This window comes from Amphiprion ocellaris, chromosome 15 (genome assembly GCF_022539595.1).
Source record: "Amphiprion ocellaris isolate individual 3 ecotype Okinawa chromosome 15, ASM2253959v1, whole genome shotgun sequence".
Lineage (NCBI taxonomy): Eukaryota > Metazoa > Chordata > Actinopteri > Pomacentridae > Amphiprion > Amphiprion ocellaris.
In genome coordinates this window covers 12672872-12741436 of record NC_072780.1, presented here as the reverse complement: position 1 = coordinate 12741436, position 68565 = coordinate 12672872, and the positions used below count along the sequence as shown (strand labels likewise).

The 68565-nt window shown below is 40.2% G+C and overlaps 8 protein-coding genes and 1 long non-coding RNA gene across 16 annotated transcripts in view; 5 read left to right on the top strand and 4 right to left on the bottom strand.

Annotated features, from left to right (window-relative positions):
- The first annotated feature begins 2405 nt into the window (after window positions 1-2405).
- Window positions 2406-4639, top strand: npvf (neuropeptide VF precursor). The gene is made up of 3 exons (XM_023287090.3): window positions 2406-2679; window positions 3688-4064; window positions 4275-4639. The coding sequence occupies exons 1-3, from the start codon at window positions 2491-2493 to the stop codon at window positions 4348-4350; spliced, it is 642 nt and encodes a 213-aa protein (XP_023142858.2). The 5' UTR covers window positions 2406-2490; the 3' UTR covers window positions 4351-4639.
- A 5249-nt stretch (window positions 4640-9888) lies between these two features.
- On the top strand, window positions 9889-12820 carry LOC111579709 (cytochrome c-a). Its single transcript, XM_023287091.3, has 3 exons — window positions 9889-10046; window positions 10449-10626; window positions 11902-12820. The coding sequence occupies exons 2-3, from the start codon at window positions 10458-10460 to the stop codon at window positions 12045-12047; spliced, it is 315 nt and encodes a 104-aa protein (XP_023142859.1). The 5' UTR covers window positions 9889-10046; window positions 10449-10457; the 3' UTR covers window positions 12048-12820.
- Window positions 12821-14664: 1844 nt separating this feature from the next.
- wu:fc38h03 (acetylcholinesterase collagenic tail peptide) lies at window positions 14665-24552 on the top strand. 3 transcript variants are annotated; one of them, XM_055017868.1, is made up of 18 exons: window positions 14665-14861; window positions 15609-15729; window positions 15857-15966; window positions 16071-16217; window positions 16435-16479; window positions 16611-16637; window positions 17905-17976; window positions 18091-18153; window positions 18266-18292; window positions 18399-18443; window positions 18771-18806; window positions 18883-18963; window positions 19331-19427; window positions 19554-19693; window positions 19929-20048; window positions 21354-21483; window positions 21994-22096; window positions 23701-24552. In XM_055017868.1, the coding sequence occupies exons 2-18, from the start codon at window positions 15627-15629 to the stop codon at window positions 23768-23770; spliced, it is 1416 nt and encodes a 471-aa protein (XP_054873843.1). In that variant the 5' UTR covers window positions 14665-14861; window positions 15609-15626; the 3' UTR covers window positions 23771-24552. The 3 variants fall into 3 exon arrangements, with proteins under 3 accessions (XP_054873843.1, XP_023142857.2, XP_035811673.2); XM_023287089.3 differs by having other exon boundaries at window positions 14665-15077; XM_035955780.2 differs by lacking the exon at window positions 14665-14861 and adding an exon at window positions 15103-15223.
- Window positions 24553-24658: 106 nt separating this feature from the next.
- On the top strand, window positions 24659-28607 carry LOC111579723 (peptidyl-prolyl cis-trans isomerase FKBP14-like). The gene is made up of 4 exons (XM_023287111.3): window positions 24659-24973; window positions 26251-26402; window positions 26895-27022; window positions 27825-28607. The coding sequence occupies exons 1-4, from the start codon at window positions 24780-24782 to the stop codon at window positions 27981-27983; spliced, it is 633 nt and encodes a 210-aa protein (XP_023142879.1). The 5' UTR covers window positions 24659-24779; the 3' UTR covers window positions 27984-28607.
- Window positions 28608-29290: 683 nt separating this feature from the next.
- wipf3 (WAS/WASL interacting protein family member 3) lies at window positions 29291-38469 on the bottom strand. Of its 2 annotated transcripts, none has more exons than XM_023287114.3 (8): window positions 38162-38469; window positions 36495-36589; window positions 35515-35650; window positions 33220-33381; window positions 32395-33111; window positions 30839-30976; window positions 30387-30488; window positions 29291-30283 (listed from the first exon to the last, which is right to left on the bottom strand). In XM_023287114.3, the coding sequence occupies exons 2-8, from the start codon at window positions 36570-36572 to the stop codon at window positions 30243-30245; spliced, it is 1374 nt and encodes a 457-aa protein (XP_023142882.2). In that variant the 5' UTR covers window positions 36573-36589; window positions 38162-38469; the 3' UTR covers window positions 29291-30242. The 2 variants fall into 2 exon arrangements, with proteins under 2 accessions (XP_023142882.2, XP_023142881.2); XM_023287113.3 differs by having other exon boundaries at window positions 30387-30491; window positions 38162-38468.
- A 935-nt stretch (window positions 38470-39404) lies between these two features.
- On the bottom strand, window positions 39405-41568 carry LOC129350603 (proline-rich protein 15). The gene is made up of 2 exons (XM_055017640.1): window positions 41195-41568; window positions 39405-40761 (listed from the first exon to the last, which is right to left on the bottom strand). Exon 2 carries the CDS (start codon window positions 40739-40741, stop codon window positions 40298-40300), a length of 444 nt encoding a protein of 147 aa, XP_054873615.1. The 5' UTR covers window positions 40742-40761; window positions 41195-41568; the 3' UTR covers window positions 39405-40297.
- Window positions 41569-48624: 7056 nt separating this feature from the next.
- Window positions 48625-61418, top strand: oxnad1 (oxidoreductase NAD-binding domain containing 1). 2 transcript variants are annotated; one of them, XM_023287097.3, is made up of 8 exons: window positions 48625-48783; window positions 49292-49412; window positions 50285-50351; window positions 50493-50596; window positions 52764-52905; window positions 58136-58381; window positions 58520-58628; window positions 58829-61418. In XM_023287097.3, exons 2-8 carry the CDS (start codon window positions 49306-49308, stop codon window positions 58984-58986), a joined length of 933 nt encoding a protein of 310 aa, XP_023142865.2. In that variant the 5' UTR covers window positions 48625-48783; window positions 49292-49305; the 3' UTR covers window positions 58987-61418. The 2 variants fall into 2 exon arrangements, with proteins under 2 accessions (XP_023142865.2, XP_054873947.1); XM_055017972.1 differs by lacking the exon at window positions 48625-48783 and adding an exon at window positions 49055-49205.
- On the bottom strand, window positions 53971-55567 carry LOC118471407 (uncharacterized). Of its 2 annotated transcripts, XR_004848717.2 has the most exons (3): window positions 55486-55567; window positions 55341-55409; window positions 53971-54778 (listed from the first exon to the last, which is right to left on the bottom strand). It is a non-coding gene; the product is annotated as an uncharacterized LOC118471407 (long non-coding RNA). The 2 variants fall into 2 exon arrangements; XR_008604169.1 differs by having other exon boundaries at window positions 55341-55535.
- Window positions 61407-68565, bottom strand: part of rftn1a (raftlin, lipid raft linker 1a) — a 27106-nt gene continuing 19947 nt past the window's right edge. For all 3 annotated transcript variants that reach the window (XM_055017971.1, XM_023287109.3, XM_035955786.2), the window contains exons 6-11: window positions 66035-66794; window positions 65728-65931; window positions 63988-64097; window positions 63655-63758; window positions 63140-63215; window positions 61407-62829 (exon numbers count right to left, since the gene is read on the bottom strand). In XM_055017971.1, the coding sequence (XP_054873946.1) occupies window positions 62422-62829; window positions 63140-63215; window positions 63655-63758; window positions 63988-64097; window positions 65728-65931; window positions 66035-66794 (1662 nt within the window). In that variant the 3' untranslated portion in view covers window positions 61407-62421. The remainder of the gene's footprint in view (window positions 62830-63139; window positions 63216-63654; window positions 63759-63987; window positions 64098-65727; window positions 65932-66034; window positions 66795-68565) is intronic.

Below are 68565 nucleotides of genomic sequence, written 5' to 3'. Positions count from 1 at the left end.
AAACAGAAAACTTTCCATAAGATCACAAACAAAATCTGTTGTATGAAGCACTACAGAGTAAATGGAGCTGTTGTCCAACAAGCTTGTGAGCACATACATCTGTTCTTAGATAAGCCCAACAACACTGGATTTTAGTACAAAAAACAATACCTATATATAATTCCCCAAATTTTTCTGTATATATTTGTTTATCTAGAAGGGAAAATGATGGGGTCCTTCTTTATTAACTTGCCAGAAAAGTTTTTAACAAACTAGTTAGCATCGTTCCGTGAAGATACTATTGGACTCTGCACCACCATCTGCTCAGCTGTGATACATACTCTGTTACATGCGCTGCAAAGTGCTGAGAGTGCTGTAAACAACAGATTCAAAGCTACTCTGTTGGACAAGCTATGAGATGATACCATTTCTACATTTTATAAAGCATCTTTTTTCATGTCAGCATATGTGAGACAATATAGTTATATGGCAATACCAACATCAGCTGTGGCCTCGAGTTTGTGGGTTTTACACAATATAACATAATTATGCATTTCATTTGGCTTAACTCTTCTCTCTTAGAATTACAAGAGGGTCAACAAACCTTGCTTGATTCGGGGGTTCCTAAAGGAACCTTTAACAGCTCAATACAGAAAAGAGGTTGTTGGACAAATGTAACAGAATATTTTGCATCAAAAAAAACAAGTTCATCCTAAGGATGAAAATACAGCTAATAGAAAAGGGAATATTAGACTCACATTTATTAGGTGACATACAGTGCCTGGATAAATGTTCACTCCCCTTGCAAGTTTTAACCTTTTATTCCTTTTCAACCCTGAACTACAGTCAATTTAATCTGGGTTCTTCTGACAAGAAGCATACCCACATCATGATGCTGCCACCACCATGCTTTACAGGCAGGATGATGTGTTCATGATGATGAGCATTGTTTGGTGTCTATCAAACTCTGATAGCCAAAAGCTGGCAAGATCAGGCCAAAGAATGTTAGCTTTTGTCAACAGTGGCTTTCTCTTTGCCAGTTTCCCATATAGCTTTGAGTGGTGAAGAACAGTCACCAGTTGCTGTATTTAATTTCCCTTGGGATTAATAAAATATCTATCTGTCTGTCTGTCTGTCTGTCTGTCTGTCTGTCTGTCTGTCTGTCTGTCTGTCTGTCTGTCTGTCTGTCTGTCTGTCTGTCTGTCTGTCTGTCTGTCTGTCTGTCTGTCTGTCTGTCTGTCTGTCTGTCTGTCTGTCTGTCTGTCTGTCTGTCTGTCTATCTATCTATCTATCTAGCATCAGTTGGCTGCAGTTGTGTTGAATTACTTAAGTCACTTTAAAGGGATGAATATTTCAGCAATCACTTATTTTACATTTTATATTTTTACTAATTGACTTCACTTTGAAGGAATCTCTCTTTTTTTGAAAACCCCTGTCAAAAAGTCAGACTATACTGACCATGATTCAATGTTAAAAAGCAATAAAAAGGGAGAACTCCTAAGAGGGGTAAATACTTTATATGAGCAATGTAAACATAGCTTTATATAAATCATAATAATGCAGTGTTCATATAAACATGCAACTGTTTGCTACATTTATCACCACAATTTTATATCCAGATTGTGCATCATTGTTCCGTATGTGCAGCTTGTTCTGTTCGAAGCTAATAATGCTTTTAAAATTTAGATGTGTTCTGTTTTTCACAAAAAGAAAAACAAAAAGCTTTGTTTAACATATCAGTAAGGTTTTCTTCAGTGCAGATCAGATTATCATATGAGGCCATCAACAACTTCGTTGCTAGGGAGGGTATTAATTCACAGTATGTTTAAAATGAAGTGTTTAATTAAGAAACCGTCACACTGCAGCAAGAAGGGAAATAATAAGGATGGTAGACTTAAAAGTGTGATTACATATAAAGTCTTAATTAGCACTGAGGTTGTTTGAAATGCTTAAAACTGTTACATTCATCAACTGACAATGGACTTGCAGTTACCGCTAAGGTAAATGAAAAATATCAACGTGTTTTGCTTTTGGGCATTTCTGTGCTGCTTGTTGTGTTCGTGTCTGTTACGTCATCAAAACATTCTTTTTTCTCGTATGGGATTTGGTCCTAATTGACATCGCCAACCTGAATATAATTAGTACAGCTTACAAGAAAATGGAACCCCTCTGGAACTGGACAGTACATGTTATGTATATATTTTGAATATGAATGGTGCCATTCAGTATTTCCATTGAACATCTGTTTTTAGCGTTCCTACAATCTCCTCTCAGGTTTGAAAAAAAAAAATAAATAAATAAAAATTCAGCAGTCCAATTAGGACATACATACCTTTTCTAATATATTCTTCAAAGCTGGTTGATTAATAGATGAGTCAGGAATGTGTTGACTTCAAAAGAGGCTGAAGATGTGTGTCTATGCTGAATGTGTCTTTATCACATGCCACTGGTGACGTATGCATCCAGAGGTCTTTAATAACCGGAGACACTGTGATCAGTATTAAATAAGGTATGTGTCCTGAGAGAAGAAGAAAAATAACTGTTAACATGTTGCCAACAATGATAATGTTAGCGCTCCTGACGCTTGGGGGTCTTGGAGCATTTAACCTTCGGGTGTATGGGAAATCAATCCATGGTGATAAAACTTTGCTAATCAGCGATGACAGCAAACAGTCTGTGAGGAAACATCCACACCAACAGGTAAGACACATTTAATGAAGCAGATACTTATTGTACTGAGCTGTTTAGCCCGTCTTCTGAAAAACTGATTAGCGGATCAGTAGAAAAAAGCTGTTTTGAGAATTGTTTGACCTTATTTTTTTCCAAAGTAAAAATGTCAAACGATCTCTAATCCCTGCTGTTTAAAAGGAAGCATTTGATGCTTCTACTTGCCATATATATGAATCAACTGAATATCTCATGTTGGGCAGATAAAACAAGGCTGCAACTATTTGATTTTTTTTTCATTATCAATTAGGGATATCTGATAATATCGGCCCACCAATATTATTACTCATAGAGGGAGAGAGAGAGAGAGCGCGTGAACTGTTAAGACAATAAAAAAAGGCATAAATATGGCATTTTTACATAACTTAAGCTGAAGTAGTTTTCTGATTTTGCAGACAATGTTTACATTTGGAAAACCTTGTTGCATTTAAGAATGGATTCAATGAGACATCACAATAAAATTAGGCATGATGTGTTAATTCCACGACGGGAGATATGTGATGTCACATAAAATTAGCTAAGTAGCCCACAAATATCAGTATCGGTTGATATCGGAATTGGAAATTTAGAGTTGGACAATATCGGCATATCGGTTATTGACAAAAAAGCAGATATCAGACATCCCTATTATTAATTAATGTGTTAATGTGTTGTTTTCCTATAAAAGCTAATCTAAAATCTGAGAAAGAAATACCCAATGTACTCTTTTAGAGCCTAACATGATACACTTGATTATTACATACACACACACACACACGCACACACACACACACACGCACACACACACACACACACACACGCACACACACACACACACACACACACACACACACACACACACACACACACACACACACACACACACACACACACACACACACACACACACACACACACACACACACACACACACACACACACACACACACACACACACACACACACACGATTTGACCGACTGATCCAATCATCTCTTTCCAGATGAAAAGTGAAATCCGCAGAAGTTTAGATCTGGAGAGCTACAACATACATGTGAGCCCCACCACCAGTAAGAAGAGCCTCCCGACCATCATCAGGCTCTACCCGCCCACCGCCAAACCTGTCGACCTGCACGCCAACATGCCCATGCGCTTTGGGAGGGACAATGATCCAAGGGATAAAACGGAATTGTCCTCGAGCCGCAAAAAGCCTCAGAGGTTTGGAAAGTCCGCCCAGTTGATTGAAATGTGTGCAGACTGCCCAAATGTCCGAGAGGCGGTTGACCCAGTGATGCCTCAAAGATTTGGAAGAAACAGTCCTTACTGGAGCTTTCTTAGGTCTCTGGCCAGTGAACAGTTATTGAACACTGGTTTGCACTGGTAGGCAACTCATTCCCTTAATAATAAAATTATGTAGCTCCATTCTCATGTTCAATTACTTCTGCTTTTAGAGGGGATTGGTGCATTTGTCCTGGATGTATCTGTCTAGTAGTCTATACTATTTTATATTCTATTAAACACGTATATTCATTCATATTAGTCTGTGAGATTTGTTGTGATTAATACAAACTGAGTATTTTCTCCCTACAGGGCTGGAGATTTTGACTTTACAAGCAGCTCAGAAGAAGATGAAGAAGAAAGAGAGGACAAAGTCTTTAAAGGATGAAGGGGTTTGTCGAAGCCTATAGTGATGTCTACTATAGGTAGACATCATTAGGTGTGTTTACTGTGAGGACAAATGCTTAAAGTTAAGTATCTAAAAAAATGTTAGAGATTCTAGAAATTATTTATTATCTTTAAACAAAGTTATATTATTGTGATGGAGAACACAGCTTTAACAATAACAATAAAGGTTTCAAGAGTGATTTGTGTTTGTTTTACATTGAATCATAGAAAATTATGTGTCCCATCACTTCACCATCCCATCTTCATTGACTAAGCAAAACTGTTGAAATAGTTGATGACTTTACATGTTGTTTAAAAAAAAAAAAAAAGGAAGAAAAAAAATCTGGAAAAAATGCAAATATATAAAAACATGTTCATAATAATTTTCAAAAATTGCATAAAAAAACAGCAAATACCTGTAGAATAATTATGTTTTTAGAGGATTTAAATTGACTAAAATGGTCTATTTCTACAGCCAGTAGAAATTACTATTTTAAGAATAAAGATTTTTGATTTGAACATTATATACATATTTGGCACATTTTTTTGTTTTACAATCTGTGTAAAATAAAACTTTACTCTGTGATTTTACTAGATATTATCTGTCATTTCATAGACCAAGAAAACAACAGTTGAAAATGATTTAGCATTTTTCAACATTTAATATATACCTTTTTTCAAATAACAAATATCAGTAACAAAAAATATTATTTGCTGATTTAAATACAGTAAAAAAATGGTGTTGTTTTATTGTCAAATGTTGTAAAAGAAGCAATACAATTTGTAGAAATGCAGATTTTTGATGTGGACATTGTTTACACCTTTGGCCTTTTTTTTTACAGTTAACATGTAAAAGACTACTTTGAATCTGTAATTTTATTAAATGTTATCCGTGTTTAGACAAAACGGGAAATATGAGTAAAATAACAGTAAATAGTTCCGAACATTACAGTAAATTTAACAGCTGTTATAAGAGCATAAATTCTTTTACAGTGCAGCTTCGATCAGCACATACAGCTGTAGTCAAAAGACTTTTTCATGTCACCCACCAAGCCATCTCCTCTCACTGTTGGACCAATATACTGATCCACTCATCCTGTTTTACTATAATTATAGATCTCCCCACACTCGGCCTCTCAAAGCTCAGTTGTAAGGCCTTATTGTTAATATCACATCATGTCACACAACCACTCATTCACCACTTCATTATATTACCTGCAGGACCTTAAGGTGCAGCAGGGCTCATTTTGGCAGAGGCCTGGTTCATGTAGCCACAGCAGCACCTGAACAGGGTGATCAGTTAGAGAACCACACCTCTTGTTTTCATGTTGTTCTGTCTGTCATTGTTGTGTGCTAACTAGCTCACACAGATCAGACTTATGTTTCTCTCCAGCCCTGATTCATAAAAGCATCAGGAAGTTTTGCTAATGAATACTAAATCACACAAAGATCATGATTGTCCTGTCATGGCATCTTTCATGATAAAACCATCCTCTAAATCTGACATACACTATCGTTCAAAAGTTTGGGGTCACCCAGACAGTTTCACGTGTTTCATGAAAATTCACTTATATTCATGTGCTAACATAATTGCACAAGGGTTTTCTAATCATCAATTAGCCTTTCAACACCATTAACTAACACAATGTAGCATTAGAACACAGGAGTGATGGTTGCTGGAAATGTTCCTCTGTACCTCTATCTAGATAGTCCATTAAAAATCAGCCATTTCCAGCTAGAATAGTCATTTACAACATTAACAATGTCTAGATTGTATTTCTGATTAATTTAATGTTATCATCATTGAAAAAAAATGCTTTTCTTTCAAAAACAGGACATTTCAAAGTGACCCCAAACTATTGAATGGTAGTGTATATATTTAATGAATCCAACCTTTACTTAAATTCATCTACGAGTAGATCGATCTAACAAAGAAGTTATATATATGTTGGCATCTTGCCATTCACTGCCACATAAATAAAAATGAACCAGTGTCTGTCATGTCTCACTGCTGACCAGAACATTTTAATAAAATCAGCAGTGATGAGTTGAATAGCTGTAACAAATCATGAATCTTAGAGTTGAGTAGTTAACTTAATCAAGGGCTTTCAGAGTGGAGACTAATAGCATTTTTTGTTATATCATGCTGACATGTGTTTCAATATGAAAACAAATGCAAGTTTCTTTTTTTAAACCAGATACCCAGAGATTTGTACTCCGAGTCCTTCTCCATGCTCTGTCCATTCAGAGTGGTGAAATTCCAACTGTCGTCCACAATATCTCCAGAGAAGACCTTATATTTGGGGGGGTTGCCTTCAATTTTAAATTACAGTGCATATTGCGATTTGTCAAATGCTTGTTGTAGGATTTAAGTGGCTGACTGTGCAGTAAAAGTAAAGCAATATAGAACTGTAACAGCTGCATACAGATGGGCATTTAGTGCATTACAGTTTGCTATAGTGGATGTAACGTTGTGGATTTAAATTGTATACAGGACAGGACCCAAAAGTGAACCTTTTGGGACTCCTTTTGACAGAAGTGGAAAATGGAGAGAAATCATTTCCCTAAAACACACGCTGTTGACAATGAGAGAGGCAGTCGTGAAACCATTTGTGTGATGTATAATCAAACTCAACATCGTTTATCCTTGGTAGAAACATATTGTAGTAATAAGTAATTAAATGGTTTTGTTAAATCAAATAAGCATCTTGAACTAAAGTGTGCATTCCCCAGCAAAGTACTTTAAATATGAGACTGACTAAAAATGCATTTCATTCATAATACTTTTTTTTTCGTAGCGCTATATTAAAAAAATCTTTAAACCTACTTATTAGATTTTTTTAAATCACAAATTGCAGGGTTAGTTTTGAGCTCTACATTAAACCACTGAAACACTGTAAATACAGCAAGACTTAGTTATTACCATTCATTCATTACAGAGACCACTAGAGGGAGACAAACACACAGTCAAAGTCTCCACTGAGACATTTCTCTCCAGTGAGGAGTTAAAATATCTCCTGTTTGTTAAAATTAACGAGTCCTACATCTTAATACCGTTCATCTATTGACAAGTAAATAAATTGTATCCTGGTAACTGGAACTTACATCTGTCCACATAAGCCAGAGGTCTGACTGAGGTCTCTTACAAAGGCCTCAGCTAGAAAACACAAACTACAAAGAAGCTTTTTGCTATAAAAGTTATAATAATTTCTAACAGAAAAATTGAGAGAGGAAGGAACCCAGGAAAAATGCTGAAAAACATGTTGGATGTGTGACTGATCCATAATGGTGTACTGAATTGTGACAAACACATTTCCACCTGTTGAACACCACAGAGATGTTTCTCAAAGTGTTCTTTTCAAGTGTCACTGTCTGCTTGCCTCTGATAATACAAAGAATGAATTTGCTGTTACAATCACAAGATTGAGTACCTCACCTTACCTGAAATCACCACTCCTAACTGTGCACCTCAAAACTTGTCATCCTGCCAGACACACCCAGGAAGTTGCATTAGCCCACCCATTTTGACCTGATGAGCCCTTTTCTCCTCAACCCAGTGAACAGAGAACAAAGAGAGAATCATTGTAAGTTCAAAAAAGAACTTTTTAACCTAAAGCGGTTATTTTATTTGGCTAAAATGTCATAGTAATGAGTGTCTCATGGCTGCTTTGAATGTGTCTTATTAGTACTACATTGCATCAGATTCCAGTCATCTTACTATTAAAATTTCTAGAAAACAGATTATTGGATTAACTTTCTGAATCCTGTGTCTAAAATGTCAACCCACATCAGATACTTTGTGAGTCAACACCACTGCCTTCTCTGTATTTTTTTAACCTACAGTCTCATATCTGAAGGGCCATGAACATAAATGTATTCAAATGGATTACCTCATGCAATCCACGAGTTAACACACATCTGAGAGAGAAAATATTATGGCAGTTGCTCTCAGTAGTGACATTTACAGATGGAGTGCTGCTCACAGCATTTTTGAATCTTTGCTCTTACTGTTATAATATTGCAGGAAAAATTATGGCCTTGCACCCTTTTCCACAGCAGACATGCATGAAACACACATGGTAATTAACCACATTGAGAAGTGGTGCATTGCCATTATGTGTCTCACGTCCAGGATGCTGGTATTATGATATGTTGACAATGCAGCATAATCTACATAGAAGAGAGCTGTCACTATGCTTTAGTCATTTAGTCATTTGGGACAAAGCACCTCTTTAAATGAATTTGAGAAGTCCCACAGGGCAGGATGTGCAACAACATATCACCCTACTTTAGGCCTAGACCTAAATACACTGCAATCACAGACATTTTTAAAAAATTTTAAATTATTTATTTAAATAAAATGTATTATAATGCATTCAATTCATGTATTAGGAAACCTGAAGAATCCTGTCATGTATCAGTCATTACCTCTATGTGCTGTCCATTCATTCATACATTAATTTATGTATTTGTTTATTTTTTAAAGCAATTCAATCAGTTCCATGCAGTAATGCCGCTGCTGAAAATATAATTGCAATTAAGCATTTGATACCTGATACGCAATAATTCACTTGCCACCCTAGAAAAAAAATCTCCAGGGGAAACGACATTCAGACTTTTTCTGTAAGAAGTAAAAGTGTAGTGACAGCTATGACGGAATTCATCCTGGGCATAACTGCTTTTGTTCTCAGTGATTTCAAGATTTTTTTTTTAAGTGAATCTGTGTGCAGCAGTTCAGTTGTTTGCTGGACATAGAACCATTTAGCTATCACAATGACATGTCAGCAGATGTAAATAAACGGTGATGCTATCGCTGCTCCTCAGCGTGCGTAATTGTGCACAGCCCTTCTCAGTTTGGAGACAGTATGGCGCTGGCTGCTGTATGCGAGATAAAACGCCGATATTGTACATATTCTAGTTTTGTTGTTGTTGCTTTTTAAATTGCAAGACGCTGTCTGAAAGAAGACTTACAGAGTTTTCTGAAAACGTACAGCGCTGAGATACTGGAGCAGATGGGGCTGTTTTGGATTTGCAGGAGGCGGAGCTCAGCTCTGATGGGCTCTCCTTATTTAACCCCTGGACACAGTGTAGCTGCAAGCTCTGCTATAAAAACTGGTAACATCTCTTGTGGAGGAAGTGTGTTATAAAAGGCATACGTTTGACTTCTACTCAGGTTATTCTGATCACTAATATCAGCAGAACGGATTAAGATATGATACCGTTTTCCTTATTATATCACTACATTATGCAATTCAGCGATTAACGTTATGAACAATATTTTTAATATGGAAACACACCCTTGACATACAGGGGGGCGTGCTGTCAGATTGAGGTCTAGGAGAAAGTTAACACTAATGTCTGGTCACACTGTCCAAATAAAGTCCTAAATGTATAAATGAGATCTCACTTAATTCGACAATGTCACCTAAACCAACTCACTCCACAGCCCCCATACGGCTCCTGGAAGTTTGCTCCCACACATTACAAACATACCTCACCTGCCTTCAGAGATGGGTGTAACCAACGTGCTGCGTCACAGATTATTAAACCAAAGTCAGCCGCGCCCTTCCGAAATGTGAGATCTTCTGGTTTGAGGTTCAAATCCGGCGCATCTAGGAGCATCGAGACACTTCAAATTCACAGATAACAACAGAAATCTAAGAAGCTTCGAAAAGGGGAAACAACTGGTACTTGGAGGTAGGGTTTTTTTGAACTACACATTCCGGTCTGACGGGAGGATGAGCCTCTTTTTTTGTAGTTGTCTTGGATTATTATTGTAGGAGAGCCATCGATCTTTTTCCCACTACAGCTTGTAAACAAACAGGAAGTTAGTGTTCCCGCTACACATCTCAGACTAACTTTTTATACTTTCTAAAAACTATTCACGTTAAGCTCATTTTCTCTCGTTTTGCTAACATATTAACACGTTTCATAACTTCTCTAACAACAGTCCAGTTCAAGTTTGACTTTAACTGAACTGCACATGCGCCCTGGGCTAGATTTTGTGTAACTGGTAGGCTGTTTTCCCCACTCCTTTCATTTTTTCCTGTCCTGTGTGGCTGACTGTACATCGTTTGCTTTCCTGTGATCTCCCCTCAGCTGCTGGTCATGGGAGACGTTGCCAAAGGGAAGAAGGTATTTGTCCAGAAATGTTCTCAGTGTCATACAGTGGAAGAGGGGGGACGCCACAAGGTGGGACCCAACCTGTGGGGGCTGTTTGGACGGAAGACGGGGCAGTCACCTGGCTACTCCTACACGCAGGCCAACGTCGATAAAGGTATGGATCACTGATGTACAGATCGCCTGAATTCCAAGAGGCATGGGAGAAACTATCTGTTGAATAGCTGACTGACTGGTTGAGTCATAAACTGCTGTTCATGCATGCTGATGACTAACTGTTCAAGATGCAAACTATAGTATAAAAGCGAATGAAGGAAAATCTGAAACTACAGCCAGGATGTACTTGTGCTCTGTTCTGATGAATGGAGGAATGAATGTCATACGGGATTCCTTCTGATCCTCATTAATACTGAATTTTATGAGACATGCATCAGTAAAAAGAGACAAAGAGTCCTTCTATTGTATTCTACTATAGCGACTTCTGTAATACGGAGCAAGATAAACAGCTTTGGTGTGTTTTTCATATTTATTTAATTCCTTTTTCTAAAGGTTTTTACATTTGCGATGTGTAAGTGGCTAAAATCAACCACACTACAGGAAAGATTTAGGTCCGCCTGGTGTAGTGTTTGGTTCTTCTTCTTGTGGAGCTAAAAATTTGAAGATAATATGTTTTTCGCAACAACAACAAAAAAAACCCCAATGTATTTGACACGTATGCAGAGGAATTAGGCTTTCTCTCTTCTTACAGTTCAACAGCAAATTGCAGTTAACTTTGATTTTATATTTCCACAAAGTTGGTCCACTTTAACTTTAGCAGAGGACTATGGTAACCACAGCTACATGTCCAGCCTGCCGGAGAGGAAACAGTGTCTGTTTTTTCATTTTTTGTACAAAATTGTGCACGAGACAACCTGGAAGGCCAGACAAAAAGTATTTAAATGCTTGCCTAATGGATAGTGGAAATACTAAAACCAGTTCTGTGATGTGCGGAAGTTGTTCAGCGAATACATTCTCTGAGGACACACAACCTTCAGTGTAAGTGTTGTTTTGGATGTCCTGAAGCCGTGTAAACTTTGGGTTTTTATTCTGTATTAATGTCAAAGGAGAATTTTAACATAGAAGAGTGTGTGACGCTAATGTGGAAGCTTTTCCTGCCACCTGGGAATATATTGTGTCAGTGTTTCTGCTGTAGTGTTAAGAAACATCTTAGTTTATAGTTTTTCTATGCCTTACAGTCAGAGCTGCAGGTCTGAACAAGCAGGACAGCAACAAGTTTTCCTCCCGGATTCTAAACTCTGCTCTGACATCACATAATAACACATAAGCACAGTCATAAGACATGAGAAAGCATATTTGAAATACAACCGACATGCAACATAACACTCTTTAAAACACACTGCAAATCTGACATGTGTTTAATGTTTTTTGTCAGGTATTGTATGGGATGAAGAAACTCTGAACATCTACCTTGAAAATCCAAAGAAGTACATTCCAGGTACCAAGATGATCTTCTCTGGCATCAGAAAGAAAAAGGAAAGAAAAGATATTATAGCCTATTTAAAGGATGCCACCTCTTAATGTAGTGATGACATAGAGCAGACACATGCAGATGTAGATATAAGTATTACGCTGTACGTTCATGGAAAAACAAACTGTGCTCTATGTTTTAATTTTAAGTAGGTTTCTATATTTAAATTACTACATTTTGTTACATTAAAACTGAGCTGCCACACTGTTTTGTGTGCAGAAGGCTGTTTTTATCATCAACTGAGTCAGCCTTCCTGTAGCTCGTGGATTTTTCCAACACTTCTCAGTCAAGGCTTCCTATAAGAGGCTCTTCGGGATTTCATTGTTTGCCTAAATTGTCTACTGCTGCTTGAACAGAAACTACATGTTTTGCATTTTTGCCACTTAAAACTCTCATCACAATATAGGTCACTGTTTGTGTTAATTTTTCTATTACATCGCATGTACTGCTTGTTAAGTCTTTTCTGTTTACATGTCTTAAAAATGGGTAGACTTGGTGTTAAATCTATTTTTACTCATCTTTTTAAGCCACTGGGTGTTATAGACTTTAACTGTTACAAGGTTGCACTTTAAAATGTAAGTATGTCTTGTCTTCATGCATTTTCTAAATCCTTTTCTGTTATATATAAAGACAGTAAGGTCAGTTTGGTCTGACAACGACCTGCTGGATAAGGGACTATGCTAGAAGCACCTACATTTATATTGTATTCTTTATACTGAGTTACTTTTTTATACCTTGTTGCCATATTTTTTCACATAGCCTTGACTCTGACCTTGACTAAATGGATATGATAATAAATGCATTACCCCTTTTGTTAATTAAATTTGTGCGTCATTGTTTCCAGTGTGGATTTCCATAGTTTCTGTCCACTTTAAAATGATATATTCAGCTAACATTCTGTCAAGTTCCTTCTCTTGATGTATTTACTCAGTTAATGAAACACCTGATTGTCTGTAGCTTTTTATTGGAAAGAGAACAAGATTCTTAAAGATGTTTGGACTCAGCAAAGCAACAGTTTGGATTATGAAATTATGTTTACCCAACCAACTACAGTGAGTTAGTCCAGGCATGTTAAGATAGGGGAAGGGACTTGAAATCCTGAACTCAAGGTGAAGAAAATTTCAAGTAAATTTAATTTTGTTACCTCAATTTGTTTAGTTTTAAATCAACTGACACAGAAATTTGAGCTTAAATTACAGACAATATTAAATTGATGCAATTAACAACAACATTATGTAAACTCAACCCATTACAATAAACGGTTCATCTAAATCAGTAATTAGAATTTTCATCTTGCAGTCATGGATTAACTAAGTGGTGGGAATGAACCCTGGAATTACTCTGCGAACCAGACAATAGCGTGCATAAAAATAAAAAGTTTAAATCAGATTGTAACCGTCTTTACAATATCTACTATTTTCCCTTTGTATTGGCACACAAAGGCTAAATTAGGTTTTTGGCCACAGTTGCCAGTAATACAGTGGTGGAAAAAAGTTTTCGGACACCCCCTACATTTGTGAAATATTGCATTAAGAATCACTCTTAGATGCACTCCTCAGGTGCAATTTCTTTTAGTGCAGTCACAACCATAATACTAAACATATCCTAAAAAAAAAAAAAAAACATTAAAAACTTAAATAAGAAATTTTGAGTATTGGGTCATTTTAGTAGAATTTAGTTTTGTTAGTTTTTCTTGTAAAAGATACACAAAAAAGTATAATTTGTATTTGTGTCTGTCTAATGCAGCCACACCTTTTGAAACACACAAAAAAGATTTCTCCACAAATATTTCATGATAACATTTGAGACTGTGTAAAAATTTTCCACCACTGATGTTTGGAAGAGAGAAGGTCTTGAACCTCAAGAACACCAACCCTATCATCAAGCATGGTGGTGGCAGTATTATGCTCTGGAACTGTTTTGGTGCCAGTGGAACTGGTGCTTTACACAAAATAAATGGAATAATGAATAAGGAGGATTACCTCCGCATTCTTCAGGAAAACCTAAAATCCTCAGCTCGAAGGTTGGGTCTTGTATGCAGTTGGTGTTTTAACCCGAGAACGATCCCAAAGATACATTAGCAGTTGTAAAGAAAGGGCTAAATCAGACAAAAATCAAGGTTTCAGACTGGCTTCTCCAAAGTCCTGACTTACACCTCATCAAGAACCTGTGGATTGTGATGAAGAAACAATCGTGTACCAGAAAGCCAACAAATTTAGTTTAACTGTTTCGATCTTGTCAAGAGGAGTGGTCAAAGATACAATCAGAAGCTTATGGGCAGCTACCAAAAGTGCCTAGTTGAGGTGAAAATGGCCAGTGGATGTTTAACCAAATATTAGCATTGCTGTCTGTATATTTTTGACAAAGCAGATCTTGTCATATTTGCAGAATACTGATAATAAATCTATGAAAGAACCAAAACGCATTATTGTTTTTGTGACAAGGACCCATGTGTTTCAATGATTCCATCATAAAAGATTCAGAGTTATAAGGGGTCACTGGAAATTTAAGACTGCCATGATACATGAGGTTTTTACAAGTGTGTCAACTTTGATCATGACTGGAAGATGTTCATAATATGCAATATTGACATCTATTTCTGGCATGGATTCAACCATCCAGCAGAGGGCGCCATTCCCCTGCTAAAGAGACCAGCAGCACCGGCGTGGACACAAAACGTGCCACAGCAGAGCACGCCACAGTGTCAGAGCCTCCACCGTTATCCAGCCAGCTGTCCTGAAGTGGATCCAGATGAGACTCCGGTGAATGCTCCTCTGATCCAGACCCGCTGGGACTGAAGCTGCACCGCTGGTTTGGCTCCACTCTGTGGCATCTGCCGGGCTTTTAGCGGCGGGAGAAGAAAGGTCCGTCTCTCTACAATTGTGTTGTTATTGACCGGCGGAGGAGGAAAAAAAAGCGGGTCGATAAGTGGATCAGATTTATTAGGCTTCCAGATTGGGTACAATACGCCGCATGTCAGAAGAGCCACAATCTGTGGAGCTGCACACCGCGCATTTCATTTAGGGTGAGAGGAGCGCCAGACAGCGTGTCTGCAAGTGCGGCACAATTGCAAGCGGAAGGTAAGGAAAGGAGGGGGGGTCCTGTGCGTTACAAGACACGGGTGTAAGTTGACATTCCTTCAGTTTAAAGCTGTGGGATCATTAGGACAGGGTGTACTTTTTAACAGATATAAGAAGAAAGACTGGAATGATTAATTAGGAGGTTGGTAAGTGAGCATCTTCTCTGCAAATCACACTGATCACTATCAGTGGTCATGTGAGTGGACTAAAAATGTTTGTGTGAATGAATATGTGAGTCTTACTACTGTTGACATGACTTCTGACAGTGAGTGGCCTCCCTTAGGTCTAATTCTGGCTCAGGGGGGGTTGGTGCACGGCTGGAATTACAGAGGTGGCTGCATCTGCTGCAGTGTGGAGCTGCAACAAGTTTATTGTGCCATAAGGAGAGAGGGGAGGAGGGGGGGCTTTGGAAGTGATGAAATAGTGACACCCTCAAATGGGAATAAGGAAAAAGTGACAGCTGCCAGTGTCTGCATTAAGCTCTGGAAACAGAAACAGAGTGTGTGTGACAGCTTGTGTTGTGTGTTTTAGGGAAAGTCAAGCAGCAGCATGGATCTGGTGCAAATTGCAGTGTCCTTCCACATTCTTCTGTGTCCTGCATGGGCCTTGTCCCGTCACCCCTACATGGACAGCATCCTCTCAGCCCACCCAGGTAAGGCATCCAGTGGTGTGGCGGCCCGATGTTGCAGAATGATTGCAGGATTGACGGTTACATAACATGCTGCATGTACATTTCCCTGCTGCGGTTCATCACAGCAGCCTCTCTGGTTTCCTCTCAGCCCTCAGGTTGCTGGATGAGCCGGTGAGGTTCGACCCCTGTTGTCTCATGTCACCTCCTCCGCCGCCGCTTTTCCCTCCTCCGCCTCAGCTTTGGAAGCGGGGCAGCCCTGTAAGTCTTCACACACACACCCCTGCTTGCATAATAAACCCTCTTCTAAACACATTTGTTTGGCCTCTGGTTGAAAGCCTATTCTCTTGGATTTTCCAATAAAGGAAGGCATGAGCGTATTAGAACCGAGTGTTTTTGGAGGAGAGGTGCAGGAAAAAGAAAAACCTGTGACACCGGGGTGTGAGCCTGGACCTCCAGGACCTCCAGGACCTCCAGGACCTCCAGGACCTCCAGGACCACGTGGCCCAGAGGTAAGGCCCTTTGCTTTGAAATAAAATAGCACACAATGTCTGATTAAATCATCTATCAGACAATGTAATCAGGCTGCTGTAGCCAATTTTAAGACAATAGATGGAAATACTGTTAAGCAAGCGTGGACGTGACCTTTTTAGTATTGATCTGTCTCCAAATGTACCATGTTCAATATGAGATATGTGAGCTGCATATAAATTTGGTATCATTTTTCAGGGTCATGGTGGATTACCAGGCATAAGGGGACCAAGGGGGGAGAAGGTGTGTGTGTGGTTTTTTTTTGTGAATTATGTCTCTAATGTAGTTTTCTATAGATGCATTTGTGCGTGTCCTTGTGCTGCTCGGCTCTAATGAGCGCTGCATCATCTCTCAATTCATTTGTCCTCCTCCAGGGAGAAATTGGACGTCCAGGGTCAAAGGTGAGCTGCCTTCCTGCATGCCCCGCTCATTTCTCTCTGGTCCATCTCGCATGCCCTTGGAATAATGGGATCTGGATTTCTCCCGCTCTCTGCCTCTATCATCCCCATGATGCATCCTCATTCTCTGTGATGTGATTTGTCTATTGATGTGCCCAGAATATCCTCTGCAGCTGCTAAATGGGTCAAGCTACATTAGTCTCAGTAGCCGTTGCAACCACGTAGCAAAGCTTGATCACCTTCCCTGGATGCCTCCCGTCATTCTCATGCTCATCACCCCTCTGTCATTCCCCCCTCTTCCTTTCTTCTCCTCTGCTCCTTCTCCCGCTTTCTTCTGCTTTCCTTGGCCTGGCTCCATTAGTCCTCGCGCTGGACTCTAGTCCTGCTGATCCAGCCTCTCCAGCACTCCACTTCTGCACTTTAATCTCCCTAAGTGCTTTTGCTCTCCGTGATAAATCACTCCGCACACACAGCAGGTCCACGGTGTCTCTACAGGCTGCGGTTTTAATGACAGGCAGCTAAATGAAAGCACGCTGCTAGCATGGCAGCAGCTCTGCGATACTTGTCTAGGTGTCACCGAGATGCGAGGCTGTTGCATAACAGATTTGGCTCTTCATGTCGGAGGGAACTGGCAATAGAGTGAGATTAATTAAGACCATATTCCTGTCTACTAATTAGCAACACTAAGTGGCACTGTTGAAGCTGTGCTCATTTGTCTCTGATGAACCACAAAAATAAGACTGCAGAAGTGAACGCGGTTAATGCTGAATACTGCTGGAGATCAGACACTTTTAACACTAAAAGAAGTTATAACTCCCACACACTGTCCTTATATTTGCACTAAACCTAACTGGAAACGCAACATTTCAGGTCTTTGGGGCTGAAAAATGACGCCAAAAACTGCAGTTCCTTCAATGAGCAATTGAGGCTGGTTTAAAAGTGAGTCAATCCCCATAGACCCCCATATTTAAATGCCCAACTTTACAGCAGCAATAAACATGTATACAGTCTGGTAAAAAAAAAAAAAAGAAAGTAAAATCATGTTCTTGGCTTCTATAGCTAATTTCCCTGTTGATTGCCCATTCAAATTATATTAAAGCGCAAAGTTATGCCTAATTAAGGGTGTGAAAGCTTTGAATGACAGGTGGGTACCATCATAGGAAAATCCATGGCCTGTCTCAGCTCCACTCCTGCTCCACCTATTTGCTAATTTTTGGACTATATCAGATAGTTTCACAGAGTGTTGACATTGACACTTGTGTTTGTGTAGGGACGTACTGGAGCTCCAGGCCTTCCAGGGAAACAAGGACTTCCAGGATGGCCTGGTCCAGAGGGACCCAAGGTAGGCCTTCTCTTTGGACACAGACACTAAAGGGGGATCTTGGTGTGGCATAGCATACAAAAATGTAAACTGATATACGATATAGACAGTAATTGAGTTGCATTTCTTCATAAGGGTGAGAAAGGTGATCCAGGACTCATGGGTTTACCAGGACTGAGGGGACCACCAGGAACAAAGGTTTCTCACATCTTTACAACATCATGTACACCATAATACAGACTACACGCTGAAATCTTGCTTAATTTCCTTCTGTCTGACTGGCTCTTACATTCCTTGTATGTTTGTTCAGGGTTTACCTGGTTACAAAGGGGATAAGGTAAGTTTAAAACCACATGTTCCATGTTGTCTGCTGTTACTACAAAGCCAGCTGTTACTATCCAGCACTTTATCTTTTTCTCCTCTTCCCTTTACTTTTCTAAAAGGGAACTCGTGGTGATGCTGGCTCAGCAGGACCAAAAGGCGACAAGGTTCGATATAAATGTTTCCCTTATTGCAGGTCCTGATATCATTTTGGAAAGCGTTATGTTGTGCAGCTACATTCAGCCCATTTATGCTTGGCTAGGGCAATGAGCATCTCAACTCATGCTGTCTCCTAATGGATGTAATAATTTAATTAGCCTGTAAAGTCCCCTACAACCGCTCCTTCAAATATTGGTTAAAATGGTTCATAACACACTGCTTTCCATGTCTAATTCAAAGGCAGATTAACTGAGCATTATACAATTCATTAGTCCTTGCTGTGTATGAAACTGAAGATTTATTTCACATCAAGCTCCTACTGTGTCTCTGTTTAGGGTTCCATTGGTTTGCCAGGGATGCTTGGGCAGAAGGTAAGAATAATTAACGAATGAGGACACTTAAAGATTTGATGTAATCTGACTGCTGATGACTTTGCTCCTCTCAAAGGGTGAACTGGGACCAAAGGGAGAGGCGGGGGTCTCAGGGAAGAGAGGACCGACTGGACGCCCAGGAAAGAGAGGCAAACAGGTGGGGGGGCAAAATACAAGCAAGACTAATGCATAAGTATGCATTACAATTTGTTCGTATTTGACATCAATTAAGCTTGGACCGGTATATAAGAGGCCTCAGCAAATTCACACTTTTATACTTAAGTCTGGTGAGGAGGACTGACACTCTAGGGACAGCTTTACTTTCAGCTATAAGTTTAGACCACCACAGGGGGTGTTTTGCATCCTAAAGCTTCTCAGTCTTAGCATTTAAATATGTACACACAGTACATTATATTCCCGGTTGTCACGCAATGCACAAGTGGCAGTGACATACAGGCTGCCTTCACTCTTTCTATTTATGTCTTTTCTACTCTAACAATTGGGATGTTGGCTGGTTTGCACAGGGCATGAAGGGCCATAGTGGATCCCCTGGAGTCATGGGCCCCCCAGGACCACCAGGTCCTAATGGCCACCCTGGGCCACCTGGTCCTCCTGCCTCAGGTACAGCAACGTTCAAACATAACACACACACACACACACACTCATATACAATCATCCTCAGTTTACTCTACTGGATTGTACTGGTCATGCGTGTCGTTAATGACATTCCCTCTGTGTTTCTTGCAGGTCTGTATCTAGTGGGGGAAAAGGGTGAGAAGGGTGTTCCAGGTGTCCCAGGTCACTGTGACTGTGACATCATTCCCACAGCAAATAATGCCCCTTTTGGAAGCTACACAGATCGACGTGGAGGCAATAAAGTCTCTGCAGTAAGATCCTATTCCTTTACAATATGATCTTTCAATATTAAAAATAAATTGTGTCATTACTGAAGTATTCATTACACGGCTACTTTCACTTCTCTTTGTGTGTGTGTGTGTGTGTGTGTGTGTGTGTGTGTGTGTGTGTGTGTGTGTGTGTGTGTGTGTGTGTGTGTGTGTGTGTGTGTGTGTGTGTGTGTGTGTGTGTGTGTGTGCGTGTGCGTGTGTGCGTGTGTGTTCATAGATATTTGTGGTGAACAGTGAGGAGGAGATGAACCGTCTACATCTAGACAATTCAATAGTATTCAGGAAGGATCAGAGGATGTTGTACTTTAGAGATAAAGATGGATGGAAGCCCATACAGGTAAGGACCTTATGTGGTGGAAGAAGTATTCAGATCCTTTTCTTAACTAAAAGTACCATTACAGAAGTGTAAAAATACTCCATTGCAAGTAAAATCCTGCATGAAGAATCCAGACCACAAGTATTAGCAACAAAATGTGGTTACAGTATTAAAGTAGAATTACCGGTTTGGTCCCTCTGACTGATTTATTACATATGACATTGTTAAATTAATAATGCTGGTACATCATTGTATCAGCAGCATGTCACCCTTGTAGCTGCTGCAGGTGAAGCTAGTTGGAATTACTACACATCAAGTTGAATATACAAAGACATCCAATAAATCTGAGGGGTCATGGCAAAATCCTTATAGACAAATCTCGCCGCTTGGCAGCCATCTTTGTAATGCTCCCAGGCAGTTATTAGGCTTCTACGTAAATGAATGGGAAAACAATAACTGCAATTTTAATGCTCACTATGACATAAAAACTGTGTGTATAAAATCTTCAGGCAACACTGACAAAAAATATGCTAAAATGTTTGGTGACTTTGCCCCAAAATAAGGTTTATAAAGCATCTTCCAAACAAGTTATATTTCTATTACGAATGTGTAAATTCTCCACAAAAGTGCAACAATACGATCAGTTGGATGTTTTTCAGTTCAGATGTTATAAAATAGATGGACACTGGCTTTATGTGGGCATATATTATAGCTTTCAATGATTATCTTTGCTATTACAAGATTATCCCATAGGTTTCTACTGAGGATTCGTTAAGTGAATCTGAAGGTTTATCGAAATTAATATATGTAAGACATTTCCTATTTGGTAAAGCTGTAAACAACCAGTAGACATCAGAAATATGACCCCAACTACACATTTATTTTTTGTTAAATGTTAATCTTTCGAAATTTGTTGTATTTTAAAAGCTTGTGGTATCATCCATTATGCAAAATCTTCATCCTTAAAATAACTAAAGCTGTAAGATAAATGCAGTGAAGCAGCAAGTACAAGATTTCTCTCTGAAATGTAGGAGTGGAAGTAAAAAGAAGAATGAAATGGAAATACACAAGTAATATACAAGTATCTCAAAATTGTACCTAAGCAGATGTACTTAGTTACTCTCCAAGAAATGCAGGTGAAAGCTCCAGAACAAAAAAACATAGTTATGATTCTTTTTGTCTGCATTCAGTTGAAAACAGTATATTATACTGTATGTTCCAGGTGACAGTGAAACGCTTAAAAAACCAACAAACCACTAGAGTCAAACACAGTGTTGAAGATTTCTCAGGACTTGAAATATTAAATTGTACTTACCACTCTTGTAGCCCTTCCAGCCGTTCCAGTCCACAGAGAAAGTCCCGGACAGAGTTGGTGTTTGTGGGGATGGAAAGGTTCAGGCCCAGCATGGAGAGGAGTGTGATGATGGAAACCAGATTGTAACTGATGCTTGTCTCGGTGAGTTACATGCTTCTTCTGATTTGCTGCACACCTTCAGAAATGGCCAGTAATGCAGAGCTGAAGACAGAAAAATACAAATGATTGATAAATAATATGTGCATTGTGAATTTAGACAAAACTATTACTAGAACTAGTCTATAACTACAAAGTAGATTGGCTCTTTGCTGCACACATCATGCTATCACACCCAGCTGCTCATGAGATGCCCTGCAGAGCCTAACTACAGTAGACCACACAGTCTGAGGCCACATGGCAGTGGATAAAAGCAGTAAGCACTGTGAAACCTTCCCTTGATCTTCATCAATCTCACCCTCTTTTCCTGCCATCCTCTCACTACCCTCTGCTTCTGTCCAATTAAATTAGCAGGAAAATGCTGTATTGGCATCACTGCAACAGACTGCAGTGCCAAAGAAATTAGTAACGTCTTCTCTCTCTCCCTTCCCTCCTACCCCTGTTTCCTTCCCCTGCTGCGAAACCCCCCTCATCTCCTTCCCTTCGTTACTCCAGACTGTAAGTGGGCCTACTGTGGAGATGGTTATAGACATGAAGGCATGGAGGAGTGCGATGGAAAGGACTTTGGTTACCAGACCTGCAAATCCTACCTTCCTGGGTATGTTCACTGACAGAGCACATGGACATATGTTGTGTCCATTCGTTTCATTACCCCTTCACTTATAGCCTTACACAAGATGCTACCATATGGTTCCTTTTAATCAGCTGCACCCATTTGCAGATTGCAAAGGTCACTTGAATGAACTACTGTACTTTTAGTGTGATGTCTCTGAAACCATCCAGAGATGATGGTGCATTATCCTGGCAGCAGTTGGACTACAGTACTTTAAATCACACCACTCTGCATGCTTTATATTTATGCTTAGACAAATAACTTGACATTTGAGGAAAGAGGACTTGTCTGGGGTGGAATAAGTTCCAGCCCCTCTGCAGCTCCCTGCAGCATAAAGCAATGTACAGATAATGGATTAAATTTTACAAAAAATTCATATCCATTTTCTTGTTGAGATATCAACACAACACTCATGTCTGCACTTTAAATCTTAAGCTGAGCAAGCAGCTGATAATTATCTTAGTGTACCATAGACACTTGCCAAAGGTAACAAACCTGCATTCAAGAAGCAAAACTTCCTGTAGTTTCCTGGCTTTGTTGGTTGCCAAAAAACTGCGGGAACACCAGGAGCTCACTAACCCAGCCAACAGATCATTACAGTTTGCACTTCTTTGTAAAACCACAACTTGTTGTTAAATGTAGTTTTTTGTATGATGTATCATTTTACATAATAAGAGCTTCAGGTACTGATAAGCCCTTTCAAACAGGCCAGCTTTATTACCCTGCTTTCAGCCTTTATGTTAAGCTGTTGCAATTGTCTCCCTACATGAGAGATGAGTTGTAGCAATTTTCTCATCTAACTACTAAAAAGTTCAACAAAATTATGAAATATTACATCAAGCTGATCGTTCAACATTTTGGTTAAAATCCCCCACTTGAGTTAAACAGCCAAAATACATCCTTTTAGTGGTGAGTTATAAGGCAAATTGCTGTAGACCAAATAGTCAGTAGCTGGTAACTTACTTTCATCATTTGCTTATGAAGTTATGATTGCAACATAGAAGTACACCATGACGACTATAAAATAAGCTTTTTAATGTAACCCTCAACTAATTTTATAAAATCTGAAACTTTTGTTCTAAGTTATGCTTTATAATTGATGATATTACAATTTAAATAACATTAGGCTGTAACTCCAGTTATATGAGTATGTGTGTAACACAATATTGGATGTATGGGGTGGTCAACAGGATGGCTGGACTTCAGTCTGAGGTGGTTATAGCCACCCCGGCACATCCTTAGCATCTTCTGTGGCTGCTAGGGAGATTATTATTATTATTATTATTATTATTATTATTATTATTATTATTATTATTATTATTATTATTATTATTATTATATTTTTGTAATCTTTAGAAATAACCAAGTTAATTAGTCTTCATATTTATCACAAAGACATGAGAATAGAATTTCTCTTCTCATATAATTGTCAGTAAGAAAGCTATTAAGCGTATTTTCCAGTATTTATCTTTAAATAAAGAGAAGAATGGAAGGAAATGGAAGATTTGCTATGTAGCTCAGGCTGCTGCTAGTATGCACTAATGGAGTCAACTGCTCTTATTACACACCACTTCCTGTGTTTTCTGCAGATCCTTTGGGCAGCTCAGATGCACCGACGCTTGCCTCATTGATTCCACTGGCTGCAAGTACTTCACCTGAATTCAAAAGTCTGATGAAATGGCCACAGTGGATCTTTGCACTTCCTGTTTCTGATCATGGGGATTCTACTTCAGATTTCTACTGAAGTCTCACCCCTTATTAAAAACTGACAGACTGAGAGGGAAGCTCTTGTGCCTGCTCTGAGCCATGAAAAGTCATGGGAGTCAGCTTTGAATCAACAGTCCCTCTTGAGGTTTAATGCTGAACTGACCTCAGAGAACAGCTTCTTGGTATACGGTCACACCATCGGCTGCAGGACTGTTATGGACACTGGGGATGGTGGGATTTAATGATTGTATCATATGAAATATTTACAATGTGTATGACTTGCTGACTGTTAATGCAGAAATAAGCTGTGTTCTTTTTAATAAGAGAGAGAAAAAAAGCCTTTTTCAAAGAAGCAGTGTTATTATAGATACTATATGTACTGTTGTATGCAAATCAGGGGTGTGTAAATGTGATTATTCCTGTGCAATGTATTACAAAACAAATATTTATAAGTGCAATGCTGTGATATTGCATGTAAAAGTGTTTCAGTGCACAACAGACTACTTTAACCAGTGCTGTAATTGTCAAGCCAAAGTGTGGCCTATTAGATGTGAATGTCAAATAATCCGACAGAAGGAAAATGAATGTCATATTCTTACAGCAATAGCAAAAAAAAAAAAAAGGAGAATCTGCGAATACTGCAGCAGCATGAATCCAGTGACATGTGAATAGTCGAGAATCTGCCCGCATGACTGTAAATTTCATAGAAACACTAATAAAGATCAGGAAGCAGCTTCAAAGTCCTCACTCTGATACTAAAGGGGAGCAGTGAGGGAGGAGAGCCTGTGGGCGGGGCTAAGGAGGAGAATCAGCCAATCAGAGGAAAACTTCCTGCAACAACTTGCCTGATGAGAAGTCACTGCCACGTAGAGGACCAACTTCTGCTGCTGCACATTTGTTACAGAAACTTAGCAGCTGCCCGTTTGTCCTGCCGTTTCTCCTGGAAGGTGGCTGTGTCAGCATGCTGCTGGCGGTGCTGAGCTGGTTCTGCTCCTCCCTGCTGCTGTCTGTCAGCGGGGGGAAGCTGCCTGAGGCTGAGGTGCAGATAGAAGTTCTGTACAGACCTTTCCTCTGTCACAGAAAGTCCAAGTATGGAGACATTCTGCTGGTGCACCATGAGGGATACTTCGAGAACGGGACCCTGTTTCACTCTAGGTACGTTTCACGACTGACCCGAGGTTTGTAAAACACCGACTTTGGAGTAAGCTAAACATGAGTTGACCTCCTCTGGTTCTCCTGGGGGTTCACGTATAGTCACTGATGAAAGACAATGTTCTAGTACTTACTGAGGAGACCAAACTTCTATTCCTTAGTTTGCACAGCTTCACGAACAGCTGTTACGTTTGAAAAGTTCTCGCGATATAAAAGCCACAAAAACACCGTTTCGTGTCGGTGCACGCGCACAGCTCATTGGTTAACCTGTCCGCGTCACGTGACTCAAATTAAAGGGTCAATTGACCCAAATAAATAAATGGCACATTTCCTGTCTTAATTCGAGCCGGGGGAGGAGCCAGACGATTTGTACAGGAGTGGTAATTACTTACATTGAGGTGGTACAATGACTATGTCACCTGACTGATTTAAATATAATGCTTAAGTATCTACAGTAGTATACATACAGAAACTCGATAAAGCCAATGACTCCCTCTGAGCAAACACTTGGCGACAACAGAGAAGAAGAACTCCCGTTTAAAAGGAAGAGACTTCCAACAGCACCACGCTCGCGACATCTGCCTTAACTTATTGGGATGAGGTTTACCAAACAAACAAGACAACATAAACGCAAATTGCAAAGGCCCGTAACTGTAGAGCAGATACATGCAGCTATAAAGCCAGAAATACCTGCAGAGAGGTACAAGGAGAGAGAGGACAGAGAGAACAAAACACAAACCGCAGGTGAGAAGAGACACAAAGTTAATAACATGCAACAGAGCGTGTAATCGCATGGAAGTAGTGAAAAGTATCACAAAATATTCAACACAACACCTATTGAGACAATCACATTAACAAGGTAGCCAAGCATACTGGCAGATTGAAAGGAGGTGGAACTACAAAAGCAGTCAGAGAAACTGTTGGTCTTGTTGATGTCTCTAAATTAATGAAAGCTTTTTTTCTATTTACACACTACAGGTAGCAGATAACTGACACAAATCTTAAAACCTTGGCACACTGTCACATACATCAGCATATAGTAAATTATTTCACTGTTTTTGGGTCTGCACAACATTAAAAACGCTAATTACAGATTATTTCCATTGCATAAATTGAGATTACAGCCAAACTTTGAACAGTAGCAAATTTGTGTTAATGCCAATTCCCACTGTTATTTTCCCATTATTGCCTCTAAACAACACCTAAGTGACCTTCTTATAGTTCCAACTTCTTCAGATCTGTAATGCTTCACTCCCTCTGCATCTCTGTTTGTCCACCAGTCGAAATGAAGGTGACAAGCAGCCAGTATGGTTCACACTGGGCATCAAAGAGGCGATCAAAGGCTGGGATAAAGGTCTGCAGGACATGTGCTCTGGAGAGAAGAGGAAACTGGTCATACCTCCTGCACTGGCCTATGGGAAGGAAGGAAAAGGTACTGTGGTTTCATCCATATGGAGCTACAAAGCTTCACTGCATGATGCTGCTCAGATATGTGGCATTGTGTTTTTAAGTGTTTCAGGTTCTCAAAATGTAATATCATTATTATGTATATTACGCATGGATGTGTTTTATATGTGTCTGTGTTTTGAATGGCTTTCTAGGACTCCCACACTGAATGAAGGTTTCATTCAGTAGCATTAGTCCACTTTTCCTCAACATGGAGCATGTGAACTATAATGTGCTTTGCTCTGGTAAGCACAAAACACTCTAACCAGTAACATCTGTCTCTACGGTGTCTAACTAACCTTTGCTATGACAACAAAAACCTGAATAACTTGATGGGACTAATAATACAACCTAAATTTGCTTGTTATTAATACTAAGAACATGCTATTCAACCTGTTTTCTTTATAGTGCTCACAGAAACCGTAGTCTCAGTTTTCGCTGACACTTTGCCATGTTGTCTCGTGTTGTCTGTGGTCAGGTAAGATCCCACCTGAAAGCACTCTGACCTTCATCATCGAGGTGCTGGAGATCAGAAATGGACCGAGGTCGCATGAGTCCTTCCAGGAGATGGACCTCAACGACGACTGGAGGCTCTCCAAGCAAGAGGTAAAGACAAGGATTGCCCTGCATTTCAGCAAACATGAAGTTTATATCGATCAGTCCCCTGGTCCCCGATCTTGGTGGCCTTTCATAACCAAGCAATGTCTACCCACAGCCCTGGTTAAAGTGTTAGTTCTGAGCAGTTCTCTTTTCATACCCTCACTTTTTAATATTTTTTAAACCGTAAACCTATCCAGTATTTCACAAGAAAAAAAATATTTTTCTATATTACACACAGGTTTAAACAATAGACCAACATATTGGAGATGGAGTGCACCAGTCACATTGTCAGTCATTTAAGAATGATGTAAAAATCAAATTTAGAACATGTGTCAAGTGAAAATAAATGGCAGCATGACATGGTAACCTCACAAGAAAAGTTTTTGTACACCAATTGAAACTACTGTAGTATGTAAATTGATGTGATCTTCTCTCATGGCTCTCAACAAGAAAATATTTTTTTAACATTTGTTCAGCCGAAGATTCAAGTAGAGATGTACAATTAGAAGCATTATTTGTAGTGGGTACAGTTTTGTGGGACACCCCTTAGGTCATGCAATATCCTTTGTTTTGTGCAAAGTTTTGCTTGTTTTTGCTGTTATCCACTTGCAGTGTGCCTTTGTGTGTTAAATAATCGCTGGAAAATCCCATTTTAGACATTATTATTATATTAAAGGGTAAAAATGGATGTCAGTGCAGAGTTTGTTGTTTAGGTTTATTTTATCATCTTACTTGTATATTGTTCAGTCTGTGTCTTTATCTCAGTCTCAGTGTCACTCAGTGTTACTGTTTTCTTTGTGTGTGCCAGGTGAAAGAGTATCTGCGTAAGGAGTTTGAGCGTCACGGTTACCCCCCCAACGACACTCTCCATGAGAACATGGTGGCAGATATCTTTGCCAAGGAGGATAAGAACAAGGACGGCTTTATATCCTCCAGAGAGTTCACTTACAAACATGATGAACTGTAAAATCTCACAAAGCACTCCGTTGTGGTATATGGTGGAACCACTTTGGTGCTGAGTTGTTTTTTTTTTTTTTTTTATTTTGCAAAGACTTTCTCAGGTTATCTGAAAGCATTTCAGTTTTATAGAAGTATCATGTTTGTGTAATGTGTGGCACTTGAGCCCTTCATGTGTGAAGCTGTGAGTTTGTGTAACTGGTACTTTTAGTGAATGCTTTATTTTTGTGGTTTATTAAAAAAGGTAAACCAGTAAATTTGTACCTTATAAACTTTGAAACTTCACTGCAGCACATTAACATTGAGGAAATTAGAATGGCATGTGAATTTTAAAGGCTGTTTTGTTTTTTTTAACGTGTGTTGTAATCAGTGTGTCAAAATATCTGAGGTAGGAGGAAAGTGAGTGCTTGTTGTCACAGTGCACCTGTGGGAAGGTAAATGGATAGGTGTTGCTAAATTTGTCTGTGACAATTACCCTAAAGCAAAAAAAAAAGGGTATTTGTTACCTTATTAGATTCAGGCAGTTTACTTTTTAAAGCAGGTGTTGAAATAGATCGTAAACAAATCATTCCACTTACTTTTTGTGACAAGTAACCATGATGTCATTAAACCAATCTTACAATCTTACCAAGAATGTGTGTTTATTGTCAGCAAAATGTGAATTTTTGGATCTCTGCTGTCCTGTGAATTTTCCATTTAGCAGTAAATTGAGTCTTTCTTTAAGGTATAATCTACTTTTTTCTCTGCAGTTATGATGATTTGTTCAAGCAGGATAAGAAACTAAACAGCTTTGTTGAATATAAATGTTCCCAGAAAGACAAAATACTGAACCCAAGGCAATGATTCCCCTCAGTACAATGCAGCCATTATCAGTGTAATTAGAGTCTAAATATCTGTGAGAAAGACACCAATGCTTAGAGGCTCTATTGTTCAGCCCTGATCTGTACATTTAGTGCTTCTGATTTGTCAAACACTTAATTATTTTTTTTTTTTTTTTTTTTTTTTTTTTTTTAACAAATTTGCAGTGACAGCTGTGGTAATTTTGTCTACAGGAAATGGCAAACAGAGATTAAGTGTACCTGTTATTTAACCGGAGTGCTTAAGGCTGTTTTGAGATATTACACTCGAGTCTTTAACCAGAAAATGACTGAACTAGAATCTAGACTGTCCTGTTTTTGTTGCTTTGTGGTTGCCCTTCCTCACATAAACACATCAAGACTAAACTTAAGAAGCAAATGACTACAATGTTAAAGTCAGGTATGTGTTATTTTTCTCTTTTCAAACCAGTGTCATAAATAAAGTGACTGAGTGCACCTGTTAAACAAAGATACTTTGGTTTATTTAGTGGTCACACATTCAACCAGCAGGTGGCACTGTCTTCCCAGGTGTTAGTGTTGGTTAATACATTAAGGAAAAGAAACCGTATACCTCACTTATTATCTAGTAATAAAGCCAACAATTCAGTGTCATTTAAAACCAATGCATTCCAACAAGCCACTCAATGTCAGTAATCGTCCCGTCACATTCTCTTAAAAAGAAAAAGTCACATTAACACAGGAGAGCACCACTACACTGTATGTACAATGCTTTCTGGACACATACGGTGAGTTTACGCTGCAGTGCAAGTTAAAAATGAGCAAGAATTCACATGCAATCGTGTTTTCACATTGAGTTTTACATTGAAATTAGGCCCAATTGTTGCACACAAATTTCTGGTAAGGATTGTCTCGCTTGAACATTTAGGCTTTACCTTTAAAATGCAGCATATTGAGACACATTTATACAATCTTTGCAGCTCCACAGCATTTCCCCTGGATTCAGTTTGTGGCTGTAAAAGTGCTACTGTATGTAAGGACAAATCAACATGTCATCTCAAATAAGTTTTCTATACTGTATGTAGGTAATGAAGTGCTCAAAGTGTTACACTGTCAGGAGTTAAATATAGCTACTGGAAGACACTGTCCTTGGAGCGTACATGTGTAGAGTCTGTGTGTAGCTTATGAGTATTAGTGGGGCAAACCCTCCTCCTCCTCCTCACATTCAAAACATTCCACACTGGAAAAGGTCAGAGGTCACATAGTCAGTGTAAGATGGGACCCTGTTTGACACTTGTATAAGCACGAACACACTAAACACAAACGACACACAAAAAAATGCCGCTATCTGAATAAGTCCATGGCAGATATGCTGTCATAAGCTGTCATAAGACAGAGGAGGAATAATGAATATTTTCTTTCCGCAGTGTGTCGGGGATGAAGAAGGGGATGACTCATCTGAGGTGTGTCCTGATTGCTGGCGGTTTGGGGTTCACTGAGAGAGAGTGAAGAAGAAATGAAAAGCAAAAAGACAGCTCAGAAAATAGGACTAAAGTGCTGAGGCAAGTTAGGAAATAATGTGTGTGCTGTGTAGCTACCTCTGTTTTCTTTGCTGGGGTAGATCCGAGGGAAAGGCTTGAATTCATCGGGCGGAGGTAGGTCTTCTACAGGGTGGAACTGGAACTTGGATTCAAAGTCATCTGCTGGAGTAGAATTAAGACACAGTTAGAAGCTTCCACTTTGTTGTCATTTTCCAATATAACACTAGCTGAGTTTCAAAAATTACACAGAATTATGGATAAAATTATGACAACCGTCCATGCAAAACAAAGCTTCAACACGAGGCCATCTTTTCAAACGTCCCATACTGTTCATAGTGGATAAAAGAGAATATGTATTACAGGTGGTGTTAACCCGCCGCTATGTACAATTCAATTATCCATACTGGTCACAAGCAGAAGATGTCTTTCATCCTCCATCGGGACATTCTTTTATAATTGCATTTCACATTATACTAACTAAATGCACAATTTGTCATTATACATCTTACCCAGGCTGTGCAGGTGTCCATTCCTGAGACTGGATGGGGGCAGAGGAGGTGGTGGTGGAGGGGGAGGAATGCGGGTGGACAACTCTGTGGAAGGGGAACGTGCCGGAGGAGCCGGAGGAGGAGCGAGTCGACCCACACCTGTTACCAAGAGGAGAGGACATCAGTAATAGACCTCACATAAAAGGTAAAGGACAAACTTGATGTGCAATTCTGCAACACCAGTTGACACTGTTAGGCCATATTCACATTTTTCTTCTATTAAAAAGCAGTAATTTGTATAAATCACAAAAAAACTACAGGGTTAAACAACACATAGCTATAATGACTACCTGTAACAGCTGCCACAGTCTCCAACCTATACTTTGTTGGAAGTTCCAGAATGAAAAACAGCTCAACTGAACAGTGTTTTACAAGAAAAAAGCAAATAGTCAATAATGATCTCACAACTGCCTGGATTTGACATGTGACCCATTATGAAGCAACAAGCTTCTCAAATTAGGAACCACTGCTGGAAGCCTTTGTCATAATCGTTTAAGAAAAATCAGCTATCCATCCATCCATCCATTATCTATACACCGCTTAATCCTCACTAGGGTCGCGGGGGGGGCTGGAGTCTATCCCAGCTGACTCGGGCGAAGGCAGGGGACACCCTAGACAGGTCACCAGTCTGTCGCAGGGCTACATACAGAGACAAACAATCACTCTCACATTCACACCTACGGGCAATTTAGAATAATCAATTAACCTCAGCATATTTTTGGACTGTGGGAGGAAGCCAGAGTACCCGGAGAAAACCCACGCATGCACAGGGAGAACATGCAAACTCCATGCAGAAAGATCCCGGGAAAGCCGGGACGCGAACCAGGGATCTTCTTGCTGCAAGGCGAAAGTGCTAACCACTACACCACTGTGCAGCCCTAAAATCAGCTATCATTTTCTTATATATTTTACTTTTACATTGATGTCATTCATTTTATAAGTTGGCTCCATTACTAGTGACGCTGGCTGTGCGTTGGGTGTTTAAACCCAGCCCATAAGTGAAGAGCGAGGACGCAGTTAGTTCCAATACAGAGTATGAAGCTAATGTGCTGCACGGACAGTTTATAGCTATTGTTCATTTTCCACTCTTGTCCCTACTTTGGCTTTTACATACACAGTACAGTTAAAATACACAGCTTTCATTCTCATAAAACACGGTACACTACAGAAGTTCTCAAGAAATTCCTATAATGTAATGAACACATTGTACTGCTTAATGAAGGAACAAAGCAAAAACCAACTATATTTGGTTAAAAAAAATATTACAGCTGTGGTTTGCCAGCGATTGACCTTTATTAATTAAGATTTTATGTTGGTTGATAATGTGTTTCACAGTGATTTTTCAAATTCAAGCATCTCTTATAATCACAGCATTAGAAAGCTCTTTCCAAACTTCAGAAAACATGACACGATATTAATTTTCATCCTCTGTGCAATTTCTATTAAATGATTAAAAGTTGGGTGTAATGAAGGTAGAAGTGTAAGCACAACATCTTTGCGTCCTGTTGTCCACCTACCTGCACTTCTAGGCACAGCTGGTGGCCGTCGAGTTGGAGCGTTGCAGGGGTACGAGGGCGGCAGAGAGCGCATGGCTGGGGAGGACACTGGGGCCAGTTTGGGTGGTGGTGGAGGGAGGGTGGACGGGCAGCTGGGAGTGAAGGAAGCTGGGAGAGGTGGAGGAGGAGGAGGTGGAGGTCCAAGGGGGCTGTCGCGCAGAATGGGGAACCTAGAGGGCTCTGAGTAGGCCGTAGGAGGAGGAGGCGGAGGGTAGAAGCACCCTGAGGAGCGATCGCCTGGGACAGGCGAAGGAGTCTGGAAAGCTGGTGGAGGAGGAGGTGGAGGAGTAGAGGGCTGGGAGACAGATGTGTGGTGAGAGTGCTGGATGGGGAGCCATGTGGGCTTGGTAACCTGGGAGGGAGGCGGAGGGGGAGGACACGAGGGGAGAGGAGGGGGCTTGTTGGCCGGCCGGTCCTGAAAGGCTTGAGGTGGGGGAGGCGGGGGAGGAGCGCAGGTAGGGGCAGGCGGAGGCGGAGGTGGAGGCGAGGCAGGGAAAGGAGGCAGGTGCCTGCTGCCGTGAGAAGGTGACGGAGGAGCAGAGGAGGAGGGAGCGAGCAGACGGTGGATGGAGCTCTGGAGCTCTGCTGTCCTGTGAGGCTCCGGAGGGCTGCTGGAGTCGGCGGATGCGGGAGGATTCCAGAGAGGCTTCATGGAGGCCGAAGAGCTCGATCGAGACACTGAAACACACACAGACACACGGGAGGAGTCACTCTGATGGTCAAAATGATTACATATTACCACTGTAAAAGCATAGATTTACTAAGGACATGACATTTTGCACCAACCTGGAGTCTTGCCCGCTAAGTCTCTTTGTCCAATGGGCCTCAGAGCGGGGAACCCGCCAGCAAAAAGTCCACTCAAAGAGGGACCCACGGGTGCCGCCCCACCTGATGAGCCTTGAGAGGCGCCAACATTGCCAGGTACATCCCCAGTGTTAGTCTTGGGTTCTGGGGAACAACACGTGTGTTATTAAATTACAAGTGATTTAATCATCAACACCAGTGGCACATGTAAATGTCAAAACCATACATCTTGCATCATGGAGTTTTTTTTTTTTTTTGATAGAATGTTTGCTCTAAGTTCATCATGTGTTAATTTATTCATTCCTTCAGAAAATTGTCTACTTTGTTAGTACCAGCTGCTATAACCATACAATAACCATAAGGGGAAAAATTTAAGAGATAGTTTTCAACATTAAAAAAGTAACTGTGCAATAAAAAAAAGTTCAATGTAAAATGCATCTTAGAAGACCATTTCCTACTGCAGTGACAGAAGTATTGCACAAATATTGACCAAAGTGTCAAAAATGAATACTGCTTAAGGAGGTTCTCCCTCACATTGTGATTTCATTGGCAGCCTAGATTATTCCTCCTCTGACCCACAGAAAACCTACCAAGGAATTAGTCTGATTCTTAGATCCTGTGAGCATTTACAACCCCATCTTCATTCCAAATCTGGACCAGAAACAGCACCTAACCTTTGCTCTAAACCTGCACCGTTTAAAGCCTATGGATTAACTTGCAGAATGCAAGAACACAAAAATAAGGAAAGGCACATTCAATCACATTAAATTTAAAAAACACTCTTCTTGGCTTTTTGTTTGGAGCCAAAGCAGCTTTACTTTATTAGTCTACTCATTAGTTTCATGATAATGAAATAAACATCACTTGTGTTCATAGAAAGCACATCCCTTGAAATTAAATGTATTTTTTGTCCTAAAAACTTAACTGTATGACAATATTTCTTACAGATTGCACCACATAAGATTAACACATGTAGATAATGATGTAAAATTGCACCAGCTGTTACTTTCAGCTCTGCCTTGTGAACTTTTCATTTTGTTTTCCATTTAAAATGATAAGCTAAAACATCCGGATGGTATCTGCTAACCTTTCAGCCTTACATGTTAATCAACTACTGTATAAAAGTTGCAGATTCTCCTTTTGGAATATTTTTGAAAGCATCCATCAAATATTAGTTAACTTTACCTTAGCTATTAATTTCATTAAATAATTCATGTTTATTTCTATTTCGGATGCTATGTCATTATTGTGACATACCATCACAAAAAAAGGTTAGTGAAATGAAATTCCTCAGTAGTGCACTGTCTTTAAACACTAGTGTAGCTCAGGCAGGAACTTGAGTGACTTTTGCACCACCCCAATTATCTAATCTCCCTGAGGACAAACTACACTAGAGGCCTGGCTCTTTAATGTAACTGACACCGAGACATTTCACCGACTCACTGACACTTTGCTAAAACTGTTAAAACTGATACACCAGCACCAACATCTACAGCTGTAGTTTGTCGCAAAATGACTCTGGTTGTCTTTTTGCTCAATTTCCATGGGGAGTTGTGTGTTTCTGGCTGTGCAGGGAAACTAATGCAACAGTAATTTCCCAGTATAGCAAACAAATGTGAAGAGACTAAACATTTTCACAACCGAAACTATATATATATAAAATACATAATATGGATCAATTTTAAACTTAAAATAAAGATTTTACTGTACTTTTGCTAAAGAGAAGTGTGTCTTGTACCCGCCTGAAACACAAATTGCCCACAGACTGTTCATAAAGCACAAGAAAATCTATAAAACAGACTCTATGATATAATAACATCCATAAACATTTGTTGCAAATATAAAAAAGAATCCCATAAGCAGAGAAGCATCTTTTTGTAAAGCTATAGTAAGGTTACAACATGTGTCTTGTCTATTGTGTTTGCCACTGTACTGTATATAGTAGTTTCCTGGTGTGCCTGCATCATTATCTGCTATAGGGCATTCCTTCCTGGAGTGTGCGCTTGGCTATATGTGTGTATGTGTTCAAACACAGCCCAAAGCAACATAACATCCTCCCATCTAAGCCCTCTCCCCTCCCTTGTCGCGTCTTCTTCAACTTTCATGGTTTGTTTTTATCGTAATGCACTGCACTAGAACATTTCGAAATACAAACACACACTATTAAGCCCCCATTCCACTACAGCTAAGAAAAGCAGAAATGCTTTTATATTTGGTGACTACAGACTGTGTGTGTCTGTCCGTGTGTCTTAGAGGATGGCAGGCTGCTGGACTTACTATCGACAACAGGGGCACTGCGGTCGTTGACCTGTGTGACTTTCCTGAGCTTGGCTCCTTTCTGGATGTCGGCCAACAGGGCATTCCTTCCACCTCCTCCTCCACCAGCCTGGAGCTTAAGAGGCTCCAACGGACACTGTCACATAGATCAGGGGAAAAAAAACAACTTTATACAGTGTTTTTACAGTACAGTATATGTATTACATCTTACCAATCCCCCACACCAAAAAAAATCATATTTAATCACCAACTACTTTCATTCTTGTTATTGTTTGATTAATTTATTCATCCAGCAAAATGCAGCTTGTAAAAACCATTTCAACATCTGAAATTAGAGGCATTGCTGTTTCCTTCTGTTTTATGTTTTTGCAAACTTAAAACGTCTCTGTGAGCTTTGAAAACCATTTTTTCACAATTTTCTGAAATTATAGGCTTTAAAGTTCATACAAAAAGTGACAGATTAATCACTAATGAACCAAACTGTTAGTGTGCAGCCTGACTGAGTATTTTTTCAAGATTGTAGGTTTTATTCAGTACGAAAAAGAGATTTAAGATTTCATCTCAGGTCGGATACAAATAAATAAAACCTGTAACCACTGAGCAAAGGGTGGATAAAGACAAGAAGTAAAAGGGGAAAGGATCATTTCTATTTATTTAAATAGCTTATTGTTTGCCTCATATTCTCTACATTGGAAAGCAGCACAACTTCAGATTACTGCTGTATCCAGAACCTACTGAGCCATGTCTGTGCAGTCTGGCCTTGTTTGGTGGCTGCAATCTCATTTACCATGAGGACACCGTGAGCCGGCTGTGGAAACATAACACTCTGCTGCTACTGAGAGTCTGTGTGTGTAGTAGCTCAATCAATAATGCAAATAACCTCCAGGTGTTTGGTTGATGGTCAGCAAGAAGGACACGAGTGACTGTTTACGATTGCATGAGAGAGAGAGGTGGAGACAGACGGAGAGAAAAACACCCACCTGTGGCAGAACAGCGCTGGGGGGAGGTGGTGGAGGGGCGGCTGGGGGAGGCGGAGGCGGAGGAGGGGGGACCGGCATGCCTGAGCCTCGGATACCTGCAGAGGACAGTGTGCACTGTATTACTGAGAGCAAAGTTGCCGCCCGATTCACGCCACAGCTCACCAGCTTCTAAGATTTTTTTCTATCCTCGTCAGAAGCCGCCACTGTGTAAAAGGTCCACACTCGGTGGCCTCCTGCCCTCTTCCCTGAACAGGAAGAGCTTTCACCATCACACGGCACAAAACAGGAAACAGAAAGCACTCCATCCTCTCCGGAGAAATCTGACACAAGCCCCCTCCGCAACCCCACCCCGGCTACTCTTCTTCTTCCCACAATGCTCTGTAGCAGGACTTGGGACTGGAACAATGGTGAGTGTTGTGTGAAAAGTAATGGACCCCTACCCTTTGGTCACTCACTGACAGAAGGCCTTCGCTGCAGTGACTGAATGGAAAACACATTAAGGAAGGCCCACAGGAAAACAGTACAGCGTGCTAACACATTATTCGTTTATTCCTGATTGTACTGAACTGATAACTTTGCCCAGGATGTCTTTAAGGGCAACTGGTTTGGCAATCAAAGCTCCATTAAAGATCCACCAGAACAACCTTCCAGGAACAGCCCGGTGATTATGTCACCACATCTCAATCTCCACATGTTGACAGCAGCTTTCTTGGTAAACAACCCCACAGCCACAGTGACAGTCGCTGAGGCTTCCACCCACCATCTTGGCATCGCAGATTCTTGACATGCTGTCTACCATGAATGAAGGCCTGAAAACAGCCTGAGGTTTGTGCACATTCAGTTCTCTGTGGAATTTGCACACGCTCCTCCTTAGCAATTTAATAAAACACAGAGCAGAACCTGTTCTTGTTGAATCTCTACACGTCTCTCTTGTGCTCTTCATGCTTCTCCTATTTGCAACTGGCAGACTGTTGCTATTTCTATATTCATATCTGTGTCAAGCAAACAGCCTCAGTGACACTGTCGGTCAGATCTTTAAAGGGGCGACGCTGGACACTGGTGAGCTGAGCTCCTGCAGAACAGGTGTGTGGAAGTGCACCTCTCACACCAGTTGTTGTTTGGCTTTGAAATGTGCTCTTTCTAAGGTAGAGGACACATGATGTGACAACAAGCAGCTGGAATTGGCAGCTGCTGCAGCCTAAAAGAAGGACACACACACCTTCTTTGCAAAAGGCATGCAAATCATTATTTGGGATACTGACAGTGCTTTGGGTTTATTTCCATATTTTGTAATCCTTATCCTAATTTGTAACAGTGGGAAAGCATTAACAAGGAAATTCTGCTTGATTTTGTTATCAGGATTATTATCTACACATATCTTATTTAGGTGGAGGACACCAGACAATAAAGAAAATGTGCATATTTTGACTCGCAAATTTGTCCACTGTTCTTTACTTTGCTTCCAAGTATGCACTTCTGAGATGAATTTACAAGTAAAATCCATGAACTAAGCATCCTAACTGTATTAGTCTGTTATTTCAAGTAACACAAACACGGCTCATCTGCTGTAAACAGCCTGACTTTTACGCATTTCACCACACAGTTCTGTAGGAAAACGAGCATACACTTGGCACATACAAACTACACAACAATTAAGAAGCCTTTACCTTCAGAAAACGTCAGAAATCCACCTGTTTGCAGAGAAAGTTTCAGTGAGATGGAGCCCTCAGAGTGCGCTCTTCATAGCGGCACAGCGAGAAAGTCTCCAAGTTATTTTTAGTCAAACCAGGTCACACTCCGCAGACGTTTGTCTTGTGGACAGCTTGTGGAACGCCTGTAAGCATGTGAAAAAGTGCCAGAAAGTTTTCATTTTACTTCATTCCTGTATCCATGTCGCTGGAGGCAGAAGACAGGCAGGTTTGGAGGTCAACAGCACAACGTCTCTTGCACTTTGTCCCCACCTCTCGCACTGCTGGAGGCGCACAGTGCCAAACCACACCTCACCGCCCCACAGTCAACCCGGGGCCAATGGAGAGAAAGAGGTAGGACAGTCAGATGGGTGTCATCATTTCAGCTCGTTTTGAAGGTGCAGAGAAACTTTCCCTCACGCTTAATTACACCTGTGGAGTTAAATAAGCATTGTGCATTCGTGGGAACCGAGAAATAGCCTGGAGACTTTCATCAAGCCAAATCTAATAAGCTGCTTCTTATAATTAACTTCACAATATGATGACAGCTCATTTATGCCCCCTTGTGTTGAAATGATGCCAGTGCAAGTCGTCTTTATTCATTTGTGTGCACCTCTGTTTACCTTTTGTGCTTTAATGAAAGAGCCACACTGCTATGGTGCATCATATCTGAAGATTTTGATGTAATTTGTTAGGTTGCATCAGTAATAAGCCTTTCACACGCTCATGTAAAGTGCAGGTAAACACACACACACACACACACACACACACACACACACACACACACACAAACACACACACACACACACACCTCAAACTTTAACAGTGACAAAAAGGAATGCAGTGACACACGTACCTTTAACGCTGGGCGTGCTCCTCCCTTTAACTCACAATATAAGGCCTGGGCTTGACAGCAACAGATTCTATATATAAACACTAATTGACAGTAATTCATTGTAATGACCTTTATTTTAAGACTGTGACGACCACGCAGCTGCCAAAAGTACAGATATGACGTTTTGAAATTCACATTTCTACAGTTTTTGTGTGACTTTCTTGTGTTATTTTAAACAGTAAATCATCTTGTTTTTCTTTGTTTAATGTGCAACAAGTGTCTGTTTCAAGACAAATTTATAGCAAAGTTACAACTTTCCCTGCACTGTCCGGTTTAAAACCTTTCTGTCGGCCGTGATGAACTCAGACACACATTCATACAACCAGCTGCAGCAGATATCAGATTTATTCCTCATATTTTGCCTTCATGTAAGTGTTCACAGGTGATCCCAAACATAGCAGTCCTAAAAAGCAATTCCTTCCTTCACAATTTCTCCATATCTCAGTTTGTTGAATAGTACAACATAAACTTCTAATTTCAGTTGTAGCAGCTGCTAAGGACCTACGAGTGTATTTAAAAAAGTAGACTAGATCTCATCCTTCATCGACATATTCTGCATTTCGCTGGCAATTGTACATCTGACTCAGAGCTGCTCACAAACATTATTTTTGTTCACACATATAATACAATCATTTACACTTTCATAAACATCCTTCTAACCCTTTAGAATCATTCTTGTAAAAGCACTGTAAAAGGAGTATTATACTCATCCTTCATTATAAAAACATACATTAATATAGTTACAGAAACAGTGTAAACATCTCATAGACAACATTTTCCTGAAGCACATCCCATACATTGAGTACTAATTTAAAAAATAGCATTCAAGGAAATTTTTTAAGAGTTGTTTTTCATGTAATGAACTGTCCAATCACTAAAACAGGGACACTTTGGTATGTTAACTATACTGGGCTCGTAAGTGCTCACTGCATCATTACTCTATCACTTCTTTTGAGTTTTGATTGTGGAATATTGTTGGCAAAATGCTTCAATACCCATCACAAAACAAATACAATTCATTTTCAAGTCACTTTACATTGTTTCTGTGGCCCGCTTGCACAAGTCCATCAATAAATGTACAAAATATTAAACATTTCTTGCACCACATCACCATATTCCTGCAGTGTTGTTGTCTTCATCATCACCAACATACTATAGACTTCTAGGCATGCCTCTTGAGAATGAAGCATCTTCATTTACTCAAATCTGTCTCCTTCTTTTCAAGCATCTCTGTAAAGCAGTCTCGGATCACTTTCTCCTCCTCGTTGCCGCCGGATGTCCTCTTTCCCAGACGCTACAGTCTCTGGCTCTTTCTCCTGTATGGGGAGACTGCTGCGCAACTTCTTCTTCTCTTTGAATCGACCCGAGCGTGACACCTTCATGTTCCTTCGACACGTCTGCTCATTGAAGACTGAGTCCATCTGGGAGTCGTCAAAGGTGTCATCGCTGGCGAGGTCAGAGAGCTTGTTGGACTCTGCCTGAGCCGGGGCCTGGCTGCCGGGGGTCTTGGAGGCGGTGGCCGTGGGGTCTTTTTTCTTTTCTGACCGTTGCTCAAAAGGGTTAAAATCTGGGCCAAAGGAATGGGTAGAACCTGTGTCCTTGTGGCTTCCGCTCTTTCTCTTTGGTGGTAGGAATGCCCTCCACCATGGGGTCCTCTCTGTCATCTTCAACTGGAGGGAGGGACCTGTAACAAAGCCATCACTAACTGTTGTCTTTCTTTACCAATATGTTGTGTCATTTCCTCTGTGATGCCATTTATGTTGTTCAGACCTCTCAATTCATATTCTGTCAAAAACTATTATTCTCAAACACCATTGTCCTCTTGCTCTACATCTCCATCCTCACTAAGCATTAGCATAACAAATCCTATTCATGGCTTGAATATCATTTGCACTGTTTAGATTTTTATGTATTTTTATGTTTGATGATTCAGATTTTGTCACCTCTTATGTCCCACCAGTGACACAACGTCTTACTAACTAATCCTGTGAATAACCAGTGTAACTATGTTTAGCTGTTCTGTAAAACTGGTTTAATGAGTCGTGAGAACAGAAGGCAAACCCAGACTGTGATTCACAGGTGAACAATACGCAAAAAAAGCTGTGTGGAGACCTTACCTGAGCTGCAAAAGGAGCTGTAGACACTTAAAACGACCCTGATCCAAGTGTAAATGTCAGGCTCTGGACTGTGCTGAGATACTGTAGATCCACAGCACTCAACACTCAGTGTCTTCCTCCTCACTGGTTAACACTGTGACAACAATACCTCAGAGGGTCGCGCTAGTATCCATTTTACGCACGGGCCTGGTGTCCTGTCTCGTCACATCTCCCTTCACCAGAACGTTTAAAGTTCTTTTTCTCTGCTACTCCTGTCAAATATCTCCACTCTTCCCTTTGTAATTCTTGAGAAAATCACAAATGAAGTGACACATTTATAAGGAGCAGCTTTCTTCCACTGAACCAGCAGGTTTCCGCCTCCGAAACTCTCCACTCGAGGCACCTGTCCACACTCCTGATTGGATGAACTCTCCGGCTCTGTCACGTGAGCACCGCTCAGGTGAACCGACAGCAGTGGTGGGTGGGGCTTATGGTTGCGTGGCAACATACCCCATGGGAGCGTGAACGTCTTTGGTGACAGATTAAAAAAATAAATAAAAAAGTGTCCTTTGTATCAGCTGAACCCAACCCAGACCACAGAGCCCAATTATGTTCTATGTTTAGGACGCCCAGTACTGTAAGATTTGACTTTGAAGGAGTGGAACAAGGAAGTGAGACGTTTTTCAGGTATTGATAAAAATTAACAAGCGACCAAAATAGATCAGCTGGTCCTAAGTGGGACCTTGTGCTGAAATGACCAGATGCGACAGGAAGCAGTCAAGTATCTCCTGAGATGACATGACTGCAGTAAACGTGCAATTGTTGCTGTTGCAGGTTCACATTAAGTGAGGGAAGCAGTTTGGCCTGACGCCAGTTTCATCTGCTGTGGTACTTGTCTCATGTGATCCTTCCGGATGCTTCTGCTTGTCCTACTGTACTTTCAGCTCTGGATTCAGTTTCTTCCAAGGTTCATATCTTTTTTTTTTTTTATGACTTTCTGTCTGACTCCCTGACTTTCAGAAAGAAATGTGGCCAAAACACATTCATTTATTCATGTGATGTGATTAAAGGTGGTATAATAATGACTATTAGAGGTAATTAGAGCATTTCTGAACAGGTTTTTATTTTGATTTATGGTTTACCATTGCCTGATTAGTTTACTGTTAAAAATGAACAATCTAGTCATTCTCAAAAATAAAGCACCGCTGGGTTGCATATTGACAATAAACATTATGGTTCCTTTTACAGACTTAAAGTTATAAAATCATGAAGGGTCATTATTTCTGCATTTTCAAAAAAAAGTTGTTATATCTACTGTAATTTACTAATAACTACTCAATCAGTGATTATTTGACTGCATTTACTCAAGTACAGCTGAGACACTTGTACTTTAAATAGCTCAGCAGGCAAGTTATACTTAATGCATACATGTTTCTACTTTTACTCCATTACATTTTAGAAAATGACCCTTATTTTACTGTATTTAGTCTTTTAAGGTAACAGCCATGTAGGCTATATTGTAATGCACTTAGAAATTACTTCAATTTGAACCAGATATAAAAGTAGAATTCTACTTAATGCAGTTCAGTAGGGCAGTATTTAATAATATGCCTCCATATGTAGCATCATATTGCATGTATTGTAATTGAAGTTGTCAGTACAATGCGTTGATATGCAGCTTTAAATTATAATACATGATTTTTACTTGTAATGGAGTTTTTTTATACTCTTGTGTGATTACTTTTACTGAAGTTAAGGACCTGTGTGCTAATGTCAATGTATCTGTGATAGGCCCAAAAAATCCTGTTACTATCTGCTAACCAATGTGTCATTTGGGCTCTAATGATTTCACAGTTTGTTGAAAAGAGCCCTATGAACATTCCTTTAAACACAATCAGATGTTTATCACGTACAGTGCACAAGTGCAAGATATGTCCAAAAACATAGAGCAAAACGTTTAACTGTCTCTAATCAGTTTTCAGATGCTACTTTAATGTATGTTTGAGGTCATAGTATTCACAATATCAAAGGCTCAAAATTCATCACAAGTGAAATAATCTTTTAACTAAGTTTCAAAGTTTCATTGGATCCTTGCTAATCAAAAAAATAGCATCTCTTAGACATGACGTTATGCACACAAATGAGTTTCTCTGACTATGGAATCCTGGCAAAATGGTTTCTGTGTGGGCTGCTGCCAACAGGGAAGACCCAGTCAGAAACGGAGAGAGGAGGGAGGAATCAGAGAATACCTTTGTCTCCCTCCTCCAAAGTAGCAGGTGAAAGTTGTTGCTGTGGCACCAGGAATGCCATCTCTCTCTCTCTCTCTCTCTCTCTCTCTCTCTCTCTCCCCTCTTCAGCAGGTGGCCTGCATACCTGGGGGACTCCCTCTCCTCCCATCTCATATGCCAGTCGAAACTCTGTGAGGTATTTCTTCTCTCTCCTGCCTGTCATTGTGTTTATTACTCCTGTGCACATGGTCAGGTGAGCATTGATGCAACCGACACTGAAATGCTCACACATTCTCACCTATGTAAACATATCCATACGCATACCTACAGATTAACATTTTAGGGCCCAAATTCACTGTTTAATTTGTTTAGTCTGTCAAAAAAAAAATCTCAAATTTGACAACCTAGAAGCATTTTATCTTTTCCATTTTTGCCATTTAAAGTTCTTTCGACCACTGTTTCAATCTTAATTTCCTAATCACTCACACGAGTATTGCTTCTTCTGGGTTAACTACCATCACAGTCACTGGATGTTATTGTATTATATCACCTCTCAGTTTTTGTCAGCCTCTCCAACTCTCTGTCCCATATCTCCTAATCTGCTTTCCTCTCCATAACGCCACAGGTAGTCTCACTGAAAGTTGATAATTAACTGCAGCCACCACCTGATTAAAAAAAAAACATTCATGCATGCTCTTTTTAGATTAAGATCTGTACTACAAACATTAGCCTCTTCACCCTGAGAACATCTGTCACTGAACTGATTTCTGCAGGGAAAAGTAAAAAAGAAAAGAGAGAGTAGTTCTCCATTGAAAGAGAAAAGCATGTGAAGAATGTGTACAGAAAACTAAATGATGCTGTGGAGAGATATTGAAACAATGGCAGGTATTGCACAAGGTATTCCCTGTGTGTGTGTCCATATCTGTTTCTGTCTGGGAAATGTTTGACTTTGTGCCATTATAAACTACATGAATCACAATTTTTTTCTCCTTGACAACCACATACACACACACACACACACACACACACACACACACACAGGTGTGTGGGATTACCAGTCATGCACAGGGACAGAGAGTTTACTTTCAGTTGTTTTAAATGGCAGTTTCAGTCTTCTGTAATTCTGGTAAATAACATCAATTTCTGTCAAATATGAAAACAGATTTTTAATTGGATTTATTTATTTATTGCCAATACATGAGGTTAAACTATAACTGTAGAATTGGTAATTGGAGCTCAGCTATTATTAATACTATCCATCCATTATCTATACACCGCTTAATCATCATTAGGATCGTGGGGGGGCTGGAGTCTATCCCAGCTGACTCAGGGTGAAGGCAGGGGACACCCTGGACATGTGGCTACAGAGTTACACATAGAGACAAACAAACACACTCACATTCACACCTACGGACAATTTACAATCACCAATTAACCTCAGCATGTTTTTGAACTGTGTTAGGAAGCCGGAGAATCCGGTAAAAACTCACACATGCAAACTCCATGAAGAAAGATTCCAGAATGGCTGGGATGTGAACCAGGGATCTTCTAGCTGCAAGGCAACAGTGCTAACCACCCAGCCATTGTGCAGCCATTATTAATACTAGCATGCAATTAATAGTAAGTTTCAAATCTAAAATAACATTTTTAACAAACCCTGATAAGTAGCTTATAGATATCGAGATGAGCTACTATTTGAAAGGTCATTGGTCAAGACAAACTGTGAAACCCTGAACATGCCGATTCATTCAGGCTTGCATAAATATTTATGTTGAGTCAGATGCACACGCTAAAAACTATGCTCATGTTTTTGCATGTGATGACGGTGATGTGCTTGCATCACGCGTATGCGTATGAGTTGAAGTAGCCATTGTAAAGGGATAAACCTGAAAATGTCTGTTTGTCATTGTGTAGTATTGAACAACAGGTTGAACCGAGGTGTGCTAACCATGGGAAAGACAGCAGGAAGGCAGCCAGTTGGACTGGTAGAGTCAGCTAGGAAAAGAACAAACCCAACAGAGGAAGTGAGCAGCTATTGTATCTAAGGACAGTTACAACACAAACACACAGGTTGCTTAGTGGCCTTCTCATGCACTTTTAAGGGCCTTTTAAGCACCGGGTACCTCACAGATATATTTTGGGTCACTACTGAAGATTATATGGGTCAAATTCAAATTACGAAACAAGTAAAACTCTTGTCTCCTCCACAGCATTTGGGTAGGAAGACTGAATTCTGTCTTTGTGAGTAGAATGAATTTTGATGCATTGCATTGTGTCTAATTTGAGTATTGCATTGTTTGACTGTTTTGTTTGTCAGTGCTTTGAAACTTTGAGTTAAAACAGCAAGAAAGTCGCCAGAGCTTCACCTGTGATTAGTGTAGCAGACGTTAAAAACAAAAACCTTCAGGAATGCAGAAAGGAATCCAGCAGTTACTGGCTATTTCTTTTGTATTTCCTGTGTTTCTTTTAAGTGCTATTCTTATAATAGACATACAAACAAAAGAACACACGTATACGCAGACACACAGCTATGTTCGCACATAGATTTTGGTTACGAGGACCTTCCATTGTTTACAAGATTCCTGACCTTTCAGCACATGCCCAACCTTAAACAAGTCTCTGGGATGAAATGAAAAAGTCAAGTACTCAGTCGTGATCATTTTGATGAGCTTTAGAAACCGAATTTAACTCACAAAACTTTAAAACTTGGCCAATAATCCTCTTGTAATTTACGCAATTAAACATTTCCCCAAATATAATTGAGACTGTGTATTTTGTTCCATGGCACAACTGACAGGGCAAAATGTAACAAAAAGGAAGATGCTAAAAAGAAAAGCTTGAATTACTTCACCATGTTTGGTGATAGCTGAGGGACAGTCATGCATGTCAGGGCTTCTTGTTCGGCCCAGCAGAGCTTCAGTGCACAGATCACTGTTACGCTTTTCATAACTTACACTCCTAAATTTCTGCAAAATGCTTCCTGACCACAGGTTTTTATAAACAGTTGCGTTAACTTTTTATTTACTCACAGATAGCAAGTGTAAAGTTTAACCAATCTACATATACTGAAGCAATGATGAAAAAAAACCTGTGCATCACTGTAAACTCTGCCTATATTAGGAGATGCTGGCTGCAAGTTTCGACATAAAAAGTTTAAAATTTTCACCCACATAGTTTCCTGAATAAGGTGCAGATTTGTTCACTGTTATTCGAACACAAGATGGAGCCAAAGATTATTTCTTCATCTCCTGTTATGAACATTACAGGAACTCATCTCATTCTTACCGACAGTCATTGTTGAAATGAATGGATTGCATTTTTTGCTGATGCCTGCTGCCGGTGGCCGAGAAGCAGCAGAACTACTGGGTATGTGACTTTTGTGCACTTTTATTCTATTGCATCCAAAGAATGGGGGCATCTCAGCTGGTAAGTGTTGCAGTACAAAGCATCTCAGAGAGTCAGATGAAAGTGCTTCGCTTAAACAGACACATTTAATTTCAAGATGAAAGCAAATAGGCATGAACTGTGAACAGAGAATGTGTCGCAACTTTCACTCTCCCAGCTGATGTTGCTGGAAACATTTAATGGCAGATATGGTTTCAGTACAAGGCCAAATCAAAATCTAAACTCAGGACTGTGATGAAGTGAAATAATGTACCCCTACAGAGAGCTGACATGGTTGCAATAAACCAAGACAATATAATTTAAAGCCAAAATAACAAATTTAACATTAATCTCCTCAAGAAGTACTGAGCCCCTCAAATGGAAAAAACAACAAGAAAAAACTAAAACTAAAAAGTAAAAATAAGTCTACAGAATAAACCATAAAATAGATTAAAATATGAAAAAAGACAACTCTGCTGTTTCAGTGCTACTATCAAAGTTGCACAACAGATATTGTAGAGAGGATTTGGAGCCCAGTGACAATATTTGTTGCTACAGCTGGAGTGTTGGAGAACCTGAAACTTTCAACAGAGACACACACAGATTCAGTCATCAAGAGCTTCACACTGTAAATCTTACGCACGCACAGAGCATACACTCTCAGAAAACCACAAAATGGAAAGAAGCTACAGGTATGTCCAGGCCATAACAATGCAAACCAGCTAAGTTAGTTGGTAGCTTGGTCTGTCTGGTGTGTAGTGTCTGCTTGCAGTGCACAGTCTGCTCTGTCTGAAAAAATGACCTTGATGAAAGTGTTGAGTGAAGCAAAACAGAAAATCTCAGGGAGTAGCACTGAAACAGTGAGCAAAAAAATATTTATGAGGAGAACTGCAAACTACTTTGAAAATTTTGATGAATCATTTGAAGAAAAATATTGAACAGATAGAACTACCCATTTAAAGCGTATCAACTTAACAATACATCTAAGTGAAACAATAAACATAGAGAAATAAAGTGGGAAAGGTGGCATCTTTTTTTAGTCACCTTTACCAAATCAGACACGACAGATGTGTTCTCCACAAGTAGAACATTTTTACAACATGTTCAAGTGAATAAAATTTCTCCTAGATTTACACAGGAATGTTAATAGAGATCTTTTTGAAAAAAACATGATAGTATCTATAATTATTTTGCCCATTTCTGCCACCTACTGGGTTGAACATGTCCAGGTGTGTGTTGTCGAATATATGTATAATGCTTTATTTTGCTGCCTTGTGAAGCACTTTGTGACTTGGATTGCTCTATACAGGCGCTCTATAAATAAAGATTGCTATTAGAATTACTATAGTGACTTGATCATTTGTGGATGATGAGCAATATGAACTATTACTAATATATCCTGCTTTAAATTATGCATTAAATCATCATGAGTCATAAATCATGCTTTAGTCAAGCATTCCTTAAGTATGTAACTTGTATCCTCTTTATAAAGGGTTACCCGTAAGGCTATACATTTTTGGCAAACAATTGTTATATATATATTTTATATATGTTTACTGTTAAATTTTAATTCCTGACCAACTACAACATTTACAAAAAAATCTGATGATCAATGCATTTGTGTATTTTCCTTTGAGAAAATTGCCTCATAACTTTATAAAAAAAAACAAGTATAGTGTAATCATATATTACTTAAACTTTAATCTCTAAATCTGATGTATTTCCAATGTTTCTGGGGTGTTTAAGGAGGGTATTTGAAGCAGGGGAGTCAATGGAGTCTGCTTTTGTTTGGGTGCAAGACGCCAGTCGTCAGGAAGGGGGCGCTGTTGTAACGAACTGAATAAAGGCGCCGAAGAAGACAGCAGCTGCAGTAAATATTCAACGAAGAAGAAGATATCAGTAGTGTCATGTAATCATAACATGATCAAGGTTATCCCGAAGGTAGTGGAGTAAAATATGGAGAGCATTTGAAGACAAATAGAGTGCCGTCTTTTATCGGTAAGAAAAATAACTAGTATTGTGTCCGTGTCGAACGAAAAATCCGGACCGGCATTTACAAGCTAGCAGCTTTAGCTCGAATGCTAACCTCCCTGTCAGCCGCGTGACGGAGGAGGTCACTCCAGACAGTTTAAAATAGGGATAATTTTCCACAGCACCGCTTTTTGGGTCGGTATGTGGCGTTTTAGAATCAGTCTGACTTTACTTTATTCATCATCCGCTATTAACAGACACTACGGCGGTGGCAGCCTGTGTTAGCAGTGATACTGAGCTCCAGGGGGGAGGTTATCTGATGTAGGTGGGAGGTTTTTACCTGACATGAATACTAGACTAGATTATTCCAGATGGGTGAAGTTTTAGCGAAACTGCGGTGTTGAGGGGCCCTGCTGCTGAAACTGCAGCTGTACCAGTCGAAGAGAAAGGTGGATGTATACATTGTCAGTATGATAACAGCTGGGTGATAGAGTTGGTCTGTGACCGCTAACTCCAGATGTTCTCTCTCTCGCAGGAACCCAGGTAGCGATGAGCGTCCCCTGTTTCTTGTCCGCCGCTGTCCGGAGCTTCCGCCTCTCCAGTCCGGCCACCGGTCTGCTGTGCTGCCGGCTACTGGGCCACAGCTCTTCCATAAGGTGGGTGTTATCTGTTTTTAAAACTGTTGTGGTTGCCTCTGACTCTTGAGGCAGAACAGAGACTGACCACTGGGGAATTACATTTGACATTATCTGGGCAAACACCTGTTGGTAGTCCAGCTAGATCTACTCCCAGGTTTTGCGTGTTTTATTTCAATGGATCATAATGTAACCCTGTTCTTTTTATAGCTCTTCAAGTGCAATAACATTATGTAACGCTGGTTTTCTCATTACATCTTCGTGTGCACACTCTTTGTGCCCTCCAATTTGGGTACAGTTATCCATCATGCCATATATGTAAATATAAAAGGTGTACATACTTCAGTTTTGGCTTTATTTTTTCTCTTTATTCTACTTTTTTGTTTTTCATCTTGTTGTTTACTATGTTTTATTTTTATCTAGTTGCCTCAACGTGAGAATTTTTCCAGTGAGAGATCAATAAAGTTTCTTATCTTACCATACCAGAATATATTTAGTTACTTTTGTTAGGCAACTAAGAGATTCTTGAGGTTTTATTTGTTGATGTTTTATTGTCACCCTAATACAATGCATTTTTCCAATTCTTTTCCAGCACAAATGTAATTGCTTTTATCTCCATTTATATTAGGGCAGCTGCAGAAGTTTTGGAGTCTGTACATTGGAATTTAAACACACAATACCTGGACAAAACAAGGATCACTTAGAAAGTGTTTTGTACTTTGCGTGAACGTTCCCTTTAAGTTTATTGTTCCTTGTTGACAATGAGGGCAAACTCCACTCGCCTTTTTTTTTGGCGTTTTCATGTCACATGAGGCTCCTGTGTTGCTTTTCACTCACTGCCTGAGAGCATATTTGACATATAAGGCAAGTGACCAAACTGTCTCTTTTTTCAGAAGGAATATGTCCTCCAAAAGACAAATGGACCATTTAGAGAGGACAGCAAGCAACTACAGACAAAATGTAGGTTTATATTTTGTAGCGGAAGAAGTTCACCTTAACTGTATGTGGTAACTGTGCCTCTTTATCACCAAATGAAGCTGTCAGCTGTCCTGCGATTATTAACCTTCTCCTAAACTCTCCTTTATGGGCTTTCTCACACAGACTCTGTATCCAGCTGAAGTATGTGGAATCATAAATGAGTCAGACACAGTAAAACGATTGAGAATAGCCGTCCATCCAGATTTCATCTTTAAAGCAGGGCAGTGGTGAGTAGACGCATGTTAACCTTTGACTCACTGTTTAAACATTTCTGTCAGTTTAAAAGGATACTGTGTAGCACACCATTTGAAGTCCTGATCATTTAGTTCCATCAAATTTATGACCACTATTGACCAGAAAAGGCAACAATCTTGCTACATAATATATAAAACTAATGTCTGTAGCCTGGGATAGTCAAAGGCATGTTGTCTTCCTGACAAAGTTAGAAACAAGTGAACTAAAAATAAAATATTTTCAAACTGCAGTAAACATTAAAATAAAAAGTATGAGGGTTTCATAAACAAATGAGTATCATAATTTCAGCAGCTCATATGGTTGTTGTAATCCTAACTTTGAGCTGTAATGACAGTAGTTTCATTGGCCCTTGTTCGTTTTAGACTTGATCTAAAGAGTTTACTCTTCAGTTTTAGTTTGGGTCAGGCCCCAGGCTACATAGCTGAAAGGTTGACTCCATATGAGGAGCTTACAGCCTTAGATCCCCAGCTGGGGCTCTTCTGGATGTACCAAAGTCAGGGCTTAAATCTAAATGTTGCCGTGTTTTTGACATCAGGGTCCTTCAGCTTTAAAGTGAGCCACATGAGGAGTTGCAGAGTCAGTGACTTCTTTAAATCATTTTTTAGAACCTAGTGTTAAGGGCTTGCTTTTGTGTGATGTCATCTTTTTACTGCTCCTTAAGGTTTTTATTGCTATATTTTTTTTAATTGATAATGTGTGGTGTGTATTTTTGTTTTGTCTTTATACTGATTTCACCTTAATTTCTTCCCTACTTTGTTTTGCCTTACTGTCTGAATTCCTGTTGGAAATTTTGCCTTATTAGCATTGGTATCCTGCATAAAAATGTAACTAGCATTTGCCAGTTCACTCAGAATGCCTGCAGAACCTGTAGTCACCACATGGTGGCAGGATTGTGTCATATTCATCTGTCCTTAGCTTGAAGCTTTGGTTTCTTATAAAACTTTTACACAAAATTTGACCTACAAATCTACATTAGTTGATTTAGAGCTGTCATATCGACTAAAGAAAGGCTCATTTAGAGCCTTCTGGTAAACAAGAATAAACCAAATAGACTTCTCAGTGTACTTGGGACGCCAAGGTGTTGGCAGCTTTGACTGTTTTTTAACTAATGCATAACACTGGGAAGCAAACTTTCAGTGGCTCCTTTAGTCATAATAGCAACAAAGTACTTTTTGGATGAAGCGTTTTGGTCTGCCAGTCAGTGTTGCCAGAGTTAATTAGTGTTGCACATGCAGCATGTACATGAGCCCATACTGTAGGTGGGCGGTGGTGAGAAATAAAACTGGCAGCCAGTTGCCTTGCAGCAACTAGTAATGAATGTAAATGGATGGAAATCTTTGAGTTTCAGTGTTTTTAAGAAAAATAACTGCTTAGTTGTTGGTCTCCAGGTGGGAGAGGAAGGAGATGAGGAGGAGGTGGATTGGAACATATGTGTGCGTTTTCACTGCAGATCCATATTTATAATGCCTGTGAGGGTTGTGGTGTCAGTGTCTTTCTCTTGTGTAACAGTGGGTCATTGTGTTGGTGGAACATTGGACAACTGTTAAGCATTGCTGTTTTGTTCTGCGGCTACTCTCTTCTGCTAGTTGAATGACAGATACGATCGTGCTGGGTGTAAAAACTGGATGCTACACTTAATAAACTAACTAGCAGGCAACTTTCCATCTGGTTTAGTTTTGTTCTCCTTAGTTTCTGGAACAGGCTTGCCTCCTCGCTGAGGTCAAAGAGCAACACCGTACCTTCATTCACACTTTGACCCTCAGTTCAGCGTGTTTCTACTGCTGAATAAACTATTGTCTAGATTTAAGAATGGTAAGCTACTCTATTTCCTGCTACATTTCTAGCGTGAATAACACAATGCACATGTGCAATCTGTGCCTGTGGCTCTGACAAAATGAGCACTTACAAACAATATGTCTTCAATTGTAATGCACAGAATAAAATACAATATAGCTCTATTTCAAAACCACTCATTCATGTTTGGAGTTGGCATTGTTAAGTAATGGTAAATGACAGTTTTAGTCATTGGGTTACTTACATGTTAGCCCATACATGGATCAAGTTCAAACATCTGCTTGTCTAATTAATTATTCAGCTGATAAACCTCAAGTGACAATTGTGTTTTGTGGATGTGTGCAGGGTGGATTTCTTCATCCCTGGTGTGGAAACGGTGGGAGGTTTCTCCATGTGTTCCAACCCGGGTTTACTGCAGCGGGAAGGCGTTATTGAATTGGCCGTCAAATACACCAAACACCCACCAGCACACTGGGTCCACACTGTGGTGAGTGGGATAATCACTCCAATGACATGATGCACAAGAAGGCTGAATGATTTGGGGGAAAATACCTAATGGTGTTTTTATGACAGATATTGCAATTGCACTTTGATTTGAGACCCAACACAGCGCGCTGAGGGGAACAACGTAATGACGTCACCGCGACTACTGGGATTGGCCGAACCCCAATAAAGCCAAAATAATGCAGGAAAACGACAGCTATACTATTGTTTTCATCTGGGTTACACCCTCCCCCCTTAGACCCATGCAACTCCGGTGCATGCTCACTACAAGGATGCAGGAACATAGACATATTCCGCCACTGGAGAAAAAGCCTCGCCATAAGCATTGGCCAAACTATGAAAAAGCGTTTGCACGACAGAAATTAAAGGTTTGCCCAACCCAGAATACTGTAGCCGGTTAGGTGGCTGCCATCGCCGTGAAGACTGGCAAATCGGCCTGTCTAATTCCCCAAGATCTGCAGAAGTGGAGGTGACCACAGGAAATTTAGGGGAGTGCGGTTCAAGTGCTGCTTGGTGTTCTGGATGTTGGGATTTGAAGCACCGTGTGGTTGTTCACCCTCTACCTGTTGGGCTGTGGCTGTAGCTCCTTGCGTTTGACTCAGGGTGGCAGCGTTGATGAGCTGGGTAGGGCTTGTACTGGAGCCAGGTAGTATCCCCTTCTTTTCTGTAGGTAAGGACGTCTGGTCTTCATTTAAACTCTGCTCGGTGATGGACTGGCCCAGTAGAAACATTACACCCTTTAGGACTTCAGCATAGTCCCGTCCTGTGAGTTTAGCCAAATTTTTCAAATCACTCAAATACTCTTGGGTTTTCAGTTTACCTTCCAATTCAGAACAAGCAATAGAAAGTTCAGTAATTTCATATGTTACTTTCACATCACTGCAAATGTAAGTGTATGGCGTAAGTGTAAGATCTTTTGAATTTCAGTTAAAGCTTTCCCAGACTCAAACTCAACAACAATCGAATCATAAAAGGCACTACTGGATTCAGTTATTAACTCAACTTTTGATGTTTTTCCATACTGGCTCACAAAAGCGACTACCTCATCATCAGTGTCACCATTATTTGCATATTTAATTAAAACAGCGTTTGGAATTTTTATGCCGTGTTTCTCCAAAATGTCCTTTTTTTTTCTTATTTGCATCGATGTCAAAATTTGTAAAATGTATTTATATTCAGCTCTGTCAATACTGTCTCCTGGCTAGCTCACCACTTTTACGTAACACCTGTGTAGTAGGTAAGTAGTAAAGAACTGGTTTACTAACACCAGAAGTAGTTAGGTGCGTTAGGCTAGTAATCAGAAGGCTAAATTCGGCTCAAGGAGAGAGTAGACAGGAAGCTGACTTTGTGTTTGCAGGTACCATATATTGAATATTTCTTTAAACATACAAGACAGCCAACAGTGCAAATATTTACAGTGAATAACAAACAGTAACTCATAAATGGCCATTCAATAATGAATATTCAAAATAACTCATTAACTATGCAACTTCAGGACATGACTCAGAAACATTGATATACAATTCGAATGTCAATGCAAAGCGCAAATGAGTCCACAAAATTCCCCACACTTGGGAAATTGACCCCAATGTACCAACCCAACCCACAGTTCATGTAGCCCACGTCTGGGTTGAATGTGATTGTCCAGGAGGAAGAGTGCGCATAGGAGGGGTTTGTGGAAAAAAAAAGATTGTATGTGGGCAAGGCGGACAATTCAAGGTTTTGAGTGGGGAGAGTTTGTGGGCCACAAAGAGCCCCCTACCAGCCTGGCAGGAGAGGTGCGACTCGATTCTTCAGCAGTTGCTTTGCTTTAGGTTCAGGGCTCCATTAAGCTCGCCATCAATCAAGGACCTGGCCTAGAGAACAGACCCAAACTTCCCAATAAATCTCTAAATCAAATAAACCAATAGCTTGTAGCTAAAAGTTGATTAGTTTCAGTGTGCACACAATCAATAAATAGGACTAAATGTACTAGAGTCCATAGTCTAAAATGTAAATATTCTAATCAATATCAAATATAAATATACATGTATTAATATATTTAATCACATTGGTCAAAATTCATAGTCAGTAGTCACTAATTTGCTTTAAATTCACATAAATAGTTCAATTAAATTCAAATGGAAGATTGTTGAACAATATTAAATAAAGTGCATAGTTTATAGTGCATGATTTGCATAAAGTGCTTCAGTCTAATACTGCTGTGCAAATATGCAAACAGTGAATAAACACAAAAGATGGAAAACAACCACTTAATATTTCTTGGCACAACAGGGCTTCCATATACATACAATACATTTGGTAGAAACAGGGCATAACTGCATTGAAAAGTGGCAAACAATGGCGGAGGCTAGGCTAACAGGCTAAGGCTAGGACAAGCTAACGCTAAGCTATCAACAAAGCCATAGTAAAACTCACCAGTTCCACGATTTGTATCGACTCTCTCACTCCGTCGTCCGTCTCTGATTTGGCTACGATAAGGGGCTCCTAAGAGTTAACATTTAAACCGGTGAGTTTAAAACAAGTATTACAATTAAAATAGCGAAAATAGCTGAAAACAGACCTGCAGCTATCTCGTGTGTGGCTTCCCCACCGCTCCTGCACACCTGAATGCTGCAGCCACTAATTACAACACAGCGCGCTGAGGGGAACAACGTAATGACGTCACCGCGACTACTGGGATTGGCCGAACCCCAATAAGGCCAAAATAATGCAGGAGAACGACAGCTATACTACTGTTTTCATCTGGGTTACACCTCCTTTCTCCAATACTCACTGCGTAATAGATTTGAACCATTTGATGGAGCATTACCACACGGGCTACCATCAAAAATGTGTCTGTCTTACAAGGTGGATGGCATGAATTTAAAAAACTATTTACACAGCCGCTTAATATCTGAGTTAGATACATTGAACTGAGTAACACAGTATATCCAAAATTACAGCCTGTATAGTTTGCTAATTGCATTGTTTTAAATGGTAGTTCCATCTTTAAATTGATTAAAGTCTGTGTAAAGTCGTGAAAAAAATGTTTTCTGAGTTTGTCACAATACAGAAAACTGTTATTCACCACCCAATCAAATTTAAATGATTAAAAAATATCGCCAAATAGCTTTCACACCAGCCCAAATGAACTGTACTGAGTGTGCAAATGGACTAGGTTGGGTGTGAAATCAAAAACACATACTGCAGATATGGAATATTTTAAGTTACCTACTGTAATAGGCTAAGTACACATGGAGACTTTTACTTGCTGGCTGGTATGCACTGCATACAGGCTCCAGTAAAAGTTGAGGAAGAAGAAGAAGATCATCTGTTCAGTCCCATTTACCAGTAGTGTGTTATCTGTGAATCCTAGTTTCTCTGATTAAAGTATATAAAACTATCTGGTCTTAAATGGTCACTGCAGAGGCAGATGTTGATAGTGATCCTTAACTCTTCATCAGTGTGGCTCTTATTAAATCGATCCACCTCTTATTTTTCTCGTTTTTCTTGGGAAATTTAAGTTAGGAGTTCGAGCTGTTCCGCAAATTCTGTCATCCAGAAATTATTCATTTGCAGCTAGTTGGGAAACAATAGCTTGTAGTGGGCATAGAACCTCATGAATAAACCACTGTTACTAATGTGCCGTAGGTTTTACATCTTTATAGTGTTAAGAGTCATCCAGCCATGATTTCTGACCCACACAAAATATCCTGAAGACAACAATGATGAAAAACAGCTTCAGTCGTCTTACTCCACAATCCAGTGCTTTATAGTTCTCAGTCTTTTCACATTTTCAGCAGTTATTTTGGAACATGTGTAATATGTTTGGAAGAAATATCTGCAATTCCTTTACGAATAGGGATTCTTCAGTCCTACTATACTATATACAATTTGACAGAAAAATTGTTGAAAGTTACTTTGAGAGTTGGCAGCTTAAGAGTATTAACATTCTAGAAAAGTAGATTTCATCCTCTACAGGGCTGTATTGTGGCTTGGTAAAGAGCAAGCGCTAGTGTGTGTTTGGGTGAGAGGTTGATAAAGGTGAGAAAAGAGTGATGCAGAAGAGCGCAAGCGGGGTTAAATGATCACTGTGTTGATAAGTGGCGAAGGTGTTACAGGATTTGGAGATCAACACGCTGACATAATCTGGCAAGTCAGATGATAGATAGAATTAGGTTGATTGGTGTGACTGTGTGTGCAGCCCTGAAGCAGCTATGAACAATAACTTTTCCTTATAAAGTGACAATATGCTCCATTTCTGTACTGAGCTTAAATGATCTCTATCCTTTTCATAATTTCCTTTTTTTTGTTACAGTATGATCCATGATGTGTTTTGATTAGGTGTAATTGCTGTCAAGGGATACAGTTTTATAATTTGACAATGTTTAGTTCTGGAGTAAAGCTAAAAAAAGCTCAAGAGAAACTGGAGTTACTGATGCAACTGTGCAGAGCAGGATATTGTGAAAAACACATTTATTTTCTTCAGGTCTGTGCACGGTAAATATGAGTTCAAAAATTGAGTCATAAAAATACAGATAGATTTTTGTGCCAAATATTTAATAAATAACATTGGACTTATCTGCCAGGAACCAGCTATGCAAGTGTCTTTTTTTTCTTTTTAAATCCACTAGCGTGAGTGGCTGTTTGAATACGAACAATGTTTCCCTCCAGCTTGCCTTTCTCTGCATATTTGTTTGCAGCTTCAGTGTTTGATGATGCGCCTTAATAAATAGCTTTGAGCTACTAGGCCGTGTGTAAATAAGTAAGAGGAAGTAGTGTTTGAGGCATGTGAGTGTTGTGAGACTCAGAGCCCTCAGCTTTGGGATCATTTGATGATCCTTTTGTTTGATATTGTGCTCAAGGAATAGTGTAGGGACCAGCGTAGGAGATTAAGAGTGCATGCGTTATTATGTGGACGTGCGCTCATGTGTACAAAAGCAGATGAAGGCGTATTTAGAGCTACTTTCGACTTCAAAACACATTTGGAACTTGTGAAATTGCTTTCACCCTTACCATAGCATTGGTTTGTTGTGTGTATGAATTCTGATCTAAAGGTGTCTTTTTATTGTCTCCTGAGGCGTGAAGTGATATTGTTTTTTTCATAGAATTAATTTTTCATGTCTGAGAAAAAGGATATGTCAGCTGCTTAGCAAAGAGAAGTATCTGTTGCCAGCTCCTTCTGTTTCTATGCCTGTTCTGACTGCTCTTCCTCCCCTCCTCCCTCCCAGTGTACAGTCGGCTCCAGCGTGGCCATGCGTGTCGGTGGAGAATTCTTCTTTGACCCATCACCCTCTGACCCCTCCGTGGATTTGCTGTTGGTGGCGGGTGGTGTAGGGATCAATCCCCTGTACTCTGTTCTGCTGCACACGACAGATCTGCTGCGCCTCAACCAAGCCTCAGGTGGTCGCGACTGCAACATCGGCTCTGCACACCTCTGTTACAGCGCCAAGAACACCCAAGAACTGCTCTTCAAAGTATGTCCTGGCATGATGTTTATGCTACACGTGCAACCGTATCCACATGTATGTGTGGAATTTATCAGCAGATGTGTTTTAATTAGATAAGGAAAGACTATTTCAAACGTATTACAACACACCTTTTGTCTTCCCCAGGGCTCTATCATTGAAGCGTGTCGCGAGTTCCCTGACAAGTTGTCCTGCGATTTCCACGTCACGCAACAGAGCACAGATGTCGACCCGCACCTCCAGCCATTTATCAAGCGTAAATAATACTCGTACACTTTTCTTTGTTTAGTTGGGATGATTGAGCGACTGTCACATTCTGCCACAGCCTGTCTTTGATTTATCTGTGTCATCATGTAGAACAGACCCCATCAAAACTCCACGTAGGAGACTGAGGAGTTATGGGTGCCGCAGCACTGAGTCTCGATTAATTGATTTACTTCCATTGTGTCTCCTCAGGCGGGAGAATCGCAGCGGAGGAGTTGCGGGCTCATGTGGACCCACAAAGGACTATGTGTTACTTGTGCGGACCCCCGCCCATGATTGAAGCAATTTCAAAAACCCTCATGGACCTCGGTCTCCCAAAAGACAGGATCCTCTTTGAGAAGTGGTGGTAGGAACTCCAAGGATTCCTAGAAACCAACAGGGCTTTCCTCCTTACATGCACTCTTTTTTGCGGCGATCAGGTGGAGGATCTGTGGGTCGTGGAATGGAAAGTGACTGAAATTTCCCCCTGATTTGAATATTAATACAAGTGAATAGATGAGGAAATTCATTCTCCGATCCCTGCTGCTGCAGCCTGTGCCTGATCTGTGATAGACTGCTGGGACCACCCACTTCTCAGCTAGCAGCTCACTCACAAAGACAATAGAGATTAATTTTATTTCTCATAATATAAACAGGAAGACATCTGCAACTTCTGTGCCCTCTTCTTGTGTGTATTAGATACTTTGTGACGCAAATGTTGCATAACTTCAAAATCCATTCGCAGTTCTAGCCAATATGTACTTAGTGTAGCGTGCATCAAAATATTAATCTATGCAATGATGTCCTAATGCAATAGTTTTACAGTTTGGGAAATAGGATTTTGCTTTTTTGAAATGATTTATTCTGCTTTGGAATGTAAAGCTACATCGGGAAGTTTAAAAACAGCATGGTCTGGTTTTATGAAGGGTTATGTGGCATGGCAAGCTGATTTAAAATTCAATAGCTGAATTTGACTATCCAGAATTAGAATGACCGACATCGGTGTCTTTTTGCCCAGTTGTACTTACACTGTAGCTGGATTTTCATTTAAGATATCTATACATTATACTGACTGGTCAAAATGACAGACATATCTGGAACTAAGTTTGACTTCCCACTGGATATTGATTGGTCCAGCAAAGCATTTCAACAGTATCAACAGAAGTAATGGCAGCTGCTGCGGTGGATACAATGGTGAAGTACAAAGAGCTCATCAGTAGGGAGTTTGTGGGAAATGAGAGATTTGTTCACTAAAAACCTGTGATGAAAATTACCCAGAAGACCTCTCAGACATTGCAGTAGAAACAATTTGTCATATACTGTCACGGTTGCAGTGTCATAGTATGTTTGAAAAGGAAGCTGACCCCGCCTCCGACTTTCTGTAGCTTAATATCTTACTACAGATATCTGCTAAATCATTTTGCCCACTCAAAGCTTTTATTCAAGATCTCTGTAATTATATTAGGATTTGGAAGAATTGGAGATTGAGATATCTGCTATCCCATATGCATGAATGGTGATGCCATTTGTCCGAGGACGGGCGGTGATGCAGATATCAGAAATGACAAATGTGGATAGGAAGAGTGACATTGTGGATGTCTGAAATGTTCTTTTTGACTTGGAAGAATTGAATTAGGGATATCTGCTAATACATATCCAGTCCAGCCATTAAAGAGAGACTCAGACTGAGAGTCGCTCAACCCGGGAGAGGAAGAGCAAAATGAGGATGATGATGTTGCTGTCACATCTTTCTCCAGAGTTTTTACTACTAACACATGATTATTACTCTCTCTCTTTTGAGTACAATTTGGATAAACAGTCCAGCACATACCCTTCTGTAAAGCTTTTAACTTGTTTTTTACTCCATTTTATGTATGGGTGAAGCAGACTTCCTGAGGTGTGACAAACAGCACGACATTTCTAGAGAATTTACAAATTTGTGTCACGTGTATCCTTCCGGAGAGGCCTATTCATGCTTTCCGTGTCCACGGTAAAGTTAGGCAAAGTTATCCAGCTGCTTGTTTGAGCTTCGTATTTAGTGGACAGATGTGAGAATGCTATTAATCTGCAACAAGAGAGCAAATTAGTTTATTTCCCTAAAATGTAAAGCTATTGCTTAGGACACAGAATCATTGCAAACATGGCAATCTGTACTGTTATTTTACACTGTACATACATATTTAATGAGTAATTTTCTCATAAAATACCTCGGATGATTTGGTACAAGTTGTTTTTAGAAGTGTTGTACTTAAATACACAAGTATTTATTTGCAGAGCTGAAGATTTTGAAGTTTTTTGGCTGATAGGCTTGACTGAGTTACATTGGAACGATTGTTTTTCACTGCTCAACTTCACACCACTGAGCGTATTTTTAGAGTCAACACTTAACAGGCTCCCACATATTGGCGAGCAATGATAAACGGAAAGACATCTGCAACTTCACTGCCGCCTTCTTGCGTACAAATGGTACACATTCACACTGTTTCACACACACACATTTCCTATCTCCTACACACTCTCTGCTGCAATCACACACGTCCACAAACTGTTCCTCATCCCGGGGTAGAGTAAGTATCCCACGGTGCCCTGTAATGGAACCTCCAGGTGGTCTCTCATTGGCTTGGTTCACTGAACATCCCTCGGAGATGGTCGCGAGTTTCTTGTCGTCATCTCAGTGGGGGTAGCGATGTCGAGACTCATTCTTGAGTTGTTTCTGCATTTCTTCCTCATATGAGGAAAACTGTTTATGACTGTAACACGAGGTTTGACGATAATAAAGAAAATAGAGTCGATCTTTTTTAAACACTTTATTGACCTCCTTTTTTATATTAAGACCTACATGTTACACTACTTACACACATCACAGGTGGTCCAGGAAATAATAAATAGCTGATTTCTAAATTACACATTTTTCTTGGGTCAGTTCAACCAAATTACAAAAAATGAATTTTCTCAGCAGCATCTTGAAAAAAGACGATTGATTTGATGTGGCCAAGCTTTGACATACCTTTGAAACCATTAAAAGTGCAGGTGAAAATGCATTATTTGTGTATTCCCAGCATTGAAAATCTGCTTTCAAAACTGACTTCATAATAATACCTCAGTGCAGTTTCCAGACTAAACCATGTACTTTTAAGACTCATACTGATTGATTTAAGAATTTAAACAAACTGATAATTATGCATCATATTTCTTAAAAGATGACTATGAGTCTCTAAAATTAGGTAAAGCTGTCATCAAGTTATGTATTGAGCAACTTAAACCCTGTCTGCTCAACAAACTGGAATCAAGACACTGTCCAAATGACCTCGAATACCTTTGATGTCACTGCCCTGCTTTCTTGTTACTTTTCAGCTCTCACATAGGCAGATTTCAGTAAATCAGTCAACACCTTTGTATCAGTTCAGGCTGTGAAGCAGTGCACTATATACTTGCTTTTTTCTACCTGTTGTTTTTATCTTAAATTATATTCTTTACATATAAAAATACAGTGAGCCCAGTGAAATCATAACTCCCAGTCCTATTACAAGAAAGTAGTAAAATACTACAGTGTGAAAGAAAATAATACTTAAGGCCTGGACTGGAGACTAGCTCTACTGTATAGCCTTGTACAGTCTCATTTCATTTCATATAAAGACACATAGCAGCGTTAGCAACAGAACGCAATATAGATACAGTATATGCCTGACTACATATCAGTTGTCCACAGAGGAACTAAAAATGCAAGTCAACGTAAAGTTGAAAGCTATTTTTTTTGACCAGCTAACCAGGTTTCAGCTCCCTTTGCCTGCTTCATGCCAAAAGTGTCAACAGACACCAGAAAACAGCTGCTGTTTGATCCGCTCCTCCGTCCTCACCTCCTCCTTGACCCCTCCATCATCTCCCTGACAGAAATCTGTCCATCTCACTGACTTCTCCTGCTTGGACAGTGGGATCCTGTCAATGTCAGTTTCCTCCTCCTGGTCTTCAACAGAAATCCTGCTGTCTGATAGGAACAAGAAGCCCTTTTGATGTTCAGGATCCTCTCCACCTTTCTGAAGACTCGCTCTTCCGCTGTCCCTGCTCTTCCTCCCTTCTGCCTCTTCCTCTTCCTTTGTGTTTCGTCCCAACCTGTCCATCTCTGTTTCTACCACCGGGGACCTGTTCTCTCTCTCCTCTAGCATTTCTCCATTAGAATTTTTCTTTTCCTTGCTGCGACCCCTGAGGTTCAGCATCTGAAATCAAATAGATGTGTTTGAGACAGTTTTGCGCTTTGTGTCATGTCTTTTTCTTTCGATCTCTCCAGACACCTGACAAACCACAACAAAGCTTCTTTCATTGACGCCTTTTTCCTGTACAGTTTGAGGCCAACTATTTACCTATTATTAGACTTAGCGTGTGCAGGTTTAGATTCGCTGTACATCCCATATTTAGCAACATAACTTTTTAATGGAACCTTCTGCGACATAAAGTCCCGTGCCCTAAAGGCACAATAGAGACGAGTGACAGATTAGTTGTAAAGATGGCAGAAAAAGAGAGACAAACCTTGAAGTCTTTTCTCTTGCGCTGCAAAATGGGCCTTTGAAGGAAAAGGATTTGCTTGGTCGACAAACTCCCATCACTGCACAAAGAAAAGAGCCACACTTTTACTATCGTTACCCGCTTGCACACCGCTACATGTGTTTGAATCCGGTTTCTGCTCGCTGCGGTTTGTAAAGTGACATGTTACGAGACAACAGCAGTACAGTGCTGATGTTTCTGTTTGCCGCTTTGACAGATTTCAAAAGTGGTTTCATGTTGGGATGAGCATATGATCAAGATTTGTCAGATCTCAAACCATCTGTCCTGTAGTCTAAGCTACACTGTCAGTCCTAATCCTAAAAAGAACAAGACAGGAAGCGTGTTAGACAAAAGAATAATTAGTCTAAAATCAACAAAGAAGTAATTAGTCCTTGCTGGGTTTGGATGATATTCAAAGTGTTCAAATGTAGAGAGAAACTGAGAAATGGTTGAGTAGATGTGAGTGTGCGGTTGTCTTTTCTTGGGGTGTAATTCAGCACCTGTTTGTCTTGACAATTGGTGTGGGTAACACACACATCAGCCTCCATCCATATGGAGCTAAAGACTGGAGCAATGGGATGTAGTCTGTCTTCACCACAACACCCTGGACAGATGAAAGAGAGAGCAAATCACTCACACAAAAAAGTGTGCAGTCATTCACGGGAACACGTTACATTACACATGCAGGTAGGCAAATTTAAGCTCATCCACAAGCGCACAACTACTTTCCATTCATCTCCAGTCTTATGCAATGTTTGACAGAAAACAGCTTACAGTCAAAAGGATTTCTCAAAGTGCACATCTCATGCAGAGCATTAAAAACTCAGACTCACATCCACAACGGTCCACTGCTCCACCACAATAGCATCGTAGGAGGTGTTTGTGGTCTCCTCTGCAGAGCTCTGGAAGATGAACACACTATCCACAGATGAGACCCCATTGTCTGGAGAGAAATCAGATACAGAGTCAGATAAACACAGAAGGATGTCCGTGATTCACACAGGAACTAAAAACTAATCTCCATTCTTCAATCTCTCACTATTGCTTCCCCGTTCCCTTTGACTTAAGCCTGCTTATTTCAGTGACTTATGGTGTAAGCCGCGGACTTTGGGCACATAACACCATGCATGTCATCCATCACCCAGCAGCGGAGCAGGGATCTACAGCCTGAGCAGCTTTTTCATCTTGTCAGACACTGGCACCACTCAACCAGTGAAAATTCTCAGGTTAAAGCCGGGACATAAGAAACTTTACTTTTAAGCTTTAATAATCTATATTTTAATACTAACAACAGATTAAATGACTGTGTAATGTAAAAGGGAAAGAAAACTATGCTCCAACTGTCCAAGTTTCCCTTAACTTTATGGAACATTGTTGCTTCTTTCAGCTAATTTAGGATTTATATGGCCTGCAACTTTACTGTTGGCTTCAGTCTCACTCTTCTCATAAACCTGGTTTCCTGTTTTGCAAGAAAAGCTCTGACTAATCCACAGAACATCATAGATCCAGCACCAGACTGGAGACAGACAAAGTTAGAAACTATCTGGAAAACATTGTAGAGCATTTAGCAGCTACAGAGCCACATATTTCCCCCAGGCATCGATGGAGACCAAAGCAGAGCTAAAAGGAGCATGAATATGGGGCTCCCATTTGCCAGGTGGACTGATGACTGCTAAAACATGATACATTACACAATAACTTCATATGGGAATTGTAGCTTATTGTGCTAATCCCAAGTGGATTTAGCAGCAATTCATTTTAGTAATAATGTGTTAAAAATGGTGTACAGATTGTGTGCTAAACCATATATGTTTAGTGGGTTAGGAGTTTGTGTTGTGGTATTGGGGTTGCTGTAATTGAATCTCACTGGCTTAAAAACCTTGGACCAATTTTAGCATATACTTTGAAAGAATTCAAAGTCAATATATTGAATCTGACTGGGAACTTGAGGACACTGTTTACGCCCATACAGTTGTAATATCAATCCAGGTAACTATACACTAAAACATATGCTGTTTTATTTTCTGCTTTACTCTAAATGGGACCACAATTTCCAAAATCAACCTTGTGTAATACTTTGAAACTTATGATTGAGACCATAAGCAAATTAGGAAAATGTTAACTGAGGAAAGAAGTCAAAGGAGCTGTAGAGTCATTTTCTCATAGACTTCTATACAATCAGACTTCTCTATGTTACCACAGGAGTCGCCCCCTGCTGGCCATTACAAACAATGCTGGTTGAAGTGACTTCATTCAGTTTTACTTTTCAGAAATGAAATCTATATCTATCTTTTATGTACAATCTGTGGTCACAAAACCCACAGAATAGGTCCATTAAAAGCTATTCTGTGCAAGCATTAAATTTGCTGTGGCATCTACTGGTGCAACCGTGTACTGCCTGGAATAACGTTGTATCCATCTTGGTACATCAATCACCCTTTGTTTATTTTGCATGCTCTAACTGTTTTCTTAGTATGGCAGTAGGGGGTAAGTGCCTCCAAAATGATAATCACTTATAATACATTACAACACAATGTAATACAGTACTACATTGCTATGGATACAGAGCTTACCGTTATCAATTCCAAGGTGGAAAAACCCGTCAATGAGGCGTGCTCCGCTGGTGAAATGCTGAGTCATGTGGTCAAGCCAGTGAGCGTCGACTTCTGTGATTAGTCCTGCCTCCTTTTGTACTCGCAGTGGCACCCTGAGTGAGTAGAACCTCAGAGAGGTGTTCAGATCCTCTGTATGGTTGTACAAAGCAAAGAGCTGCATCCCTACAGACACGCAAACAAACAGGAAAGTTGGCAAGTGACAAGAGAGCCCTGCTGATCATTTGCCAGACTACTGTTGGAGATAAACAGGACCCTGCTTACTTACTAGCCTGCGCTGGTGGTGAAGTCGCCCCTTCATCTTTCTCTGAGCAGTTCAGCCTGATATGGTTGTTGTTGTGCGTTGTTACTCTGCTTTGCCCATCTGCACGAGTGGAGCTGGACTTTCTATCGTGGTTACGATCCAGTTCTGGGGAGCTGAACCAGCTCTCTGAGCTTAAACTTTGGGTTTCTCTCTGGTTAAAAAGGTTCAAATTATTCTCTGTGCATCCACTGAAGTTTCGTTCAGCGTCTGGTGGACTACACTCCTCCAGCCTTATTGTACCTGCAGTTTCTTCAGGGCTTTGCTGGCTCTCCTGGACGTCTGCTGGGTTTTGAACTGCTTCTGCCTTAAGTTTGATGTGAGTTTGAGGTTCGTTTGTTGAGTCTTTGAGGCCAATCTGTGAGGTTGAAGTGTGCTCATCAGTCTCTCCTGTGTTGTGCTCTAAACTATGGGTGGGTTTCAGCGGGCTGAAGTCTGGTTCTCTGGCCTCCAAAGTGTTACATTCAGCATCACCATGATCTAACTCAGGAGCAAGGGTCAGAGGAGGGTCAGAGGAGCAACGATCAGGTTCTACACCATTTTGATACGGTTCTACAGGATCTGTTGGGCTGGTGTTGACGCTGAAAGGGTGTCGGTGTATGGGTGAGGGGCTTGAGTGTAAAGACGACAGCTCCTCAGGATCCCATTGCCCTAAGAAGCAGGGTCCTCCACCTGGCTGCTGGAGAAAGCCCACAAACATCACCCCTTGCTCTGCTACATCCTGGATCTGCAGTTGGAACACACACACGCACAATGTTATCATCTACTCACACCCGTAAACTCTATTAAAATAAAATTGAGTGACACATAAATATAAAGGCCTTCTTTCACAGCAGCACAAAAAAATTTGCACCGTCTCTTCTTCTATAGTCAGACAAACAAAGCCTCATTTACACACAAACAAAGGCTGACATACGCAGGGTAGATATTCTGCAGAATAACAACCTACCTAATCATCTGCAAAGATCAAATATTCAAATGACAAAAGGACCTCATTATCTCAACGCATCCGTGTGTGTACATGTGTGTGACGGCGTGTGTGTGTCTGCGCTGCTCCCTCCCATGGAGCTCTGGTGGTTAATTGTCAGTTGATATTTGGGCTGACAGTTTTAGACAGGCTCGACGGGAGAGAAATCAGATTGCAAACTACCACCGAACAATAATGAGACACATCTTCCCCTATTACCCACTACTTTTGACACTTCACTCATCCGTAAATCACATTTTTTAAAACAGTCTAGTCTCTCTATTACCAACAAACTCACACAATTTGCACACACTCGCACGTTTTTTTTTTTTTTTATCTGATGAGAATGTCCGGAGACAGACTGAGAGTGGGTAGGGGAGACAGTGCTGGGAAAGCAAAAGTATAGAATTTCACAACTGAACACACACACACACACACACCATCTCTGTCACTCTGTCTGCTCGATGCAGCTCCTGGGTTCTTATCTCGAACTCTCTCTGGCAGCTTGTGATCTGATTGGTTATTCATGTCACGCTGCCGAAGCCTATCACATTATACTCAGTGATGTGCATTTCCATCCAATCAGGTTTTCCTTTGTGCTCTCTGGGTGTTCAGATGCAAATCTATTCAATAGAGCATATTTTCATTTCCCAATGTTGGACTGATGGCGAATTCATGAGCAGAGAGGCTAAAGGTGAGTTTAACAGCTGATAAATGGCAGGCTGTCTTCGGGTTAACTCTTGCTATAGCTTACTGTAACTACTGTAACCTTCCATTCATTAAACTGCACCTCCTTTGGTTTCCAGTTTACAGGATAGCGAGCAGTGTCACAAGAAAATGCAACTAGTGGGAACCCAGCATATTTTTCTGGTCTCTTCTCTTCCCTCTTGAGTCCAACATATTGGGCTTGGTTTTCGCTCACCATGAATTGTTAAAATCCTTTCAATCAAGTGAATATGTAATATTTTAAAATGGAAAAGCTCTAATCAAATTTGCGACATTTGAATCCGGGAAGCTCTGCATGTCACATCCAGAGGGCAGAGTTACCATATGGCACAGACAGACAATTATAACCAGTCGCCTGTAGCCATTTGAGCACCGTAATGTTTCCGTCACTGTCACAGTGGAGCTGCGGCAACACAAAACACACACACAGAAACACACAGCGCAACAAGTACGGTGACGGTGAGGAGGCAGAGGTGGATTCTGCATCTTTTATTAACTTAATTGAAAGTTCAATGAGAAAATACCTTGACATTTTAAATGGAAAATATTTTTTATTAGAAGCATTCAGTGTCGAGGTGTGTCAGTGCATGTTTTCACTTGAAGGTCTTTCCTTAAAATAATTGTATCCTTCTATACTCCGTATAGGCACCTCATCACCAAGCTCCTTCTTGAGCAACTTTACAAATTACAATCCCACAAAAACTACCCACCCACTAGATTCCATTTATAGGACACAGAGCAGATTGTTTGCAAAACACAACAAAGATGATTATTTTTATCCCAACCTTCAGAAATCACTATTTTA

Excerpts from the sequence above, each read along its gene's own strand:
- npvf (XM_023287090.3), top strand. The coding sequence starts at position 2,491 with ATGTGTCCTGAGAGAAGAAGAAAAATAACTGTTAACATGTTGCCAACA. Across the intron at positions 2,680-3,687 it reads GGAAACATCCACACCAACAG|ATGAAAAGTGAAATCCGCAG; the intron begins GTAAGACACATT and ends ATCTCTTTCCAG. Across the intron at positions 4,065-4,274 it reads TTGAACACTGGTTTGCACTG|GGCTGGAGATTTTGACTTTA; the intron begins GTAGGCAACTCA and ends TTCTCCCTACAG.
- LOC111579709 (XM_023287091.3), top strand. The coding sequence starts at position 10,458 with ATGGGAGACGTTGCCAAAGGGAAGAAGGTATTTGTCCAGAAATGTTCT. Across the intron at positions 10,627-11,901 it reads GCAGGCCAACGTCGATAAAG|GTATTGTATGGGATGAAGAA; the intron begins GTATGGATCACT and ends GTTTTTTGTCAG.
- wu:fc38h03 (XM_055017868.1), top strand. The coding sequence starts at position 15,627 with ATGGATCTGGTGCAAATTGCAGTGTCCTTCCACATTCTTCTGTGTCCT. Across the intron at positions 16,218-16,434 it reads CAGGACCACGTGGCCCAGAG|GGTCATGGTGGATTACCAGG; the intron begins GTAAGGCCCTTT and ends ATCATTTTTCAG. Across the intron at positions 19,694-19,928 it reads GAGGCAATAAAGTCTCTGCA|ATATTTGTGGTGAACAGTGA; the intron begins GTAAGATCCTAT and ends GTGTGTTCATAG.
- LOC111579723 (XM_023287111.3), top strand. The coding sequence starts at position 24,780 with ATGCTGCTGGCGGTGCTGAGCTGGTTCTGCTCCTCCCTGCTGCTGTCT. Across the intron at positions 24,974-26,250 it reads GGGACCCTGTTTCACTCTAG|TCGAAATGAAGGTGACAAGC; the intron begins GTACGTTTCACG and ends TTTGTCCACCAG. Across the intron at positions 27,023-27,824 it reads GGAGGCTCTCCAAGCAAGAG|GTGAAAGAGTATCTGCGTAA; the intron begins GTAAAGACAAGG and ends TGTGTGTGCCAG.
- wipf3 (XM_023287113.3), bottom strand. The coding sequence starts at position 36,572 with ATGCCGGTCCCCCCTCCTCCGCCTCCGCCTCCCCCAGCCGCCCCTCCA. Across the intron at positions 30,977-32,394 it reads AGCTGTGCCTAGAAGTGCAG|GTGTGGGTCGACTCGCTCCT; the intron begins GTAGGTGGACAA and ends TCTTGGTAACAG. Across the intron at positions 30,284-30,386 it reads CCCCAGCAAAGAAAACAGAG|TGAACCCCAAACCGCCAGCA; the intron begins GTAGCTACACAG and ends ACTCTCTCTCAG.
- LOC129350603 (XM_055017640.1), bottom strand. The coding sequence starts at position 40,741 with ATGACAGAGAGGACCCCATGGTGGAGGGCATTCCTACCACCAAAGAGA.
- oxnad1 (XM_023287097.3), top strand. The coding sequence starts at position 49,306 with ATGAGCGTCCCCTGTTTCTTGTCCGCCGCTGTCCGGAGCTTCCGCCTC. Across the intron at positions 50,597-52,763 it reads ATCTTTAAAGCAGGGCAGTG|GGTGGATTTCTTCATCCCTG; the intron begins GTGAGTAGACGC and ends GGATGTGTGCAG. Across the intron at positions 58,629-58,828 it reads CCTCCAGCCATTTATCAAGC|GCGGGAGAATCGCAGCGGAG; the intron begins GTAAATAATACT and ends GTGTCTCCTCAG.